General features: G+C 40.6%; 1 long non-coding RNA gene across 1 annotated transcript; it reads right to left on the reverse strand.

Annotated features, from left to right (window-relative positions):
* Positions 1 to 11,283: 11,283 nt before the first annotated feature.
* On the reverse strand, positions 11,284 to 27,678 carry LOC121888441. The gene is made up of 3 exons (XR_006093242.1): positions 27,605 to 27,678; positions 12,987 to 13,046; positions 11,284 to 11,575 (listed from the first exon to the last, which is right to left on the reverse strand). It is a non-coding gene; the product is annotated as an uncharacterized LOC121888441 (long non-coding RNA).
* Positions 27,679 to 72,089: the final 44,411 nt, after the last annotated feature.

The raw sequence follows: 72,089 nt of genomic DNA on the forward strand, positions 1-72,089 counted from the left end.
TGATGTTGAAAATCAACTTTAAAGGAGAATATAATTATATAAGTCAGAGGATTCAAATTCACAAAACTCTCATGATGGTACAGGACAAGAGAGCTAATGAAATCCAACTTCTCTGAGGTCCCCAAGTGGTGATTATTTCATGTTGAGCTATACATAAAGAAATATGCATGCTGCGTAGCAGTTCCCATGTGAATTTCTGGTTGTGTCAGCTTCTTTGTCTGTTTGTCCAAATGTATTTGTACAAAGCACTCTTTCTCATGGTTAGGGTGACATGTAATCTAATGGATTGGCACTGTTGAGTGCTGAAAATGATTATTCAGTAACTAGCGACCCTTGTCATTTTCAATGTAGATTCAATGTTCAGTTTCCCACTGCATTGCCCAGCCACAGTGATAACATTTATACAAGCTTCCAACTTGTGGATTTTAGTTGTGACATATTTTGCTGAGTAATTTTAACATATTCCAGATTTTGAACAAAAATATGAGCCAAATATGAGTCCAGTTGATCACACTGACATCCTGCCAACCATTTCCTGCATGCTGTGAGTTTGTCTGGCAAATGAGGCCAGTTTACTTAAAATCTAATCTTATAAGAAATGTTCACTGTAAGGTGTTATCACAAAGCTGTACGATATCAGACAATACAATCTCTTTCTCTATTTGTTCCTCTGTGTCTGTTTAGGTGTGTGTGTGCATGTGTGACAGTGTGAATATGAAGAGGTCATTCATTGCCACTGTTTATACTGGAAGGCTCTGTAAAACAAACATTGCTGCCACAAATCCAACAATCCAGCACCCAAAATGCACAAAAGCTTTCAACACTTTGCAATGGGAAGTGCCCACTGTCTGCGAGATGGATCATGAAATGACAAAATGGGTCAGCAGCATTAGCACTGTGATGTTCAAGGGCCACTCGGCTGATCAAGCCCAAATTAAAGCCATGAAATATGTAGCCATACTGTTATCTGCACACTAACTTCTTTAAAGTCCTCTTTGAAAGGAGAATTGAGATATAGAAGGGTTATAAAATGTGCAGGACAATCTTAAAAGTGGGATATTTCACATTCAGGATAAGATGTTATCTTTGCTCAAATTAAATTAGGCCGCACATATCACTGCAAAAGAGAAAAAAAGTCCACAGACTGTAATTTTTGCTGACAGGCAGGAAGCTTCGTTCATGCTTTGCTCAGTCTGCTTTTAATGACATGTAAAGTTCAAACTATTCAACATTTCAGGAAGTGTTTGTTTTTAATCCATTGCTACAACTAAAACAGTTATGATCACAATAGATAGGGCCAAAATACAAATTGCTGTATATTTAAATTCATTTTGGGTTTCATGAGACACTAAACCCATGAGACCACACCTGTTGACCCTTGAATGCCCACTCTTCTGTTTAGCAGTGACAAAAGAGAGAAGCTGCTGTAAAGTAGGCACAAGAAGCCCCTTTTTGATGTTGACCCTGCCCTGACCCTTTTGTTGGGGCCCTAACCATTTCACAGGAAGATCCAAATGCTTTAAAAGCACAATACAGGACAAGAGTGCCGCCACTGACTTGCTATGAAGCCCCAATAAAATGGGGTGACCTGGAGGCTAATTGAGAGCTCGTGGTTGGGAAGAAATTAAAGGCATCTGGTGTATCACCACAGATTGGAAATAAAGCTCCTCTTTAATTAGAGCCTGCATTAAAGACACAGAGAAAGTACGCATTTCACTGCTGTCAGTGCAGGTGACACATCAGGATACAAAGAAACAGACAGTGAACTTTAATAATGGCAATGTGTAGCGAACGGTTTGTTAAAATAAACTTCTTTCTTTCTTTCTTTCTTCCTTTCTTTCTTTCTTTCTTTCTTTCCTTCTTTCTTTCTTTTTTTCTTAGTATACTGCAAAAGTCTTTGATGGTGTATCATTAGTTGCATCAGTCAAACAGTAGTCCTGTGTTCTTTTTTTTGTCGCTTTTTCATAAGAACTTTTGGATTTGCATCATATCACAGCCCACAGTATATGTCCCCACAATGCGAACAATAAATTCTGTACAGCCCGTTTTATCGCCTTTTCCTCTGCTCAAATCCTACACTTGTGCTAAAATAGCACAGAAAAAAAGTGGAGAGGGTGGATAATTACAAATAACCCAATATTTGGGAGTTCAAAGGCTGTGGTGGGTTTGAGTGATAATTTTGGCTGAAGCATCACCATAAACACTAATAAAATTAAGTGCGTCGGAGGGAGGAGGGGGCGTGGCCAGGCGTCCCTTTGAACAGACCCTGTGATCAGTTCTCCCTCTCAATTAGCGTATTGTCCACTTCTCCTTTCAGCTGGGAGGGAGGGGGCAGTCTCCCCCCTAGCTTCCCTTTGAAGTGATTATCCCTTTATCTCAAGCCTGAGCGAGGAATATCTTGGGGGACAATGGCAAATTAAAGCCCATATGGAGAGAAGCGTGAATGTCTGTTTGTAGGCTCAGAGAGAAATAGAAAAAAAGGCGTGATAGAGAAATAAATACAGAAGGGAGAGAGAGGAAAAATGGGGGCAAATAGCATCATTCTGTTTGCATGAGCTGAGGGGTGAGTGGTAGATGTCAACGCTCATCCAAAAAAGTAATTTAGGGCTCGTGCCTGAGTTGACACTTGTAGCAGAGTGACTTTAGAAGAGCTAAAGGAAAGAGGGGGAGGGGGGGGGGTGAATCTGTCATGACAGATGGAGAAAGACGGAGAGGGAGGAATGGAGAGATAGAAGGATGAGCATGAAGAAGAGAGAGGAGTGCAGTTGTCAGCAGAATCAGATGGCGGTCAGGCAGACAGGCTTGAAGAAGATACAATTAAAGTGTGGAGTTAAGACGGGCTTTGAAGTCGGACATGGTGCATAACACCCTTAAAGTTTGAGAAGCCAGCCATTCATCCGCTTGTTATGGCTTGTTAAGACAATTCCTTTTAAAAGGCCAAATTTGAGAAAATAAACTTTAATTTCAACTTTGGGAAAAAGTCTAAATAAATCAAGAGTGGCAACAATCAGGTAAGGTTTTCGACAAGGTTAAAAAAGAAAAACAGAATGGTCATCTTTTGAAACTTGAGTGAGGGATTTGCTAAGGAAGATGTGGGGGTGCATGTGAGCACTGAGAATGAATAATTACTTTCTCTTCCCACTCTCCCTCTTTTTTCTTACAATCCTGTTTTTCGGTGGCTTAAAAGTTTAATAATGTATAGAAACAATGCCTGTGATGCTTGGCCTAATCCGTTTTGGCTTGGCAAACCTTTGTGGTAACCGAAACCCTATCTGATGTGAGCAAATATTTGCCAAGCCAGCCTGTACAGACAAACAGACGTACAGACAGACAGACGCACTGTGTCTTTCTCAGTTGATAGAGTATGTACAACTGAAAAATTATATAAAAAAACAACCTTAAGCACATTACGTTGCATCATTTAATGAATGCACAAAATGATTAAAAAAAACAAACTTTTAATGCAACACATTTTGTCATGACAATTGTTTGCACACTATGTGCACTGTCCTCTTGCACTGGATGCACCGTATAACTGTGTTAATTATTCCTGCGGTAATGTCACCAGAACAATTTCATGTGTAATAATTATGTTTGTCAATTTGTCATGCTCAACAAATCAAGTCATTCTCATTCTGATTGTGAAAGCGAGAGAAATGTGTGTGTGTTCACTTTGAGCTCAGTTAGACTTCTTCAATGGGCATCAGACAAATGATGTAGAAAAACGCTTGATATGAAGCAGCAGTCAGGCATATTAGAGGCTGAACAAAACTTGTTACAGACCTACGCTGGTTTAAACTGACAACGGCTAACTGGCTGAAGCTCAGCCTGACAGTAAATCCATGCACTGATAAGACAAATGAATTGTACCTCAGTTGTTGACTCCTGGACAAGACAGCAGCAAGAGACAACGGTGACACCATAAAACCAACAGATAACAATGGTTCATTGTTTAAAATACAATCTTTCTTTATGGCCAGCCGTTCTGATATCAACATATCCACATCCTGCCGGTTCAGACGCGATCTACTAGAAAAAAATGGGTGTTTGCTGTGTCCACACACAGTTTCATATTTGATGACAAAAACCAAACTATTGAGTGTGGGGTTAGCATTAACCTGGCAAGTATTTCATCACTAGTGTGATTTGATACACAGGTTTTGTTTCGTTGTCAATTTTAACCTGTTTTTTGTTCACATGTAGCCCTGCTTGCCTTGAGCTGCGTCCTACGGTTTGGCACAAAGTGTTTCACAGGGCATAACAAAAAAAAATGACATAAGACTTGAGGTCAATGGGAGCATAAATACCAAAGGGTGGACAAAATAATACAAACACTACATGAAAAGGGACCTCAACTTTGAAGTGAGTGGACCATGATTACAAAGGCAGTTAGTTACACAGGCAAATTAAGCTGATGGCCAATTAGCAGTATGTGTCAGCTTTAAAAGAGACTGACGAATGACACTTTATATGTGAGTTTTCAAATCAACTATCAGAGTTCTAAAGGGGTAAATAGTTCGTCCCTGGATTATAAATGCAACTGTTGAAACAGTGAGCGTGTACAAAAACAGAGAGGCTGGAAGAGTCTCTAATATCTTGCCAAAATATGCACAAATTAAACAAATTGCCTCTGTAATGAGGGACAGTGATCACAAGTCACTGCGACAGAAATCTGACAGAGCTGGTACCAAACACCCAACCCTATCGCTAGACAAGAATGTTGATAATTGATTCAGTGAAACCCCTGATTATATTCAATTACATCTTTTTTCAGCATCCAATGTTAATGTTTTTTAAAATAATTACTCCTTTCTACCTGCATATGGCAACAATGGTAGCCAATGGTTAAGGTCAGGTAAAGATTTTGGTTATCGCGAATAAATAGTCATGGTTAAGGTAAGGCAACTGAAAAACTTGGTTAAGGTCAAGAAAAGATTAGGTTGAGACAGTGAGTAATAATTGTAGGTCTGTGAATGCATAAAAGTTGAATCTGCTATACAACAATATGTAGTTGGCTCAATTTAAAATCTTTTTCTCTCCGTCTCTTTTCATGTTTTTCTCACCTAAAACTGAGCTTTTCCGTGTAAGGTCTTACTTTCCAGCACACTACATTTTGACCATACTACTTTCTACTACTACATTCATTCCCCAACTTCTCCAATGAATTTGTACAGTGGCTGTAGTCATTGTACAACTGTAGCTATACTGGGCAAACATCACTTTGTGCATTGCTATACATAAGAGAGTCTTGTGTTCAGCAAAGTTCTACTGGATAAAAAAAGAAAATCTGAAAAAAATATTTGGTGTATCAGAGCTGAGAAATGTGGAAACATGTTTCTGATTATCATGCGTAAGATGCAAATTACCTCAATGAAACAAGAGGGAACAAATATTCTTGTCATAAAAATCCATAATTATTGTAGCTGTCAACTGGATGTTTTGAAATATGAGCTGATTAACTGCCAATCATGTGTGGTGATGGTGGCTTGTGTTCATTTATCCTAAATGTTACAGTATGTCTACGGTCTGCTTTGTTCCACCAGCTCCTAATTGATTAGATTTGAGAACAGCTGTCCTATTGATTGTTTAAAATATGGTTCATTTACATAAACATGTTTATTCAGACACATACACATTTTTTCCTGCTGTTGCTGTGTGCAGGCTAATATGCATGAAAATAGCATGGGCATGTCTAAAGGATGGTGAGTTTTGCAGGGTTTTACTTATGAAAAGGAAAAAGTAAAGTCCTCATCTCGCTTTCATGTGCAGACACCAAAGGGCTCACTGACATTACTCCCACAGCGGCCATTTGGAATTTACACCACCTTACCTTAAGAAACCCAGAAGATTAATACATAGCCTCTATACAAGAAATCTAACATTACCTCAACAGACCTAACAACAACAAATTAAGGAATGCTTGAAGTTTGCAAGGGCCATTAACTAGTACTTCCACAGACTTCCACAGTTTTAGTGTAAGTCATACACTGTGCCTCACACTCTAACAGTCCCCAAAAAGTATCTCATACTAAATCAGAAACTGCAATTACAAAGCAAAACAGTCTAAAAACCTAATTTATAGCATTCCATCATTTTCAGTCAGCAGCCACAATGACTCATATATGTACAAGCTACATTTTATGGGAAAAACTTGATTTTAGGTTTTAAAATGAAATAATGATTTTGATTTTGCGCAAATATGACGGTGGAAATCAAACACTCAATACACTATTTAAATTCATTCGCAGAAGGCTAGGAGGTTGCCAGTCATGTTGCAGCGACCAATCTCCGAAAACCAAAAACCACTGACTTTTTCGTAGAGTCAGACACTGCAACTATAGCAGCTACAGACAAGGCTGGAGTTTCAATAAAGGAAAGGATGCATGCATACAGTATGTTGTGATGTCCATCGAGGTGCACAAGTAGGTTTGTGCATACATAAAACCTACTTTTCTTTGCCTTTCTTTACATGCTCGTCTACAACCTAATTATGTCTCCTTTTATGAAGTTTTAGTGTGTGTGTTCTCTTTTGGTCTTGTGAGTGTGATGGCGATATGGCCACTGTATGAGTATGGTTCGCAGCTTTATTCTCTGAGGTTAAGATATGTTTACTAGATGAAGAGTTAAACCCACCTACTGTGAATAAAGGAAGTCCCGGATACAGTAAAAGAGAGCAATCATCCAGGACCTCAGCTCTCGCCAGCTGCATATTGTTCGTTAATTCCTGAGAGAGTTTCTAAATCCATAACTAAAACTAAGATAAAAGTGTTTTGACCCTATTGTGGTATGTTTCCCAGTGTCATGCAGCTACTCAGCAGGTGTGCCGAGGGAGGGTGAGTTTCAAAACACACTGCACAGCAGATAGGCAAAGAGGAACATCAACAAAGCACTGCTGCTATGCACCTCACTGACTGCACTGACAACCGATAGGGAAAACATTCCCACAGAGAAAAAAAAGATGGAGAGGTGAAAGATAGAGGGGAGAGAGATGTAGAGTGTAAGATGGAGAGAGATAAGAGAGGGGAAGAGGGACAAAGAGGAGAGAGGAAGACAAAGAAAAATGGATGAGGAGAGAGACAGAAGAAATATATCTTGCTTGTTTTATTCATGTATTATTTCTTGTCTATATGCTCTAGCAACCATGAATGTAGGATCAGAATTTACATGTCAACCAGAAAACAAGACAAGTGAAATTTGAGGTTTTGAGGAGAGGAAGAGAACAACAGAGAGACGGAGGAGAAATACAGACATAGACACAAAGATAAAGGGGGTGCAACCATAATGGAATCACCTGTACAATCTTTTGTTATCAAGTACAGCAGCTGCACAACAAATGCTACATTTGTGAAGCTCATAATGCTCAGCTTTCTGTAAGACTGTGCGAGAGGTGTTGATTTAGCTCAATTTGACAAATTTTGACACCGTAATTGGCGCTTTTGATTTGGATTGCATTCTATTGTGAATTGTTGACCTCATCATACACACTAATACAGACACACACAATTTAACAAAATGCCACAATCTATTACCTCAAACAATTCTGTAAATTTGAACCAACATCTCTGACACACTGTCAAAAAAGATTGATTTTTAGCATTTTAGGATCAGCAAAAATGGTATCTGTTGTAAGATTGTTGTGCCCCATTCATACATTGGAACTCAAACACTTGACACAGGATCCAATTTACTGTGACTTAAACCTTGAAAAACATGCTGGCGCTGCCCATTACTCAAAGACTCAAAGCAGCCCAGCAATGTGAAGATTCTGAGAGAGGTTTAACTATTTGTAAATGTCCACTGACATGCAGGAGCCACAACCTGAAGATGACCAATCATGCTCATTTTGATCATCTCGTGAAACAGAAATAGGTTGTCCTACCACAATCAAATACATAAAAGTACTTCAAACAAAATGGAGGAAAAGCTGATGGTCTCGGTCAATGGCTCCCCAGTTCTCTAAGTATAACTTTAACGAGCTAAGAAAACAACAATGATGCATTGAAACATATTGTTCTTGAAATAAACTACTTTGTTGTGTGCCATATAGTGGCAGTGCGAGAAAATAACTGCCCAGTCAGAGCTGAGTATGTAAATTATATGTTCAACGCAAACATGCTTCAAGCTAATTGTATCTGCATTTGTGAACACATCGTAAAGGATTGAAGTAGACTGTTAGCTGTTTCTATTATTTTTTACCACCTCCTGTAAAGAGAGCAAAAAGATGAAAGACAGAATGTAAGAAGAACAGAAAAGAGGAAAACATAAACTTTCATTGACTTCACTGTTCAGCACAATTGGAGACCTTCTTTCTGCAATATTACTGTAGCCCCTTTCACACAGCCTGTTCAAGGCGGGAATGTTGCGCCTTTCTTCTGCCTCGCTGTTCTGTATAAAAGGTACAGACATGGAGTTGGGGGGGCAGAGTTGCTACGCCAATAAGCCGGTAGCGGAGGTAGTCACAGAGCTGGATTGACATCTGTATAGAAGGGACAGCCGGCATGGTGGGACTACAGACACTAGATGCCAACGCTGTTACACGTCACGCCTCTGATTCCAGAACGCTAGCATGCTATCTAAAATCACACACATGAGCATCATTATGCCGGCTTTGCTTGGTTGCAGTGTAAAGAATCAAAGCCGAAATAATGACAGGTCTTCTTCACGGCTATAGCGTGAGATCCCTTTATAAAAGAGCCTTATGGGTCAGTAATTGTTTGTATAGTCCAAAAATGTGAGTATTTCAACTATTGTGAAGTCCAAACAGTAGGGAGCAGAATAACAGAGACTGTGGGATTGAAAAGGTCAACAGAGTTCACCAGGCCTCGTATTAACAAGTAGCACCACCTTGGAGTGGAGCAAAGGTAAAGGCCGCCAATCATCGCTGCTCCTCCAGCGTTGCTGAAATGTGTCAACAACGCAGTGTGAAAGGAGCATGCTCCACTATTTGCCCTCCCACACCTAAAGATGATGTGATAGGTAGAAGAAAATAAAAAAAAAGTGCAGAAAGAGAGGGGTGAGAGAAAGCAAGGGTAGGAGCCCCCCTCACTCATCCACCCACCTACCACTCCTCCTCCTCTCTCTCAGAATAAAATCCGGTGCCATAAAATGTAAGAGCGGGCAAACAGCTCCTCCCCAGCTTGTCGGGGAGTTTGTTTTAAAGTGGAAATGAGGCTGATGGCGCACTTGGCGATTAGCCCCGCGGCTAACATGAAAGGAGAGGAAAAGACAGCTGCTAATTTTCTCCTTTGACCTTTGGCTCCCGCTGGTATTTCATACAAACGCTGATTTATGGAGGAGCCTAACAGCTCACTGCTACTGGAGGGATTACCGTAAGAGAAAGAGGGAGGGAGGGGAAAGAAAAAGAAGCTGACCTCTAGGACTCACAGTATCTTGATTCATTCATTTCATCTTTTTGTTTCTATCTCTGTCCTTTTTACTTCATATGTCCTTCTCCTCTCTCCCATATCTCTCTGTCAATTTTCCTTTGTTTCTCTCTCTGTGTGCTTTAGTGGATTTCTAACTCTTTATCTTTTTCCATCTTTATTTGTAGTCTGTTTCTGTCTGCATTTGTCCTTCATCATGTCCATCCTTTCACCCCCTCCCTTGTGCTCTCACTCTCTTTATATATTCACTGTGAAATAACCATTTACAGCACATTAGGTACATACAGTATATGAGTTCTTTGTTATGTCACACTTTTCTTAGATTATCATTACAAACTCTGTAAACAAACCCAGACATCCTGATGCCCTGTGGTACAAAAATGAGGAAGATGACACCCGCTTCTGTGCGGAAGCTTTCTCATCCACCGTGCAGTGTCCAGTTGTCAATATGAATACATGTTGTGTCCCAGCACTTTTGCTGCAGGGAGAACACATCAAAGTTAGTTTCATGTAAATCCCATGTATGGATGGCCCCCATGTAAGGAGGTCCTTAAAAGGCCTGAGGGGCAGCAGAGACCCAGGAAGTGTAGATCCGGCTGCACATTCCCTTCCTCCCCTCCCTGTCTTTATTATTGCCCCTCTGTTGTCCCTCTATTGTTCCCAGAGTTTGCCAGTGGGAGGTGGGGGGGTGGGAGGGAGTGATTCATAGAACAACTTTAACAAGCCAGTCACTGGAAAACCCCACTTCAAACATTCAGGTTGGATATTAGTTTGCAAATCACAACATGGTTGTTGTCATTATGCATTCAGTCTGTATGAGAGCAGCTACATTAAACTAAAACTGTGTTTATAAACAGACCAACTACAGAGCCATATAAATGTTTAATTTGTAGCCGTACACTGATAAATATCTTAAGAAGTCATTTAACCCTCAAATCTGATCTTTCTCAAAACAAGGAAAACATTTTTTAATGCGGTAAGAGTGCCTTATGCCTTTGCCGCTGAACCCCTCTGGACCAAAAAATAAGTAATAGCTGTGTAACAGCTCATGCATCACACAACTGCAACCTGAGGCTTCTTTTTAGGTTTGATGTGTATTCTCTTTTTACCTATGTACATGTGTAAATCATTTTGTATTAGGCTGTGACCACTGTCAAAACACCTGTAAGGTTCATGTAACCTTATTAATGAAGCTTCATACTGGAGGCTGCACACTGTTTACAGTGACAGTGACTTCTAAAAACCAGTGACAGAAGGGCTATAAGTCAAATCTTTAGCGACAATCAGGTGGTGAAAATTTGTGAGATGTGGTTGAAAACAGATAGTAAGTGGACCTGGAGTTGAGATTAGGATTAATTTCTATGTTCAAATCCAGCAACCAGCTCTTAGACACTTTATCTCCAATAAATATGTTTGTCTCATCTCATTTTATGGAGCTTAAGTATGTATATTAACTTACTGACTGTAAGACAAATATTATGTTGTTATATACAGTGATAAAATGTAGGGTGCCCTTTGTTTAATTGAGGCACTTCCCCTCAAAAGTTTATGTACATCCCTGAATCTCTGCACAATTTTGCTTGCTTTAGAAAAGTTTCATAAATGAGGGTCCATATTTTGAAAAAAGCGCGGATAAGGCATCACAGCACAAGTTTAAAGAAAATCACAATCAGTGCTGCAAAGAGCTTTAATAATCTCAAACCTTTGTCAGAGTTTTGCAATTGCTTTAAGCAAATAAGACTTTAAAACAAATAAGACTTTATTGGGCAAAATATAAGTAGTAATATGATAGCAGTCGACAAAATGTCTTGTTAAGATGGAGCTGTGCTCGTTGTAGCAATGGTTTATACAGAACATTCCTTGAACATTAAAATGCAAAACAAAGCTCAGTTTTCCCAGACAAAACACATCAGTAACATACAAAATAAATAATACTGGGAAGTAAAAGAGTCACAACAAGAGCAGCTCGTCACCAGCCAGACACAACAACCATGGCAAAAGCTTGGAGGCAGACGCACAGCATGTTGAATGGAAATTACTTTTGAGGATTTCTAAAATCACAGCAGATGCTTTACCAGCTTATTCAACATTTTGGTTGGATTAAAAAAAAAAAAGATGCAAGACTGTCTCAGTGATGCACTGAAGCTTCTTCATGTTGACTGTACAGGAGACCCACAATGGCCAAAGTGATCCTGCAATGATATGGTACATTGCCTGGTTCTTTACTGTACCATTGCAAGGAAGTGAAACTCATCAACATGTTTCAGTTCACTTGATGATTTAACAACTCCATCATTTGTTTCTTGGTTTTATTACAAATAAAAACAATTGTCTTTCTTTGGGAATTCTCACAAATAAGAACTAAGCAGTCAAAAATCCTGATATGAATGTAAGGGAATTTAGTGAAGTTATACTTAATATTACTAAAATCTCAAAACATTATAATCTATATAACAGTGGGCCAGAATAAATCTTTCATGCTCACACACTGCATGGTTTCAACTGTATCTCTTTCTCTCTCTCTCTCTCTCCCTCTCCACCTTTTGTTCTCACCCGCTGGGTTTCATTCAGAGTTCAAGCAGGTCATTAGCAGAGTGATTACAGTGGGAGAGAGGGCATCCATTAAGAACATGCAAGCATTTGTGTGTGTGTGTGTGTGTGTATGTGCGCATGTGCCTGTCTGTGATCAACGTGTGAATGTGTGCATGCATGTGATCACAATGTGTGTGTGTGTATCAATCACTCCAGTGTGGGTGACGACGAGGAGCTGTTTGTCTTTCTCATAAAAGGGAAAGGGATCAAAAGGGCTGGTCTACCAGCTGGACCTTCAATCACACTGGGACAACGTGACTTTAGAGCCCTGGGCAGCTGGAGCTCTGGGGACTAATGGCGTGTGTGTGTATGTGTGTGTGTATGTGTGTGTGTGTGTGTGTGTGTGTGTGTGTGTGTGTGTGTGTGTGTGTGTGTGTGTGTGTGTGTTGAACCCTTTTAACCAGGGTCCCTGCACATTTTCCATCTCAAAATTCCATGCTTATCCTATACTTTAAAGGATAATTCCAGTTTATTATGACTAGGCTCTTCTTTCTGTAGTTTTGGTTCAGTTATGATAACATTGTAGTCACCAATATAATAGGTCTTTTTCACAAGACATTTTTTATGTCACAGAAGGAAAAGCACATGCTAGCAGGTGTAAATAATATAATTATTGATGAATGCTGATTTCATTTACAGTAGCTGCTTTAGTTTCAGCGTCCTGGTAGAGGAGCCATTGTTAATGTGATCAGTAACACCTGTGCTTTTCCTACTACAACAAGTCAAAGTGTCTGCTATGAAAAACATTGTGTTGAATCAAATCATATCAAATTGTGCTGCATCGTAATAGGGATGACCTGTATAGGTGTGCTTGACCATTCATGTAGGCCAGATGATCCATAAACAGACAAAGGGTAAGGGTATCATAATGTAGATGAATTGTTGTAAAGCAGGAGTGATTGTGGCAGCCCAATATTACAGTCAATTCAAGTCACTGGCGGTGACGAAAAACTCCCAAACACCATATGTTTCATTTCAATATCCACAACAAAGTCTTAAACAATGACTCACCCAGTACTTCATGCATAGGCTCCATCCATATTATGTTTCCACCAAAACCTCAGCCGACACCTGTAAGAAGAACACAAAAGCAAAATTATTTCCATGTAAACAAACAACAAATTACAAATCATCTCATGTTTTATAACTTTCAGGAAGTTGTATCATCTACTTGTGCCAATACAGGTTGTTCCCACACTGAAGCTTATTCGCAGCTGGCTCTGTAACCCAGTGGGCTGTGGGATAATCTGTGATATGGCACAGGCTCGAGTGTTTAAAAAAATACTATCTGCATATTGTCAAATGAACAGGAATGCACAAGCTATTGCAACCAGAGTTCAGCAGCTACACAGATGAGGTGAGAGTTCAAAATCCTTGCACATTCTCGCTAAGACATTCCACAGACATAACTTATCATATTTCCTTTCAAAGCCCCCTCCAAGCTCCAAAGTTCCAAAATGTCACCCTACTTGCTTTTGTACCCGATATAAATCACCCCCCTGCTTCACAAAGGAGGGAGGATTTTACCTGGGTATGTGTGTACGTGCAAACGTGTGCATATGTGGGAGTCCATGAATGTGTGCATACGTCAAGGCGGCAAGATCAAGGCTGCAGGAGAAGCATGACTGCAGAGTTTGAAGATCTTAACACTAGTGTTGTAACTGCCATGTTGACAGTTGACAGGCTTGTCCAGTTTGTCCATTGTTCTAAGAAGGTCAATTAGGCTCTGTGTTTGACATTTATTGTATGATTAGTAACCACAATGATTGTCTTGTCAAGTACAAACAAACATGAATTTATGTCCCTGGCTCTGCTAGATTGATGACATAGCACTGAGAGCACATAAGCTGGTTTCACACATTTTGTTGGTTCCTCATATTTTGTTAGCCAAAGCAAAAGAAAAGGTAAAACGTCATGCATTCCCACTGAAAAACTGGAAAATATAAGAGGAAAGGAGTGTGTATGTTGATTGTTTCTAGAGCACCAATGTTAAATTTATGTCCTACTTGAGTTAGGAAAAGTCAACTCAATATCCTAGATATAGACAGATTTATGTCCAGTGCCAACACTCGCCAATGCAGGAAATAGAGTTTCCTATATGCTGCGAGGTGGAAAGTAAGACTGTGGAGATTAGGAAAGTGGATGGGTATATTAGCATGCCTGACTTTCATGTAGGAGACCAGAGTTTGCACCTTGTCACAAATCTGCAATTAACGTTTGCCTTTTTACAAACCGTAACCACGATATTTATACCTTAACCAAATGTTTTGGTTGCCTAACCTTAACCGTACATTAACTATAATATATTTGCAATAACCACATTCTTACCCTAACCTTAACCATATTGTAGTTGCCTTGTACAGGTAGTGTATAAAAGCAAGATTTTTTAAAATAATGGATGTAAAAAACAAAAAACAAAAACATTGTCATGAAACGTATTTTGCAGAATTGCCCAATACTGACATTCTTGTCTGGCTAATGAATTTGACAGTTATATAAGAGTATTTTGAGGAAAAACTCCAACACTAACAGACTGTGACAAATATTACCCTAAAATCAGATTAAATTTGATTCTAATAGACATGTCAATTAGGAGTCTCTTAGAAAATCCTAAAAGTTAAAGTATAGGTTCACATTTTTTCAAGTCTGTCCCAAAGCAATAGTCAGGTGCCCATATGAACACTGACACATGCTTTCTTGCTGTAATCGTTACTACTGTTCATACTGGCCTACTTAATATGAGGCTTCAGCTGTCCAAAGTCAAACCAAGTCAATATCTTTCAAAGTTACAGTCTTTTTAGTACCAAATTCTATCTTTTTGCTACAATCCCTCCACTGCAGCAGAACAGGAAAACACTGTCTATCCAGACACAAAGGGATTTTTTTTTACTAAAAAGACTTTAACTGTAGAAGATATCCACTTTATTTGACTAACTCAGACAGCTCAGATGGCTGAAGCTTCATATTATCTTCAGATAAACTTTTAAATACATTTTTTCTCAAACCAGGTTTGTGGATTTTGTCCCTCATCACTTATATTGTAAGCACATTTGGAGGGGATCTTCTAATGGTCTCTATGATTAGGAGGAATGATTACAGTGAGCCTGTTTCTATGTTCATACAGGCACCTAACTGTTGTTTTAAGACAGACTTGAAAAATTGTGAACCTATCCTTTAATGTCTATTTCAACAGTAGGACATTTCTAGGCTGAACTTCAACTGGGCTGAACATACTTCAGAATGTAAAGTTTCAAAGGTAAAACCAACAGATCTTTCAGTCATGACTTAAGACCTGCCTGCCACTGTTTGTTTGAGCCTGCGACTTACTGTGGGTAATATAACCTGTTAAGGATGCAAGGAGTGGGTGTATCTTTTTGTGTGTGTGTGTCATGACATCACCAAGTCTATTCCCGGCCTTTTCAAGGGCTCAGTAGGTAAACAGGTTGAGAGACAAGGTTTCGAAACCGCAGATCAAAGAAGGAGGTGTGTTACAAATGAGGTGAATTACAGTGTAGGGAAGAGATAACCGGTGTGGCGACTGCACTCCTGCCAAAAACCTTTCCCATAAACTCCTTCAAAGGTGGAGGAGAGGTTGACGCAACATCTAAATATGTTCTACTGTGTGTTTATATAAGCAGCTCTGTTGTTACCTTGTATGTCCAGTTTTAGTGGAGGATTGAAGGATTATAATGTCTTCTATGGATTTAGAACATGTTAGACTCAGACAAATCTTTCAAAGCCTGATGTGTAATTTCAAAAATGCATGGTCACCGAAGTAAAACTTAGAATACTGAGAAGTCGGTGGAAGGCTTTTGACCCTGTAGCAGTGATAGCTAAATGCATGGAAGCAGCTTGGGAATGATTTCAGAGACATTCTTTAGGAAGCCTCAAAAAAGGTTGCTTTTTTTTACTCCCTTTGGAATCTGAATGATATTTCAGTCAAAAGGCAAGAGCAAAAGCCTGTGGTTGTGTGGGTGAAATTCGGATACCATCCAATGTTCAAAGCCTTGAAATACATATGCCACACAATGTTAAAGCATTCCTTTACACAATTTACAATGCATAAACATGATGGTTTACAGAGGCCCAGGGTGATTATTTGCACAGAGGTCTAGTTTCAGCTATTTCAGGTTTTCTTGAGGCTGCCCCACGATGCTGCCCCACAAAGTGATTCTTGAAAGTGTTAAACCACGGGCCCCCCAGCCTTGGTGAACATAAAACACTGACTGTTTAGACTGAAATATCCAACACAGATTATCCAGACAGCGCTAGTTACAAAGAGCAACTCACGCCTATATAACACAAAAATAAACTATTTGGACATTTATGTTGTTTTATACCATAACTGCCTTTGTCCGTTCCTCTCATTTCACACATTTAAGAATTTTATGAATGAGAGAGCCCTGCTTAAAATATAAACAGACAGCAATACATTGTTTCTCATAAAATACATGACATATAAATCACATTCTATTTAAGATAAAGTCTGACAAGTTGCACCTTAAAACTCTACTTTGCTCCGGGTCATGTATTCATGGCATCGCCTTTCTGCACATACAGAACATGAACTTACTGTCAGCAGCTCTGATAACACAAGAGAGAATGCACCAATTTCTCATTTTTCAAAAGTTGTGAAAAACCTAAGCAGAGCAGCATCTCCACAAGGGCCCCACTGATGTATCTTGAAAGACTGTGACTTCTCAGTTTGCATTTGATACGGTGTCTTTTTAGCAGCCACGCGAGAAAGCCAGTTATGGGAAAACTGCAAAAGGGAGAGACAGGACGAGCTCCTGGGCCTTCAGAAGTCTTGTCAAAAGCCTTTCCTTTCTATGCTTTGTCCCACCAATATTCATCTTGCCAGTTGAAAAGTGAAGACGGCAAAAACTTCGGGCTTGAAAAGAACTTTTTAACTTCTAAGAGATACCTCGCAACAGGATTGAGTATTTGAAAAAAGAAAAAGAAAAAAACTGAAACAGTAGGAATGGAGGGACTTCCAGACTGAGAGACATGTAAAAGAATCAGATACCACATTTGGAAAATGGAGCGAAGATGAATATGGCATTGTTCTTTGGTGGAAAGAGGAACCAGACATGTACAGAGTGTGTTGACTCTGGCATGCTTTGTGTCCCCACATCCTTAAAATCAATTTGACATATCCCAATAAACCTATACTTAAGCTTTCTATATATGATCAGTGTGTATGTGCACATTGTGTGTGTACGTGTGTGTGTGTGTGTGTGCGTGCCAGACAGATATAGATAGATATAATAGAAAAAGAGAGATTGTGTGTATGTGTGTGTGGTAGTGTGCATATGTTTATGTATTAGCTACAATCAACAGTAACACCTTGTTAGACAGAATTCTTTTCAGAACTGTCGTCCAGCAGCAAGCTGTTAAAAGAAAAGTTTAATAAAGTTTGAACACCATTTATTTTATCTCAAAGATCAGTGGGGCCTTTCAAAATTTGCAGAGCAAAAACTTTCACTCCACATCTTTTTACCTCAGCTCTACTCGTCTCTCAAAAGAAAGCTGACTTCATCACCGCACCTCGAGAGTTTGACGAAAATGAACGCTAAGCTCTTGAATCCTTTCTTTCTTTCGCTCAATGGCAAAATGAATAAATGATATGCCTCCCTTTAATCGACGCACTCAGCGATAACAAAGAGACTTTGAGACACTTTGAGGACACCTAACGATCAGAAGCATCAGGAGGTGCTCATCGTTTTCGTTGACGGACAGGCACATCAAAAAGCAAGCCCCTTAAACGCTTCTACCCACTTTAGAATAATCTCGCTTTTTCCCTCTTTCAAGCACAAAGTGGGAAGAGAGAATAATCGTTTCATCTTTACTCTCTTCTCTAGTTTCAAAGTTATTTTGCCCGTGATAAAGCGCTCTGTATTGACGACTTCGAAGGTGCCTTGTCTCTTGAAAGAAGTGACATTTTATCTATATATAGTGTTAGAGTGTGCTTCAATTTAACTTTGTCTGGCGCAGAGCGCGTCTAGTGTTGATGTGGCTGACAGCTGCTGGTTGAAAGACACGGGGAAAGTACTGAAGATTCAAATGAAGTTTTGCCATGACGACAGGGGCTTGATGTATGCTAATCAATCGATGGGGTAGAAAATATGCTTGCTGGTGGAGAGAGAAAAAGAAAAAAAGTGAGTGACAGAAACTTGTCAGACAGCACTCACCGAGATATCAAAAAGTCACAAAGTTTGCGTCGCCACACAAGAGCCCAAATCGCATGTGGTATATGCTACAAAAGGTTTGACTTGAAAAGCTTTGCATTTGATATAAAGGAAAAGAAATTGGGACAATTCTCCATATGGTGTGGCAGCAAGCAAGATTCTCCTTTTTTTTTTTACAAGGAAGGGGGGCAAGCTTTGTCTCTGTGACACCTACGGTGAATTCCTAAGAAAATTTTCTGTCTAGGTCTGTCTAAGCTTCTTCCATCCTTCAAAGGACACGAGCCATAGGATGTTGAATTTCCATCACAAAAGACCCTGAACTGTCTCACCACGTTAAGGTGTAACAGATGATCAAACAGGCACGTCAGATCAGATATATCAAACATCAATATCTAATAGAACAGATTGTGAAGGATGGACAAGACATCTGCTTTAAAAACACTCAGCACAGGCTAAAAATGTACTTTCACTACAGTTTATCAGAGCTGTTTAGAAGCTCAGTAATATCGTAGCCAGATGCTTACAAGTTTACCACCTTGAAGCCGGTCCCCAGGCTACCTGGCTCGGAGAGTTTAGGGTAAAACCACAACATCTGAGCTGCTGCTGTTCATTTCAGCTTTCAGCTCAGCAGCCGGAGCTTTCATAACGCAATAAAAAATCCATTCCAGATGTGGATCCCTGTGGAATTCCAGGAAACACTCGCTATCTCCACTGATCTGTTCATCCACACGTATGTCTCACATGTGTCAAAAACAACAGGTTAAGATGAGTGAGACAGCAAATTCAATAACCACCTCATAATGTCTGAGACACACCATTCTTGACTTCTCTCGTTTCATCTCTTAAATGTGAAATTATCAAAGTATTTCTGGGCCCTACTTTATATGGAGGATCTTAATTGCATGTTGTTAAGCCGCTACATGTGAAGATTTAATCATGTGCCTCTCTGTTAACCAAAAGAGACCCACATAATTAAGACAAAACAAACATGGGAGTGTCATAAAAATTTAAGGCCTGCAGAGAAGACTCAAGAGGCACAGTTGCCTTTTTTGTTGGACTTCAGGGCCATGAACACTCCTCCAAACTCAACATCGGAACAATAAATCCTCACATACTAACAATTGCGCTCATGTACACAATGTCTGACTCATATTTACGCATACAGAATAAATGTGCTCATGTTGGCACACACATACACACAGACACACACACACAAGGAGCTGTGTTATCACCAAATGTGATTAACGCTGTAAAACGATTAACATCAGGGTATTTATTCAAATCTAGACATCAAACACATTCTTTCTTCTTTTTTATCTCCACAGATCACAGAAGTTACTGTCAGGGGAGAAAGGCGCCTTCCGATCAGCTCAGCGTCCAGCACGGTCGGCCAAACAAGGCCAGCGCTTTCAGCAGAACTCTCTTGCTCTCTTTCATCATTTACAGAGGGAGCGTGCCACGCCAGCGCCGTCCTCCTCGAAAACAAGGCCACTCACTATCAGGCGGACAATGGACAGTAGAGCCGGAGGTGGCAGTGGACTCATTGTGACGGATGATGTCACCAACATCAGACCCTGACACTGCCAGACACCAAGCAGGGGGTCAGCAGGTCAAGAGTGAGGGTGGATGGCAAAGTGGTAACAGTGACACGGGGCTGTGGGGTTAGAGGGCTGGGAGACATGAATGGGGAGTGTGTTTTTATCTGTGTGTGTTCATGGTACTGTTGAAAGAAATACATACTCTAGATAAGCAAAATATATACAGGCATGCATAGAAACAGAAGGAATGAAGGGGATCCGGAACAGAGAGACAAAAGACAAGCTTTTGAACTACTGCAGCACAGTGATGCCATCTGATAAAACCATCATGTGGCTTTTGAACTCTGCATAATCTACACATTATCTTCAAGCACAACCCTGCATATAACGCAACAAATTTATGTCCTCCTATTCAACTCTCTACAGAGAAAGGCCATGGTTCCAACCACAAATTCTGAGCATCCACAACTCCACTTTCACTTAAGATCCACACCATTTATCACCATTTAAAGCCTACCAATCCACAACTCAAACACTCACACACATTCATTTACTATTAAATTATGAGACACAACTCATATTTCTCTCATGATCTAATCAGATATAAAATATCAGCCATAATGCAGGTTCAATAGGAGGCAGAAGGAGTTCTAAATCTATTCCTGCCTTTCCCACTTTGTCTCAGATAACACAAGTACATCAGGATTTTGAGAGTTTTATTTAACCGTTTTGAACATTTCAACCGAGAGCAGAGCAGTGTCAATTGATAGTATTAGATACTCTAGAGGACTACAAAAGGATTTTTTAATCAGTCCCTATCAGGGGCCTTACATCAGATTTGGGCCCCCTAGTGGCATTTTACTGTAACTGTACATTTCTGAGTGATTTTGAAAGACAGTAAATTAGATTTTTCAGAAGTAGCATAGTTTTGGTACATTTAAAATCAACACACCTTTTAGAAGACAAGCTATGAAGACAAACTATGACTATCATTTGAGGTGCTAGTTTTCATTTCTGACTCCCTACATCTGTTGGACTGAGTATGTTTTTTTACACCAGTGCTTCCACTTACATAAAATATCAGTTAAGTAACAGCATTTCTACTTGAGTTCTCTTTCCACTAGTATTCATTAGCAACATACAGTTGACAAGGTTTTTGCTGTAGATGCCCTCAGTCAGTACAATCTGAAACATTCTTTTCACTCTGCATTGTCTGATTTATAAATTTAAAGAAGCATCAGCAACAAGCTACTCAGTACATTAGCATTGTTTCTGCAGGCTACCTGTCTGGAATAAACAGGTTAAAACACATCCAACCACCCACTCACCCTGAGCCACAGTCCCTTCATCCCGCTCCATGCCCACTTTCTCTGGCATTACTGTCTTAGTAATTAGAGACACAGCTGTCTTTATTATACGGTGCTAATGCTACAATAATGGGAGGGGTATAGTGATACCAGGTGGACTGGTTTATCTTAGTCAAATCAAGTCAACCATTGTTGTCCTACCAAGGTTAAACCTTGGTTTGCAGCCAGTGTTTAAAACAGTAACTGTAACAGTTACTCATCCAACAACAAACATCACACATTCAAATGTCACTGAATGACAGTACAACAATGGAAATGATTATAGAGTGTAGAGTCATGTTCATGTTCATCACGTTAAGCTGAACAAAAGCTTAATGTGAAAAGTAGACCAGGGAGCTCCTTCGCCATGACCTTAAAACAGAAACGTGAAGGTAACAGTCCAAACTCCTTCATGCAGGACCAGTCAGGACAGCCAGTATTGTAGGCCTGCCTTAGAATCAGCTTGACATAAAAATTCATGAGCTGAACCTGCCTCACCCCAACTATCTTCCCTGATACTTCAATAAGACTGTCAAACATGCAAATCAACAATACAAAGCATAAAAATTGCATAAACTGAGTAATTATTAGCATGCAAATGTTAAAAATAATTAATTTTCCTCAACAATAAAAGGTGCTGCTCTTTCATATTGCATATGCATGCTGTTGAAAGCATAATTTATTGTCCAGAACAGTTTCCTACTTCGCCTTTGTATTTGTCCACCAGCTTGATATTAACGCTTTTAGTCCTGAGTGATGACTTTTTAACATAGCTACTACCTTTATGATTCAACACCATGACACAAAGTCTTCTGGCACAGACCCATGATCCTGTTCCCCTCAGCAGGAAAGCTACAACAGCATCATCTGCAGTGTGTAATCTGTATGTTCTCACAGATGCTTCGACAATTCTTTCTATACATAACATTGTAAAGGAGTAAAGGGAAGGAAAGAAAGACCGACTACAGTAAAGTTTCCACCAAATGTAGGGCAAATTTTTGTGAATTTTCATAAAATTGGTAAAATAAAACGCATATTATTGCTTGTTTAAACAGTTGGTACCACAAATTCTCCAATAAAACATTACAGAAGAAGAAGGAACACCAAGATAATGTAATTAAAAGAATGCAAGTCAAACCTTCAGTGATGGAATACCATGTAGTAAATGTGATGGAAACATGGCATTTGAGGAACGTTATGGTCTCCTCATCACTCCACACAGATCTGAAGTTTTTGCTTATCATTCTTTTTCATTTCTTCAGTGGAGCAGAAGCTTGAGTGACGTTAAAGTCACCTGCTTCATGTATGTCATGATTTATTTGTGAAGTCTGTTTTCATCGCACTTTTTTACAATTTGTACTTCACTATTTCACTGCACAAACTTTTTCACCTCAGCCAATTGAAAAAATATTTTCATAATATTTAGATTTAGATTTTTTCACATTTCCACAGCATTTTTTAGTCTCAAATTGAAAATGGGCATAAAAACATACATACATTTACTGTTTAGAAAGTGTGTGAAGGCTACTGACTTGAGACCATTTAACACTTTCACTCCTTTCAAGTTACAGGGGCAATTATTAGAGTTTTCATACTTAAGCTGCTGCTGAATAAGCTACATACAAACAACATAAAAGATACCACAGAGTTGCTATGAAAGTCCTCAGTAGAATCTTTCATCTTATTTTTCTACATTTGCTTCAGCTGCATAAGGTGCCTCAACAATGGAAACACTACTTGTGTGTATGTGTGGGAACATCAAAACAGTTTTAATTGTGGCTAATCCTGGACTAAGATTATTTCTAATGGGAAATCTTCAGTGGAGATGCTCTGACTCAATTTCCATCTTGGATTATTGAACTCTTTCATTCACAGGCTTATATCTCAGTGTGGATAATCAGCCTTTAATGTCTTAGCTTGCCATTAAAAATAAATAACAGAAATATGATATATATGGTGTAAACACACACACTGGTGTGCACACCCACATGCACACACACACTACTGTAATGTGGTGATACTGTAACCTTGCTGGATGTAGCCTAGTGTGAATTTGAGATGTGTTCTTTGCTTTTTTGCTTTTTGGAAGGGAACATGAGGCCTAGGACGCCCATGTAGGTCAAAAACAAATCCTGCGCCTCAAGCTGGGAAGCCAGAAACTTCTTTGAGCATCTGAGGGAAAGAAGCAGGAGCACCGAGTTTCTTCCAGGTGCTGCTTTTCACAGTGGTAATCCTGCCACGGCGTGACTGTGATTTTTACAGAAAATCTCTCCAAACAGGGCCCAGATGGTGGGAGGTAGAAGCACACACATACACAGAAAACACATTCATTCACATACGCACGCATACGCACGCACACACACACACACACACACACACACACACACACACACAGAGGACTGTATACAGACACAGGCGTACACTTGTGCTTATAAAGTACAAAGCTTGCGCACACACACTCAGACTAAAGGTGAGAACTGACTTGTTGCTCCTGGGTGGTCTCTGTGTAAAGATAAGGGCAGGCAGGAATAAAGCCTGTTGGTTACGTTGAAATGCAAGTTTGTGACTGTTTCGTTATGTTCCTCTTTTATACACATGTGGAATGTCTGTGCAGAGTAAGAACTTGTTCCTTTCTAAGTTTAGCTCCGATTACAGAGGGCTTTCTTAATGACAATGAGTCAGGACCAAAGCTATATAAACCTCCCCCTCAGCTCTATTTCTGCTCTCATCAGCTCTGTTTGTGAAGGAGTTATGTGTCCTAATACAAGAGACACCTCTGCTTTGTAGTGGTGTTGGTCAGGCATGCAGATCCTGACAGTGGTTAGGATGTGGAGGATGTGAGTATGGAGGACGTTTGAAATGAAGAGATAAAAGAGTTAATCTTCTACCGTTTCTAAACCGATTCCCTCCATAGCTCCCTATTTATGTACAAGGAAAGAAAGAAAAAAAAACTTGCTCCATCTCTCCCAGCCTTTCTCCATCTCTCCCTTTCTGTTTCATGTGGTTACTGGAACAACAATGTACATTCTGAGTGCTAGGCCTTTGATGTTGTTGCATTCACCGAGCCGTCTTAAACCGGAGGAGAAAAGAGAGGGTGAAAAAGACGCAGGAGAGATTCTGTGCTGTGCTTTTGCTCTCTCTCCCTCTTTCCATCTCTCTCTCACTGGCAAGGCATCTGACATCTCCCGGCAAAAGACAAATTCGGTTTCGCCTGTTAAGTCGTCAGTCAAAGCTGCGCAAGAGTTTTTTTTCTTTCTTGCTCTCTCTCTGCCTCCTTTCTCTTCCTCTCTCTCTCTGTCTTTGCTTCATTTCCGTGGATGCGGTGTTGTGAAGGCCGCTTACACGCTTTTCAAACAATAACAGTTCATCCCCCCCACCGCAAGTTTCCTCTCTGCCAGAACCCTACACATGCCAGCACATCCTTTAGAGAGCCTTGAACCGACAACAAACGCTAAGCATTTTCACTGCCGAGAGAAAAGAGGGGCCCATCCGCAAGCCCCTGTGTAATTAAACTAGATCTAATACTGTTATATGTTTCTCTTAGTGAGAAGGAACGTTTCAGGGGCCTCTTTCTCACAGCAATGAATAGCTGTTTCCAGGTCAACACAATGCCCTGCACAGACAGGAATAAAGCTATAGGAGAAGGACATTGCAGGTTTTTAAACTTGCTTTTGCAGGCCTCGCAGAGAGTGAGTGAGATGTGCAAAGAGCTCACAAAATCACGATGGTGAACTTTATACTGTCTTTGAGCTTCAACTACTTTTGATCATCAGGTCTCATCTCATAATCACTGTATTTACACATATTTAAGTAATCTGATTATTCCATGTTTTAGCAGTATGTGATTTCTGCATCATTATGAAATGATATGACTTCATATCACAGGTTCATGGTTTAAAACCACGCTCACAATGAGCCAACTCTTTTTTAGCACATATAGTACCACTCTGCTGTCCACAGTGAAAGAATCCTGTCATGATGCTAATTGTACTCGACACAGTTTTACCACCAGGGCCTTTTTGCAACTCGCTGTTACATATGAGAGAGAGCCTGGAGCGTCTGAGAACCGACATCCTTCTAGTGCCTCTGTCCATCAGCTTGGCAGAAAAGCATCACACCTCAGTCTCTCTCCACTGTGGTAGTCCGCTTACCATCGGTTCACCTCCACCCCAGTGTTGCTGCTTATACTGAAGGCGGGAGGAGAACATGAAAGAGACAATCAAACACAAGGCATCAGAGCTGTCACTGGTGCCTGCAGAATGCAAAGTGTTATCAGAAATACAGCTGAACCTGATCCTCTGGTGCTCTGTCCTTCCCACAGGCAAAGTTATCCTTTCAACTCACTGTGGCTTCCAATAACACACAAACAAAAAGTAATGCCTGCATCGTCAACTTCAGAGATGACTGGGTGTTTGAATATTCAGACAGCATGAGAATACTGCTAATGGTGTGATATTTAATATCAGTTCTGAAAAAAGCTGCTAATGGAGAAGAAAAACAAAACTAAAAGCTGATAAAAAATAATGTACATGACTCTGTATTTTGACTTAACACTGGCTCTACAGGCCTGTGTTTGTAATATATCTTTGTTATGATAGAAGCATCCAAGTCTATATGAAAATCAACTGAGCTGAAATAGTTCACAGCACAGTAAGCCTATAGCGTCTTTGAAACGCTGAACACAGTGGCGCTATTGTCACAATAAAGGGGAGGTGTGAGGATGTACAGAGAGAATACCCAGAAGCCTCAAATACCCCACTGTTGGTGCAGATGAAAGGGCCCCACCAAGCCAAATCACTTTATCAGCCCAAACAGCCTCTCTTATTGTGGGATGCCTCTCAGACGTTGGGTGCTGAGATGTCACACCACTAATTGAGAGTCACAACAAGGACCCTTGTTTGGCCTGCTCCACCGGTTGTGTACAGCTACTGTAATCACCACAATAATTTGGCTCCCCGAAACATCAAATGGCGGTGTGGAAGCTGCAGGAATTTGCATTGCACCCTTTGATCTGAGAAATTTAAACAAAGCAAGCTCTCACTCTATGAACAGCGTGAAGGTTATAACGTCCTGCCCTCCCTTGTCTGCCTGTCAGTCCCGCGTCTGTCTAAACCACCTCTATTGTCGTAATTATTTTGGCTACAAAAGCAACAGAGCGATAAAAATCACGCATTAAAGATAAATATAACCCCGGGCTGACCTAACAGGCTTGTTTATCTGTTATACACAAACGGAGACAGACATCATTTTGGCAACAAACCAATAAAAGTCTAAAAGTCTTGGTGATGGTGGTTTACATTTCACAGGAGTAAGAACTCTTGGCTCAGCAAGTCAGTGTGCATTTCTGAAGATCAATGCATCATTTGACCTATGGTATATATTTTGTTTCTTGGATGAGTAAAGTTGGACTTATGCATGCATGCAATACAACTATTTACCAAGCCAGAGATAGCCATGCTAGTATCCCTGTTAGACTGTACTTTGGCACAATGGTGCTTTGAGCTAAATGCTAATGGAAATATGCGAACATGCTCATGATTACAATGCTAACATGTTAATGTTAAGCAGGTATAATGTTAACCATATTCACCATATTAGTTTAGCATGTTAGGAGATTAGCATTAAACACAGTAGACAAGTGCAGCTGAGGCTGATGGGAATGCCATCAGTTTTGTAGGTATTTGGTCATAAAGCAAAATACTGGATACATTTTGACCTGATGATGGCACCAAATGAAAAGTGAAGGGATCGCAAATGTTAGTGCAATTCATCCTCTGGGACCATGGATGTATACAATTTAATATCATCCATCCATTCAGGACCAAAGTGGTGGACTGGCTGACAGACCGCCAATCCTAAAAAGCCACAGAATAAATAAACAAATGATTAACTAAGATTCATCATAAAAATAATTCAATATGTTCAAGACTTCTGGACCCCAAAGATACCTTCTTTTCTTTATGGCACGATACATTTTCAATCTCATCCTCATTTACCACCACAGCAAGCAAACAAGGCTACAGTCACTCACACAGCAGCAGATAAAATACATTTACATGTTGCTTCATCTGCATTCCTTATCTGCTTCCCAACCAGCTAAACCCATCGAGGAAGAACACTTGACACTGATTTCACATCATTGTCTGTGAGCGACCTCATCCTTTCCTCTTCTCCCTCTGTGGCCCCCTCAGTGAGATCTGTATGCTCACTCAGCCATGCGTACTGACGTCTAATCAACAGCAATTAACCCTGGCCTCGTTCACGGGCCGGGGAGCTAGGAGATAATGAAGACACCACTGTGTTTTTTCTTTTTTTCACACCCAGCTTTTGTCACCCGAACACTTCCCTCATGGCTGACTGACAATGGAATGTGATTGGCCGACTTGGGAAAGTGTACCCTTGATATTGCTGTGGCTACTGGGTCAGAACAAGTAAGGCTGTGATGTAGGAAATAAGATACTGTACAAAGTAGGTGGCTATTTAGATTTTCAGAGTGGATTTTGTGTAGTGTAAGATGTCATATACATGGGAGCCAGTGCTGCTGATGTGTGACAGACCTTGTTTTGGGGGTTTTAATTTCATTTCTCATTCCTTGTTGCTGAGATAATGGAGTTCCTGGCCAATCCTTCCGCTGCATCTTTGGTCATGTTCCAATCTCACTGTGACACAGTGGGCCGACCTAGCAAACAAATAGGCACAGGACACATCCACACAATGTTATTGTCTTTTGTTTGAGACAATGGTATTTTGCATAACAGGACTAGCAAGCAGATCTCAGATGGAGTTTTGGAAACCACCTTGTAATCTTGAGCAGAAGGACGATTCAAGTGTCAGTCAATCTCCCCTGTGAAAAGCAGACAGGCTGGTTGGAGCCTTCAATGCAAAAATAGCACGGGAGATAGAGGACACCCCTGCTCTACCCCCACAACTGACCTTTGGCCCTTTGAAGAAAAATGTCTACATCAAATACTCTGAATTATCTATTCAAATGCCTGGAAACAATCTTTGGACAATGACACATCAATCAAATGTTCCTCGAACCGGGGGTGGTTGTTTATATAAATGCTGTCCATCTGGGGGAGAGATCTCAGCAATGTTACATCTCTTTTTCTGTGGGGAGATGGCAGAAAAAAGAAAGAAGGAAGTTCATAGAAAAACTTAAAATTCAGCTTTTTTTTTCTCTTCTCCTTTTTTTTCTCAAATCCCAGCGTGAATGTGTCGGCGAGCTCGTGGTATGCAACAAGATGAAAAGTAGAGGCCATCCCTTTGAAATCCTCCTCAAGTCAAAATTACCATTTCATTTCAACTCCAGCCAGGAAACGGAGAGCGGGGCCACTGCTAACTGCTTTGGGCATATCGTTATTTATTGTGTGTAAACTTTGGAGGAACATTGTTGCCTGGGAAAATGTGTTGTGTGGGTGGTGGAAGTGAGCAGTTGGAGCAACCACAAAGGGAGAGATCAGGCCTATTTTCTCTGTAGGAGGAACACATAAAAGTGAAAATAATGCCCATTATTACAGAAAAACAACATCAGACTTCTTTGCTCATAATTTTCTAACAGCCAAGAAGTTACCACCGAAGCTAAACAACCAACCAGTTGACCCTATTTAGGTAACTGCATTATAATTTTCTTCTGCAGCTCTAATTAGTCGGCTTTCTGTGTTAAGTGGTCCATTATCTAAGTTGGAACTAACTGCTTTTTCCATAGTGGTCACATTAAGTCTATCATGTCGTTTTATTTAGTTGGCTTTATTTACCTCTTCTCTGCAAGGGTTAGCATTACCTGAGCTATACAGTGGACCAGAAAAACTATGCTTTTAACACGTATATGTTATATTTTAATTAAGTCTTTTGAGGCTACCAGAAATAAAGTGATTTTCATATTTATATTATATTTAACCATAAAGGATCAGAATATGTATAGTATTCTGTATTAAAACATGCCGCACACTCACCTAGCACTTTATTTGCAATTTGCACTTTAATGCAATCCAATACAACAGCTCTGCCATAAATTCTACTTTTTTTTTCCTATATTTTGCCCCCCTCATGTATGTTACAGGGGTGGACAAATATTAGGAACATTTTTCAATATAATGCACTCCAGTACATCACCGCCACCCACTACAACCTCAATAATAAACATAAAGTAGAATTATCACCTTAATGCTGTTGTATTGGTGTATTTTGTTCCTAATAAAGTGAGTGTATACAGCACATTTAATACATCTTTGCTGTAAATCTTTGCTATCCCCTAAAAATGTAACCTTGTTGGTTATTGGTCTGTCACATTTACTTAATTTTACATTCGGTGTATGTAACTTAATAAAGATCAGATTATATCAAAAACTGATTATATCATGTTTTGGCTGGAGCTTTACAGGTGGTTACAATTATCCTCCATTCAATATCACTCACCCCCTGTAGATTTGAAAAGTGTAGTTAAAATTGTAGTTTGCTCCTTTATGGAGCACAAAGGATAAAATTGAATCCAATAGTGACAAGTTAATAATTTTAATAATTTTCATTTAAAATAAAATGAAATAAATAACAAATAAACACAGTTCTGCCCTGGCCCAGCTGTCCTGACCTGTCCTGGTTTCAACCTGGCACCCCTTCATACTTGGCACCCAAGGACTCTTCTTCTTCTTCTTCTTCTTCTTCTTCTTCTTCTACCCACATTAGCACACACACACACACACACACACACACACACACACACACACACACACACACACACACACACACATGTGCATGGGTGCCTGTGCATCTAGTATTTATTTATTTTTGTTCATACTGTAGTTTTGTTTGGGTTATTGTCTCGTTCTGTTGCTTCTCCCATTTGTACTGTATATGTATTTATATTTGTTAATCACTCATCTTGCACAAAATAAAATAAAATAAAAACTTCTCACTTCATTCCAGCAGCATAATTTCCTCAATCCTCATGCACAACCCTGTCAAGCTTTAGCAGGCATGTATGTTGGTTTGCACATGCACCTGCTCTTTTTAGGTCACTCATTAGTTAGACTGATGCTGCCCTCCCTAAAAACAACAAGACTAAGGGTTAAGACACGGAGAAAGCACCGAAAGCTTCTATGAGGGTCCTTTGCAGAGAGCATGATGGGATCTGGGAAAAATCTGCACAGTGACCAATCACACTTGACATCTGTCTTATATTAATTGTCAATAAATTTAATTTAGGCCTTTGCATTTTGCAACAATCAATCAGATGAAGTTCCTGTACCAATCTGTATCATTGTGAGCATAACAATAACAACAGTGGGCTCAATGGACAGTAAAGTGCATTTGGATTGACAGCTTGGTGGATCTGCCCACCGTCGCCTGAGTGCAGGAGGCACTGGTGGTTCCTGGTGCCTTTGCTCTCTGTTTCTATTCTAAGGCTGCGTTCAGACCAACATTAGCTCTACATGAAAAAATGGAATGCTGTGCAGCATTTTGGCATCTGATAAGCCTTCAAATTCACGGATCTGTTTCTAAAACTAAACTTCTTGGATCATATTTCATTTCTCACTGGTACCTGAAGCAACATTCCCACACCGAGGAGGCCCCTTGCATTGTTTCAGTGTAGGGCTGTTTTTGGTCTGACTCCTTGTTAAAAGTCTACAGCCACGCTAGAAGCTCTGTGAATGCTTAAAATACAACAGGAAATGAGACAAACAAACAGGTAAGAAACAGGCTGCAATAGGCTAGAACACTGGAACAGAAAGCTTTTGACCAATTGTAATGGCAGACAAGCTCAACAGGATCATGCCTGAGGATTGAGGTGGAAGCAGTGCGTTAAGTAAAAAATGTCTGTAACATAAGGAGCATACTGATGGACAGTGGAAAAGTGGATTATGCTGCTAGGGTGGTTTGAAGGTTTCTTTGGATGTTTTGATACTTTTACTGCTGTTAAAATAAATCACTACTGGAACCCATATTAACCAACATGAATCTAAGCAAAACACTGCCTCTATTCTCCACGATGGAAGCAACTACAAGCCTTTTACAGCCACATGCCAACTTTGCACATGTGTTTGATGTAAGACAGATATGAAGCATAGTACGACTTTAAAGCTGCACTAATCCATATTTTTATATAAACAACGGATCAAGTGACTAAGAGTAATGTGAAAAGGGTCACCCCTGGTTACAAACCCTCAGAAAAATTTCACTTGACTCTGCAGTTCTTCTCAGCTCTACTGACTGTTCTTTTAGTTCATTGTTTTGGTTTTCTGACCTGTATCCAGCCCCACTGGACTGTTTTCAGCAAAAAAAAAAAAAGCTCTGATAAATCAACCATATGCTACCTGCCACACCAAACAGCAGACAGACAAAGTTAGCAACTAGCTAGTGAACATAATGAAGAATTGGAGACCCAAAAAGCACTTAAAGGAGACCCAGTATTGGATTTACATTCGTCAGGGAGCCAGAAACACTTTAAACGATTGCTAACACTGCTCTGTGCCTGCTGAATGTAGAATAGGAAATTTTTACTAACATTTTAGCCATTACAACTTTATATGGTGATGTGATGTTTTTAGCTTGATCTGCTGCCCCCAAGTGGCCATAAAAATCTATTAATGCAGATTTAATGACTGGGTCTTTCTTAATCATTTATATGAACTATTCACAGAGCTTTCACACTAAAGAAAATCTTACTGTGGGTTAGCAGCTAACACTAGTTCTGAATTTGCATAGAGCAAGAAGTTAAAAAAAAAGAGTCACATATTTACATAACTCGTATTAGTATTGAATTTTATGTTATCCTTTTCTTTTCAGGTTGTTTATCTACATATTAAATACATGTCCAGAAATGTACAGACATGTCACTAAACATTAAGAAGAATATTATTTATTGTATCATTCATAATATAAATGTTGTGTTATTCTTCACACATGTGATGGCTGTTATCATAGTATTTAATAGAATTAAGACCACAAGGAGAGGGCGCGGACAGAGTCCGGTTGATTCATGACCAGCGGGGAAGCAGCAGAACTTTGTTGACTGTGTTCTCGTCTAACAAAAGAGTACATCTAATCTTAAACATATGGCTGAAGCCGGGGATTCATGCATGACAGCATGCAGAGTGTGGAAAAATACTGCTGTTGTCTTTTTTTCTCTCCCAAAATGTACGTCTACTCCTTTACGTCCTGGATGTTTTTGCTGGTTTCAGACTTTTTTAAAAAAAAAACCTAAATTATTTCAACTATTGGTCACTTCATCGCTGTTGCACGTTCCTATAAGTTGCTCAGGATAGTAACAATGTCTCCTAAATACATAAACTGTAAATTTTATGTATCAAAGTGATGGAAAATCAGAACAAAAATACAGGAGTTTGTCACAGAAAGCAACAAAATGCAGGCTAGTTGTTTGATTCCGTTGAAGACTTTGCAAGGTGTGTTAAAGGGAAAGGCAAGCAATATGGATCCAGGGATTCATGAGGGTATATGGGTGCACACTGTGTGTTCTTATGTCAGTATTGCAACGACTCAAACCGTAAATCAAACGAAAACTATTAGACATTTATAAGCAAGGTTCTGCCAGAGAGAGAGGATGTTTTTTGACATGCACTGTGAGTAATGAAGGTTCTCACTATGGTCTTTTCACATCACTTGTCAAAATTTTAGTGAAGTGAATCACAATTGGTCTGTAATTCTGGTGTCCAACAATCCAGTTCTGACTCAGTAACATCATTTTGCCTGATTCTGCTAACGTGTCAGTTGAAGGAGTTGAAAAGCAAGCTGGGTGTTGCATATATATTTGGACTACGAGGGCTTGTTCATTTGTTTTATCTATCCCACTTTTTGTGTCCACCACCTCAATTTATTTGTACTGGCCTCAGCCACATCGGACTTGGCTGTAGCACTTACTGTATATATTTAAACAAGGGCTTTTGAGGGTAGAGGGAAGTGTTCGACTAAACTCTAGTCGGATTTTCTCAAACATTTAAACGTGGTTCTGTTGGTGGGGGCAAGATGTTTACCTCAGCTGGTTCTGTTCCCACTGCACAGGCCACTAATCTGTCTCGGATGTGCACTCTGAAACAGCAAAGAAGAGCACAGGACAGTCAGAGAAGAAGAGTTTGTCATTAGTGTAGAAAAAAACAAAGACGGGGCAGTTTGAGGAAGTAAACACACTGACTGAGAGAAACACAAGCAAAGGCAAAGGACAGATGGAAACAAAAGAGACTCAGTCACACAAGGCTAGATCATCTTACAGGAAGCACACGCTCTGATACTTTAGCCACTGACCTCTCGTATACAGGAGTGGGGGTGGAGGCGACAAGGGTTCTGCAGGCCCCATCTGCATGGCTTGTCCCAGGCTATGTGGCCATGTGCAGCACCTGGCCCCACGCCAGCGCCCAACGCCCCTTTGTGGTGGCTAGAGTGGCCGGTTGGGGTCTGCCTTTGATCCTGGGCCAACTATTCATCTCTAAAGGAAGAGGAAGAGCAAAAAAAGAGAAAAAGATAAACAGAAAAAAGAGGGGGGGTGCAGAAAAAAGTCAACCTCTGCTGCCAATTATTGGAAAAACATCAAGGTCTTTTCTGTCTGTGTAAAGAGAAAGAAGAGAAGAGAGGGAAGGGGCGGTAGAAGAAGAGATAGTCGTTTGATGGCTTGGCTCAGTGTTAGTTGGAGGACTGTGGCGAGGCGAGGCAAGGTAGAAGCTGACCTGCAGGAGGTGATTACAGGTGGAGAGAGGTATTTGTCTGGCTGCTAAGACTCTCTTTCGTTTTTGGTGTGTTTTCTTTTTTTTCCTCGTATGCCCTTTTTTAATCTTTACCTCTTTCACTATCTCTCTCAGACTCCCTCTCTTCCTCTTGTTGTTGCATTCCTTATCTGTGCCTTTCTTTCCATTACCACCATATGCTGTTAAGACAGTTCACAAGGACAAATAAAGGTCAAATTTTTTTCTATGTTTAGGTGTTTCTGTCTCTGTCTGTCAGTCTGCTTCTTTCTCCCTAGTCTTGAACCCTCAGTGCACACACAGACATATATACACTATACTGTTTATATATATATATATATATATATACACACACACACATATATCCACACACAGTAACTGTGTCACTAAAGCAGGAAGCAACCGTGAATGACAGCCTGTATACTGAAGAAGCATGTCAGACAAATGATTAGGATGTCATGACAACAAACAGAGCGGAGGATTACAGTGTTGTCAGTAAGCAAGACACATTTTAAAGCCTGTGAAGAGCAGAAATAATCACATAAATGATGCAGGTTACACTTCCACTGTAACTCTAACTTGGCCTAACAGGCTCAAGGCTATTTCTTTTATTCCCTTCTTATTCAGGAAAGTGTTTGGCTCTATGTACACGTTCTTTTTCAGACAAAAAAATGCTTCACATCACTAGTCAGAGCACAGTCACTCAATATAACTATACTCTTTTACTACTGGCCATATGGGATAAAGGGTTAAATGACTTGTTCAGTGCATAGTTTTTGTTAAGGGGACCGGAGTGCGTTACCGGGGTCACAACCTTTTAACCTTGTTAGGCTGTCATCACCTCAACTCCACATTATGAATGAAGGACAAACTTAAAGCTGCACTAATAAATATTTTATTTCTGCTCTACAGAGCATTTTAGTATCTAGCAGGTACAGAGTTAAGCAATCTGACAATCATATATGGGTCGATATTTATCTTTAAGCATAATTGTATAACCCTCACACTGGGCACTGTCTCTATATTACTGCTAACTTACATCTGGCAATTGAATGAGAAAGTGTGTCCAAACCATTGACTGGTACTGTATATGCTGACATGGATATATCTATTATAAAAGCTGATATTGGCTGATAATTTTGGCTGGCTGATTTATCGGTTCAATCTAAACTACTTTATTTGTGGGTGAAACCAAAAGTGAGTAGATCTGAAAAATTGCAAATATTTCCTCATTGTACATAACAACACAGTATGTCAAAGTTGAAGATAGCCTGTAAATTAGATGGTGTTTTCAATGAACAGTTTGTGTAATCATTTCACCACATTCATTTTCTTTTTCAAATAAGTTTGGTTAAACTGGGGCTTTTTTTTACCAACCTGTCTGATTAACTGAATGCTTGTGTTTCCTGCACCATCAGACTTCTTTTCACCTTGTTCCCAGATCTTATCAATTGACTTGGTGTCATGAGACAAAATCCTGCAAACATACTTATACATACAGTAGTAATCTTGTATATATAATGCGCATAGACACACCTGTGTGCTAGTAGTCATGCAGTTACTTTTCTATCCAGCTTGTGGTTAGGTATTTGGTATAGGGGGCCTAAACACTGTTTATATGCCTCACTTGCCTCCTCTCCTCTTCCTTCGTCCTTGTGGACAAAGAAACAGAACAGACAATAGCACATGCATTGATCACCAAGGACGAGTTTCTATTGCTCTCTCTCCCTCGGCCTCTCCCTCGCCCTCTGTCTGTCTCTGTCATTTTCCTTTCATGGCTGTTTTTCTACCGTCTCCCGAGAGCTTCTCAGTCGACAAGAGAAAACACAAACTGAACATTAAAACACCCCACAGCCCTTTAAACACTTGTCATTTGTCCTTTGTACAAATCATGGCGAGAGTTGCTATAGAGACTGCTCTTTTTTATTTTTTCCCAATTCTTGTTTCATTAAGTTTGCTGTTGAGACAGAGAGAAAGAAGGAGAAAGAGAGAAACTAAAACAGACAGTGAGAGAGAAAACCACAGTCAATTATGAGTATGGGGGAATGATCAAAAACGAGCCGTTTAAAAATCCAATTTGCCACGGGGGTGTAAGATGAGAGATGAGTGAAGGACAGTCAGTGTACTGCAGATCTCTGTGGACATATTGACCATCATAAAGCTTTTTCTTTTCTGAGAGAAGACAGATGAAAGGGATGAGACTTTGCTTGGATGTTTAGTCCACAGTTAAATCATGACGGATGAATATTACTTTTCTGTAATCAGGCTGTGCGTATTTTCGTCGCAGCATGTTCTTGCTTGGTGTTTGTTACATGTGAGTGTTTTTCCTGTGTCATGTGTTCAGAATCCTTTTTCATTGTTGAAGTGTATGTCTGCAAGTGTGTACTGTGTGAGTGTGTGTTCATTAGATTCCCAGTACCTGCGCCCAGCCATGGGCGTTTAATTCAGTGAGCAGGCAGGGGCATTATCACACACTACCATCACTAATCCCCATGGAATGAAACACCGACACTTTGATGTCTGCCAAAGAACACTGCTGTAGTATTTGGAGGCGAGACCGCGCATCACGTACAAACCGTAATTAACAATCTATAGCTGGACTCAAGCCAGGCAGAGTGGTGGAGGAGCAAGGAGGGCGGGAAAAGAGAGAGAAAGAGAGAAAAAGGAGAAAGACAGAAAGACACTGGTGGTATAGAGCCAGAGGCAGGATGGTAAAGCTTGAAAGGATGTACTATATATATGTGTGTGTGTAAATATATATATATATATATATATATATATATATATATATATATATATATATGGGGGTTGAAGTAGCTTGAAGACATACCATCAGTCCCTACCAATGTGGAAGTCTTCCTTCAGTGATCAATGCTGGACTCACACTGACACACACACATATGCTGCTGTTGTAACAACAGTGTTGTTGCCTCAGTAACAACCTGCCCGAAGCTCAAAGAACACAGGATGGTGAAGTAAGTCCTGGACAACAAAATGAAGCCGAGTGGCCGGTGGGTAGAACACAAATCCCTGGACTTTTTGTATTTGACGAGGACGCAGAATGAAAATTCAGGCACTCCAACGCCGGCTGGCACCGAGAAAAGTCCCTTATACACACAAAGCAAGATTCCTCATGCCACCTACACACATTCTGGTGAGAAAATGATATCACTGCGTGCCAGTGTTCATCACAACACGTGCGAGTGCGTGTGCAAGACACATACACACACATGAGCACGCAGACTATAATACGTACACCTCGTGTAAGAGGATAAAACACCAAAAAACCAAAGACTTTCATCAAAGCAAGTGAGAGAGGATGTCAGAGATTTTTTCTAAAGATGAAAGCGAGGGATATTCTCTCATTTCAGCTCATCTCTCTCTCTCTCTTTCAAAATCCTTGAAGTATCATCCATGTTTCTATGACGAAGAGAGAGAGAAAGAGAGAAAGGGGGGTAAAAGTTATTTACGTCCCACGCTGTGTTATGTGGTCTGTCACTTCTCATTTTCTCCCAGGGCTGTCCAACTGGAAGACTTCAGTCAACTCTCTCCAAGCCTGTATTTGCTGAGGTAATTACAAAGTGACAGCTTCAAATCCTCTGACACACACACACACACACACACACACACACGCATGCGCACACACACACACACACACACACACACACACACACAGCCAAATGTGGGTAAATATGGGAATATGGGTCTGTGGCATTGGCCTTGCAGATTCTGTGCTCACTTAGATCGAACTTGAGACATCTATCTCTTGTTTCATTCAATCAACAGCTATGTTCCCAAAAAACTATGCAATGATTAGTAGTCCTGATAATTATATAATATGGGGAGGAAATTGAGTAAGATGCCAATGCATTTTTGTTGGCTATCTGCATTCCCCATAAAACATGTGGGATGAACAGACACACATGCCGGCATTCACGCACAAACACGTCCACCTCCCATATCCACTTAGAGGTGATTGTGAGAACATCTTTGATCTTTTTTTCCTTTCTTCTTCAAGGAGATGCATTGCCTGTACACATAATCCATGACAGACATAATGTGATTTGGTAGTATCTCTAAATGGCAGGGAAAACCAGCTGACAGAAATTAATAAGTTACCACGGCAATGAAGAAACCGGAGGAGGAGGGGTTGGGAGGAGATGGTGGAGGTGGTGGGGTAACCTGGCAGCAAAACACACAGATCACAAAATTATCTTTTGAGGCATATCGTCATGGTAAAAGTCGCACACACAGAGCTCAACCTGCCCTATCTGCAGCTGCACACAACACCGGTCTGTCATCTCCAGTTTGGATCATTACTCTAAAAAAAACGAGGGTGGTAGAAGTCAAAGGCTCCGTATTATGAACAAGCTGGAGACCTGTTGGGACATTTGTACTTCTTTTCTGTCAGTTCAGTCCAGATCCATAGAAGAAAGGTTTCCACTTGATGCTTTGAGCTCAGCATGAGGCCTCAGGTTTGAATGGGAAGACTCATTTCTGTTTGCCACACATAGACGCTCAGACAGAAACTTCAGTTGGAGTCATGGCAATGTGTGCATGTGCGTATAACTTCATTTTCGTTTCACACTGACAGAACTGCAGGTTTTGACCTTCTTTAGGTCAAACCCTGCATACTTTTATACCTCTACTCACCTGGCTAGTCGATTGGTGATGTGGCCAATGTGACTGATGATTGTCAGATTGACAGTTTTGGAAAGTTATATAAATTGTTGATACAGCTCCCCCAATTCTAATGTTGGAAAGGTGAGAGGGGAGGAGTTTTTGGATTCTCTTTGGCGATTAGACAGGCACTCTGTGTGAAACATACTGACCTCTTAATGATCCATGTCACACCAGAATATATGAATAAATACGAGCTTGGGGGGGAATTTGGTTTGGGGAATATTGATCAATTACAAACTGCATATCAACAGAGCCAACTTTAAGCATAAACTGCTCTACAACAGAGGCATGGTTTGAAGGTAGATATGATACAGGAGTGAATGTGACAAATATGTTTCCTTCAATTAACTGCACTAAGTTATTGTCCAAGTGGCAACCGAGAATGTCACCATGTCACAAGCTCCAAACACCACCTATTCGAAGGTAATCTGAGATCAATTCCAGTCAAACTGTGATACAATCTGTGTGCTGTCACAATTCGCTCTATACTCCCAAAGGAAGAAAATTCATTCACGCATGTCATGACGACATCATTAGTGGCACTCTGACAGATGATGAACAGAGAATAATTTTAAAGTCTAACTTGGTGCCATATTAAATTTTTTTCCTAGGACGGTAGTGGATGTCATGCTCCCATTAGTCATGGTCATGTGGCTCCACCCCGTACTTTGTTTCCCATTTTCCCTGCGTAAGCCAACATTGTTTCCTGGCAACAATGGTAAACAGCTGCACTTTGATGAGAAAAGCATTACGTAAATGTACCACAAACTGGAACAACAGTAAACAAGTGTGAAAGCAGAGCAGCATGGTTAAAGGGAGAAGGGACAGTCGAACTCTGGTTCTGTGTGTACAACATGTGTGTGCAAAATCGCATGCAAGCATAGTAAATCTGTATGTATGTGCAATGTATATAAATAATAGCCAAACTATATATCTAACCAGACAAAAAATGTTCTGGATGTGTCAGTGTACCACAGATAATGGCAGCGAGTGACTTTCAAGGTGGCACTGTTGGTCATGTCCAGTAGGGAATAGTGGGCCAAATGTGGGCTCTATGGGTTGAATATGTGTCTGTGTGTGTATGTGTGTGTGTGTGTGTGTTTGTATGTGTGTGTGAGAAAGAGAGAGAGAGAGAGAGCATGAAAGCCAGTCAGACAGACAAAGAGAGAGATGGAATTGAGAAAGAGAGAGTGTGAAGGAGGGAAGTGTCATGCTCGCCAAACCACTCAGCAAGACTCTGATTTATTTGGCAACTGCTGGATCGTGGTCCGAGTACAAGAGGCCACCTACACCGTTGTCTGACCTACGACCCGCTCCAACTTCTGAAATGAACTCAGCTGTCCTTGCTAAATCTACACCCAGACAGAAGGGATGAGCTGTTACTGGGGAGAACATACACCCAGAAAAGACACACATGCTCACATTTAGGCTGCAAAAAACACACATACAGGTGTGTGCATGTACACAACCACCCATATAACGTACACCAGTATCTTGTTTTATGTTTCATGTTTTCACACATACCTATTGTGGTATCTATCCATGCAGATAGGTTTGGTTTTATTTGTCCAGGTTTTGAGATATGTCTTTCAGCTTCTACCCCGATACAATATAGGAGAATCAGAGCTCACAGCTTTGAGAATTTTTAATTTGAAAAATCAGCAGCAACTTGTCTTTCCAGAAAGAGTGTTCCAGTTATTCAAAATGATTCACAGAATAGGCTCTAAACAGTAGTTCCAATGACAAATGTTCATAAAGAGATGTGTGGATTATCCAGAATAACAGGAAAACTTGTCTGGAAAGACAAGTTGCTGTTTAATTTCTAAATTTTTAGACACTGTGGAAACTACAAATTAAATTCCATGCGTCTTCCATTATTTTGAGGTGGGCTCAGAAATCTCTCAAATATATCTCCAAACTTGAACAATTAAACCCCAAACTATCTGCACTGCTACATACCATCAAGAGTTAAGTGAGGAAATATGCTTTTTTGTAATTTGTGTGAACCGACCCTTTAATGTGTTTCAGGTCCTTTACACCTCCTCTCCCTTTATACTACATCTCTCCCTCTGCCTTTTCTCCATACAGATGGTTCTGGGCTGTGACCTTGGACACACACGCACTCTCACTCACACACTCACACGTCCATCTGCTTGCACTTAGATTGGCGTAACTCATTCACTCTCTCTCTCACTCCCCAGTTCTCGTCTCTTCCTCCCTTTGTCGTCCCTATTGTTGTTTCCATGCCTTTGAAACTTAAAAATATCCCACCTCGATTGTGTTCTGTACATTTTGTTACCATGGTGATTGCCATGTAGAGCAAGCAAAAGGAGTGTGTGTGTCTGTGTGTGTGTGTGTGTATGCATGTATAATGTGTGTTCGTGTGCCAGTAGCTGTGCTATCAGCCAAGCACAGAGTCTAAAGCTATTTTCCAAGGAAACAACAATAAAAGGAGAAACACCCACCATCCCTTTTCTTTGGTTTTTCTTCCCCCTTTCCCCTTTTGTCATCTTTCTCATTCTCCATCTTTTTTTCTGTCCCTCCTCACTGTCCTTCATCCCTATCTTACTCCACTGGCCCATTCCTTTCCCTCTCTCTTGCCCCTCCATCTCCCAGCCCCACCCTCTCTGCGCCAGCCTTCAAACCCCCTCCATCACCCTTCTGCACCCCATGGTAACAGCCAGGAGAGGGAGCGAGGTGGAGAAAGAGGGAGAAAGACAGAGGGAGATTGACAGGGGCATCTCAGAATGTCTTGTGGGAGTTGTACTGTAGGTGATGGTGATACTGAGCGAATGGCCAGCCTCATCTGGCCTGCACATTGCACCCCTCTGACGACAGCTGCAACATGACATCAAGGTGTCAGCTTACACCCCACCACCACCAGTGGCCTGAGAAACAACACACCACTTAGAAACTGGCTTTAATGAGGGATACCCCCTCTGCATGTGTATATGTTTCTGTCTGTCAATCTTAATCTAATTTGTGGCTTTTTCTATGTGTTTATTTGTGTGCTGGTGTGTTTGTGATGAAAGGGGATTCATATTTTATGTTTTGATGACATCTCTTTCTAAAATATGTGCATGTGTAAGAATGTAGCAGTGCGTTTGCACACATGCCTTATTAAATGTGTACAAACATTCAGTGATGGATAGATATTTCAATTTGTGTGTATTCTTGTGTATCATCAAATTAAATTCATATTATTTGGCCATGTGATGTTCCCTCCTGTTTTGTGTACATGTAATCATGCACATATGTCTTTCTCTCTGTGTGTTTGTGTATGTTTAAAGCCATGCAAGAGTTGATTCTTGCTGATCAAGGGAGCAATAGGCTCTTTTAATCCAGGGGTGGTCCCCATGTGCATCCACCACCCTGGGCTGATCAAGGGCAGAGCAGCAAGGGAGGAGCAGCCAGAAAGGCCTGGTGGGTCTGTTCATCTGACTGAGTCAGCCTGTAGAAATAAGTGGATCTCAGCAACCTATTACACACAGGCAGGGATTACCGAAACCACAGAATGTTATTGATTGATAAATTTCTTCCTGGTTTCAGTCTGTTAGGTGATAATATACACCCTCAGGGAGTTATTTGAGACAGATAACAAAGTGCTGAAACAGATATGGAGAGAGAAGCATCCGCCAAAATACAGGATCTGATGTTACTGCCCTATGGTGAAATGCCTACGCAGACACCTAACTTGAATGTAAAAGGATAATGCTGGTTTATTACAGCTTGGATCTTATTTTTGTAGTTAGTAATTTTATAATTTATTTATTCAGTTATTATCACATTGTCTCACAAAAATAATTGTGGAGAAGATGAGAAGATGGTGTCATCATTACAGCAGCAAGACAGAGAAAGAAACACGAGTAGTGAGCAGTTTAAATGAAAGATGAAATGTAAACTGTGAAGGGTACAATGGACACTTTTGATTTAAACCAATATTGCGGTTTGATTATTGATTGAAACCTGTATAACTGTTTAACTGCTGTTTCTTGCCCCATTGAACTTCTTATTAAAAGTGTCACTGATTAACTTGGTGAGTACAATCTTATGACTGAAAAGAGTGATAACCAAACAACTAAAATAAGTTCCAAAATGTAATAAACCAGTTTTATTCTTTTATCATGCGTTAAGTGTGTTTTTTCTACCATTTTGGGGCAGAGCAACAAGATGTGAACACAACACTGGCATATTATCTCCATACAAAGTTAAAATGGTGACCATAGTATTAATCCATCAAACACATCAAAAAGCATTAGCATTAACAGTCATGTTTCTGGCCACCTGACAAATATAAGTCTAATATTCACTCTCCTTTTATCTGTTTTGCTTTCCACCAACTCCTGAGAGAAATATATGTCTCTTTACCTATTAAATGCTTTGCTATGTTCACTAGCTAATCACTAACTTTGTCTGTGTGCCGTTTGATGCTGGGTGGCTTTATAAGAGCTTTTTTCTGAAAACTGCTGCTGGAAACAAGGTTGATGTGAGCAGTGAGACTGAACCAAAACAGTAAAGTTGTGAGCCATAAAACCAAACCAGTGCGCTATAAGATGCTAAAATGCCTCATAGAGCTGAGGGGAATTGGGGGATCAGGGCTCATCCTTACAAACAATACCTTTCATAATATATGTAGTCACTTTTCTTATTGTTCATACAAAAACACTGATTAGTGCAGTTTTAAGAGAAAAGGCAGGACAAAGTGATAAAAAGGAACTGTTTCTTTTTTTTTGCGTATGTAAAGAGAGAAAACCAGGCACCCAACTGTAGAGGGGTAGAGGGGGATAATGTAGCTCTGTGTTGTCAGTCCCAGCTTGCCAGTCACATTTAAGACAGTGGATGGTGTGTGTATTCCGATAAGCTTCTTCCTGGAAGTCCTGTGTTTCCTTGGTTGGTAATTACCTCTCCTGGAGCCTGACCAGGACGGGAAATAAATCTAGACGTGTGTGGACTGGATAATGGGAGATCTAGGGGGATGATGGCTTTAGCTAGTGGTAGAGGTGACACACACACATAAACATGAACACACATACACACAGAAACACTATTCCTCAATCTACCTGGCGACAAGCAGAGAAACAGGGATTTGAGACAGAAGCTTTCTCCACAGCTAGCTGATAAACTCCTGTTAGCAAGTCCTGCAGCCAAATAAAGTCTCCAGCCTGTGTATGTGTCTACACCTCATGTAATGTATCCTCGTTCTCTCCTTCTCTAATACTTGTAACACTGTGCAGCCATTGAGCCATTGGGTCTGATCACTTCTGATACCCCCTCTCTCTCCTCCACCTTCCCAATCCCTTCAAACAAACTTGTTTTAATGAAAATACATTCCTTAGTTTGGCGGGTTTAGCAGATTTTCCTCCCACTCTCATCTCTCCTTCTCTCTCCAGGATTTTTTTTTTGGGGGGGGTGGGGGGGTTGCTCCAGCTGGAGCAGTGGTGGCAGCAGCCCATTTTAAGAAGTGCTGACGCCAGAGCACTGAGCATTTCTGTGTGCATTCAAGGAATGAGGAATGCATCTCCAACCAGCTTAGAGAGAGGCAGAAAGAGTGGTAGAGGGAGAGAGGCAGGGAGTGGAGAGGTAGGTAGAGAGGATGGGGAAATGTATAAATTAAGGGAGGTAGAGGGTGGTAGAGGACAGAAATTTAGACAGGAAAGACAGGAGGAGAGAAAGAAGTGAGGAAGACTACTTCATCCCCTGTTATCAATGTCAGGACAACAGAAGACTATTGAATCCTATTTCTGGACACTGGTATAAAGTAAAGCATGAACCTTGTTTATTTGTTCTACATAATGTGAATTCAGAGCTTTTTGTCATGCATTGTTCCATCAAGGACAAGAGAAAGCAGAATTAATCATAATTTTGTTTCAGGGTGCTCTACAGAAGTTTTTGAAAAACTGAAATTCAGATTTGGTGGGTTATGCATATCATACAGAATATATCACAATTATTTAAGGGGGCATGAGGGGTGACATATGGTGACAAAATGGTGGGGGTCGGATCAACCCACAGACATTCCTAGACCACAATAATCCACAGCAGATGATGCCTGACACACATGTGTGCTCCATGAGGACAGTGGCTTTGATGGAAACCATCAAGGCCACACAGCCACGATCATTATTTCCTGCTCACTGATTTACCGTACATGCATCTGTGATGTATTTAGGATTACTGATATCATGGACTGCGGACGAACCCCTCCTAAATCTGAGTTAAAAGCATGCAAATGCACCTAGTGGGTATTTCGATTTAAACTCTGAAAAATAAATCGTCACATCATCAGCCAACTGGCGCCGAAATTGTTTCTGGTCGGTTCATGTGAAGAATGACAGCAGCTACGGAAACAGCAACACGTCAGGCCAAACCACAGCTCTCTCCTTCTCACGGCTGCTAAACACAGTCCCTCACCATCTACAAACTCCACAGCATCCATCAATCCATTCAGCCAGGCATCCACACTTTCCAAATCCTCGAAACCTCATTTGAAGTGATCGACATGTTAAAGTGTTGACCTCCTATACAGCTGTGGGTAGTGGTGGATTTCCTTTCCAATGATCTTTGGGCCAAGCCTGACATTCCAGAGGTCTGTCCGCAACCGCTGGCATGAGGATTACACAGCCATCACTGATAAAACTGGTTACACTAATTGATAGCAAGAGGTTCATGGAAAGGGGAATACTGTGGAATCAATAAAACAAATCAGTTTGAAATGAAAACATAGACATGCATAGGATACGAGCAGTCAGAGTGAAAAAAAAAACATTGATCAAAAGAAGAGGCACATTCTTAAAAGAGGCACTTTTATAAACTTATACACACATACAAAAAAACAAATGCAAATTAAACTTGCAATGAGTCCTATGGGGGCTTCGTGATTAAACAAATGGGAGAGGAGAAGACAGTGAACATCACTTGATGTCTCTCACTGTTGACCGTGGTCCATTGTGTCTGGCCAGAGAGTGAAGAGTCCTCCTCTTCTCCAGCTGTCCCTTGTCATCCTTTAGCGTCCTTGACTCCCCACTGCAGGCATCTCTTGGCCCCATGGGAGCCCTGGGCACTGCCAGCTGAGCCATCTTGTCAACAACTCTTTCCCATGGCTGGCCAATGACGCCTTGCTTTGTACCCTGGAACAGACAGGAAGAACACATCACCCCTAAAGGTAAGCATGAAAACATTTCATCATAGGGAGCAAGGATGACAACGGTGGCCAGAGACAGGTAGATGTATTCTATTATTCACAGCCCAGCAAGGGCATCAGATCTCCCTTGCGATCGCTACAGAGGCCAGTGTCAGAGGTGACATCAAACAGACAAGGGCTTGGTGACAGCCACCGAATACGCCACCATCGAGGTAATTCCCAGGTGCCCTGGCAAGGGTCCTTACTCTGGAGGCACCAGTGGGATCAGGAAAGGTCATCTGGCAACACAGGTCAAAGCTTTGATCCAATCAGAGGAAAATTCTGCAGGGGAAGGCTTTTATGAGTGAGGGGTAGAGGGAAATGGTTGGCTGTCATTTTATATTTCAGAGGCAAAACATGGAGCTAAAGGGAAGCATGCAGCAGCAGTGGCCCCATCATTATTTAATACACAGCTTGCTTTAGATGCTTTTAGACTAAAACACATGGTGGAAACAAAAAAGACCTATGATAACCGTTATTATTAAACTGCATATTTTATGAGCGCCCCCCCCCCCCCATTAGAAAGTCAATTGCCGGTTATGTATTCACGCAGGCAGTGAAAAGGCACTGCGAGAGTGACCCTCAAGCTTGACCTCGCACGCTTTGAACTTTTTCTCCTCAGCCCCCCTCCTGTCTCTCTTTCTCCCTCTCCTTCTGCCTGCACTTGGTCCCCGGGAATGAATGCTTTGATACGGGCCGTCCAGCTGCATAAGTAAACCACATTACATTTTAGGAATGTAAATAGCAGAAAGTGCTTTTGTGAAAAATTCATTGGATGCTCCCGGCTGGACCACATAATTATTTAGAGAGCATATGTAAATACCTCTTACGATTATGGAGGAATGCACGCAATTTCCCTTTCAATGTCCTAACCAGTCATTTGGTCTGGAGATAGGAGGTCACAGAGACAGAGTGGGAAACTATAGAAGCACTGTGCACAATGGCAGTGAACCGTGGTGAAGGAGGTGATCTGTTCAAGAGTTCCAAGTTCCTCTTTGGACCCCAAACAACAGCCAGTGTCTCTTACTGGAGTATCATATACATCCACAGAGCACCCGGCGAGGGCTCTAGGCTGACGCAGCTGCAGACATGCTATGATATCATTGCAATTTAATGCCATTCGTCAGGGCTTTACAAAATAATTTGTCAGGACTGTCAGCAGAATGCATCATCATCCCCCTCATTGGCTAAACAGACATGTTAAGCTGGAAAACATACATGGGTTTGTGCATGTCAAATATCATTCAAGACAACATAACCCTGATACATGCATGCTATGCTGAGCTGTGTATACTTTTGCAAAGATCAAGTGTATACTTTACACTGCACACCACAACTGCCATATGTAGAAACATAGCTGAGCTCAGATCGGCTGCCATCGCTCATCACTTCCTCCTCTCCACGAACTTCACACACAGACAGGGCTGACTTCCTGTCTGTCTGGAAGATTGCCTGTCTCTGGGGAATGGGGCATGTCTCTGGAATGACAGGACCTCTCTCTCTCTCTCTCTCTCTCTCTCTCTGTGTGTGTGTGTTCTTCTATCTACAGTAAAATATACAATGATTGTGCTTTGCCAAATGCAATCACTTCTACATTTCTTTGTGTCCTTCTCATGTCCTCTACTATATATTCTGTTGTTATCCAGACTAACAAAGGTACACAATCTGAATCCCCGCCCCCCCCCCACATGATCAAATGCAACAACACTGACAACCAAACATCTCCTCAGCCAACACACAACATCCCCTAAGGTAGGCTGATATGATATGAGTGAATCTCTTTCTCTGTCAAACATCAGTGCTTCTCCGAAGACAAGAGATTGGTGACAAGACACAAAAACACACTTCAACAATAAATGGTGTTATTGAGGAGGTGATTGAGGAATAATAATTAATAACAGGCATGCGGCAGGACAACAATGCGCTTTAAAGACTAGCCCGCTGTCCCCCAAGGGACAGAATGGGGCTTCAATTAACTGACAGGCAGACGTATTAGAATTTCTATCATGGGCCTTGGTGGGCTAGTGAGATGCAGGACTACAATGCTTTGAAAACCAGTGTGGTTTCCCCATCAAACACGTCCTCTAGGTCCTTTGATCTGCTGGGTGGTATGTGTCCTTGGAGATACATGTCTACTTCCTCAAAGCTCTTTGTTGCCAGCACCTCATTTTCCTGCACTGAGTTTTAGTGCTACAGCAACAGCAGGCTCAGCTGCATTCATTCTCAGATAAGAGAAACAGCACAGCCACATCATGTGACACCAGGTGATTTTAAACATGCATGCATGATGCTGAATACACCAGTAATGTGTGTGTGTGTGTGTGTGTGTGTGTGTGTGTGTGTGTGTGTGTGTGTGTGTGTGTGTGTGTGTGTGTGTGTTGTGTGTGCGCGTACCAGGTATTCCTCATTTTGTGGGGACGTAAATCTGTTTACACAGTCATGTTGTGGGGACTCTCTCTTATGGGGACAAAAGACAAGTCCCCTTAATGTAAGTCATTCATTTTGGGTGAAGACTTAGTTTAAAGTCAAGGTTAGTTTAGGGTTATGATAAGATTAGGGTAAAGATTGGGGTTAGGCATGTGGTTGTTATGGTTAAGGTTAGAATAAGTCTCCAGGAAATGAATGTAAGTCAATGTAATGGCCTATGAAGTGATGGAAACACAACTGTGTGTGTGTCTGTGTGCGCGCACTGCAAGTGCATGCAGCTCATGGAAAACAGGTGATATGATCATCTAAGACTGAATATACAAACAGTGGCTACTCGTTTGTATTTTTGGATGTACACACAGAAAATCACATCAGAATCAGCCACATTCAAATAAAAATGCAGTTTGCAATATTTTCTAGATGGATAGCTTCTCCTTCATCTTTAAAAATAATACCACTGACCTAGTCTATTTCCAGACTTCTGAATCACGGCCCACATCTCCAATTTGTTCTGTGATTCAAACAAGTCCAACCAGAGCTTCGTAAACTGGATTAAGAATGGTGACATAATCTTCCTCCATATCTAGCTAGCTACCTTGCTACATCTGTAAAAATATAGCAGTGGGACAAATTCTTCAATTGCTACTGATTATTTAAGGCAAAACAAAACAAAATAAGTCCTCTCCTCATATAAAATGAATCAGATTGTGAATATGATCTGAAGTAGCATTTCCATAGCATCCTACCAGTCTACGGTCTATCTTGAGAAACTTGCAGGTATGCTTTTCATGTGGCACTGATGTTAGAGCTGCTACAATCAACTGTAAAATATCAGGAGTGATAGTTTGTGGGGCAAATGCCAAGCGGCCTCCTTTCCTCCTCCAGAAACCCCCCACATGACAACCGACGTCAGCAGGCCTTCTCACCAGCCGCCTCTCCCTTGAACTGCTGGGTCAGTTTCCTGTTAGGCCCTGACACAATATGCATGAATGCTCCATCTCGCAGCGCTGCCTCCCTGTGAAGTGGTGTTCAGGTTACATTCCTCCCAGCTAAAGCCCTTGGCCCTCCCCAGCCACAGCAGATCTGTAAACTGTTTACACTTCACTTCCCACACCTGGAAGGGGGCCAAGGAAAACCTGGAACGAGGCCCGCAAGAAGGAACCAACAGATAGGCCCTCAGATTTCAGCAGGAGAGGAGTGATTGTGTCTTGGGCTGGAGAAGAGTATTGACTCACCAGCACCGCTACCCCACTTTCTTTTTCTCTCTCCTAAAGGGAGAGTACAAGAGGAAGTTTGAACTGGAAACAGATCCATATGTTCAGCAGTCTGCTGGCCCACAAACCTAAAACTCAAAATGCTCTCATCACATAACTATCTCCTCACATTAATTCTACTCATTTTTCAGATGTACAGTGACTAAACAGGTTATGGGGATGCCTTATTCATGCTTAATATTTTTATGTATTTGGATCATATGTATATGTATTATATTTATATATAATGGTTATTTTCTTTCTTCATTTTCTTCCTCTCTCCTTCCTTTCTGAATGTGACTAACGGTTCCTTGAAATCACAGCAGCAAACCACTGCCACTGACGCACAGGTGCTCCAGCGTACGTCACTGCTCGATTCCCACTGAGGATATCATAGCTAACTTGTGCTTAAGCCACACACCACTTCTGCCATGTCAGTTTTCATGCATGCCTCACCTCATGTAAATGCAAGTCCAATCCCTGACATATTCTGCAAGTGTGATGTAAGTCTAAGACAGAAAGAAATCCTCCGTTCCCCTGGTGCTCACAGCGAAGCTCTTAGAACGAGGAAAACAGGCAACTGAGAGCATGAGGGAGGACCCGCTGAATGTGCTTTACTATAAGAAAAAAAGAAAATGACTTAATGTAAAAAGGGCGGGGGATTTCAGAGAGTAGGACCCAGATATACAGATAATACACTTAAATAGAAACAATGTAAGGGAAAATAATGTGCAAAAGTGTGCCATGTGAATAACAATTATTATGTCTGATGATTATATTTACTACTGAACTAATGAGAGAGGGATCTATGCACTAAATTTAGTGGGGGAGAGGCAAGGGAAATTGCAGAGGGACCTACATTCTGTTTTATACTACACAATAAAGCTTCTAGTATAAAGAAAGGGGCAGGCCTGTTTTTTATAAAGTCTTCTATAAAACATAATGTAGCCCCAAACCAAGCAGCGAGGGAGGAGGGGTAGATCCAAATGTAGTGGACTGTCTCAAAGCTATGCTACTGGAATGCTACTGGAAAAAATGGAAAAATATGTCAACCATGCTTACAGTACAACCCTTGCCCAGCCTATTAATTGCCCATGTGTCCAATTTGCTGTCTTCTTTATAAGTGACACTTGCAAAGAAAGGCATTTTCTATGGCTGGAATTAGGAGAGGATGAGAGAGGGAGACATAGAGGCACGGAGCAAGAGAGAGTAAACCCATAGCCCCAAACTTGCATGTCCTGCAGTGACATGTATATTGAATACCAATCAGAGGCATGGGGCCTGCCAGCCCCGGCGCAGCACTCATTTCCAATGCACACACTGTAGCTCAATCAGTAGGGCCCTGGCGGATAAAAAGAGATTGCTTGCCTGGCTCTCTGAATATTAGCTAATGCCACATTTGCAAGTCTTCAAGAGCAAAGGGGGGGGGGGGGGGGCAAACAGAGAGATGAGGGAGATATAGAGGGATGGAGAGACAGAAGGATGTGAGAAGGGGTGGATAAAGATAGAAATAGAGTGAACGCAAGAGAAGGAGGAGAGAAACATAAAATACTGTGCTCGGTTTGGGACTGTGGAAAAAAAAGAGATTATTTCTTGCAATAAAAAAAAGCTGTGAATGGCTTTGTAGTGCACAAGTGATGGAAGTGATGCCTGGATGGGGATTATGCTCTTTTCATCATAAAGCCCCATCTGGTATACTAGCAAGACCACGTCTGTCCAGGCCTCTCACCCTTTAAAGTGCCGGCTTGGGTTACACATCAATCCAGTCCTGTTGCAGCTGTGCCGGGAAAATAACGCAGACCAATTCTGCACATACATGGCAAGGCACACACTAACATGCGCACACATGCACGCAGAGAAATGCTCATCAATTACAAAAGTGTGTGTACACATGCAAACAGACAGATGGATGAACAGGGAGAGAGAGTGTAGGACAGACAGACAGAAGGATTTCACACACACAGACACACACATATGTACCCCCTTGCCCCTGTGCGCAAAGTCCCACAGAAACAATGGTAAAACACAAAAAGGACAGCTCTGTTTTTGAAGCACGCCTATTTCTAACTTGAAAGAGCCAACCATAATTAAAACCAATGGGCAGCAATGCGAGATAAATGAATAGCAGAGCGTTCACCAGACCCCTCCTCATCTTTTAACTAAACCACTGGTCCGGTGTCTGACAGATGTTCCAGCTCCATTTGATGTGTGCATGCCCATGTGTGTGTGTTTTTTTGTGTTTCTATGTGTCTGCACTGACTGGCAGGACATTATCATTTGTCATTTCCTTTTACTCCTTCTTTGGACATCCATCATGGCTGCTTACATACATAAACCCATCATGGGCTCAGATTTTTATAAGAACCAGATTTGCCTTTACAGTTGCTGCATATGCAACACATACAGTAACATGGTACAGAAATGGTACAGTAAGATATGCCCTACTACAGTGCTCAGTGTGATGACATCATGTAGAGTTATAGTATCTATTATCAAGGGATCTAATTAAAATACATACATATATGTTCAGTCTTTTATCATCTGAGCATTTGCCAATAGAATTTGCACGCTTTGCAACGCTTCATGTACCAACAAATTTCTTTAGGCAGCTGGTGGATGAAACTGTACACGCGTTTTGGGAATCCATGAATTGGTGTCATTAAATATTGAAACACTTAGAAAACTTAAACAGCATTTAGATTATTCTACAGTGATTAATACTATGTAGGGAGCTGGAAACTAAAGTAAATCATTAAAATTGGGTCACGGCTTAATTCCAGATAATAATGAAGATGGATTAAAATCTACACTACACCACCAAATCCCCATTTTTGCTTATACTTATTCTTTAATTCTTGGGCCAGGACACTCATGCAAGAGATTTTTAATCTCAATGAGGTTTTCCTGGTAAAATAAAGGTTGAATTTAAAGGAGGAGAGATTTAACTGATCGGTCACATTTCTCCTGCAGATGTACAGTACAATTACTCTTTTTAGAAGAGACATCTGCCTTTTAGCCATAAATGATATTAGATGTCTCAAATTAACTTGAAGGACGTGATTCACTTTCTAGCTATGCTAGACCTTTAATTCTCCTGTCTAAATTGGATATGGAGGATGGTTCTTCATCTTTAGACCGTGTTATCCTCACATTGGGCCTCATCACTGGAAGAAAGGCTCACAGTCATTATCTCATGATCTGCCTATTCCTAGTTGTTCCTAGACCAATAGGATATGAACAAAGAGGATAATATTACAACTGGATAAAGATAAATGGAACTCAATTTCACTGGAATTAAAACAAGCTTTTGATTCATTTGAAAAAAGAAATGATAACAAGGAATTCAATTTGATTTGTTTGGCATTAAAAGTAGTCTGTGGTCTCCTTTGACCATTCTGGATGAAGAAATTAGTGTAGCTTCTCTTCCAGTGCCTTCAAAATAATGAACAATGGAGAAAGAGAAACAGAGAGATTGAGACCGGGAGGGGGGAAACGTTATGACTCTATTGAAAATTGTGCTGTTAACAAATTGGTGGGTCTCAGCTGTTTTCCAAGACTTCAGCCTCCAGGTGCATTTGTCTGCCTGTTTGTCTGTCTCTTGCTTCATTGTAGTGCTTCTATCAATGCTGGACTTTCAGTTGTATCTGGACAGCCCAAATGACAACGCTGCCGGCAAGAGAGAGGTAGTTGACGGGAGAGGAGTGAATAAAAGGAGCCCAAATCATCACTCCCCCCCTCCCTCCTCTCTCCCCTCCTCCCCTGTCAGCCGATCTGGACAGCCCCAAGGAGATCAAACCTGTTTGTAATCCCGCTCTTCCACTTCATGTCTGTGTTTACAACCTGACCACATTGCTGCTGTACGTTCTCTCACAGCTCTGTCTGTGGTCCACGTCTCCCTCTATTAAATCAGATGTTGGAAGGTAGGGAAGAAATGGGATGCATTCATTGTCCTTGGCTGGCAGTTTCTCAGAGAGACAGTTCCACAGTTCTAGTTTTTCTGCACTCCACTGACAAGTGACGGGCAATTAATTTGAGCCAACCATTCCCCCCATCTTTACATGGTCATAATAGACAGTTCCAGCCTCAGGTCTGAGTGAACGTTGAAGTGTTTGCTGTATGACTGTCATCAAATGGTTTGTTCTAGTTCTGGTTCCTTCTTGGGAGGAATGCAGGCTAACTGTTAGGAATGACATTTTTTCTCTGGAGCAGGCTGGGGGCCTTGTTTCTCTTTCGTCCATGCTCGGGTTCTTTTCAAATGCAGTAATTTGCGGAAGGGGACCCCAGTCATAGATCACAGGCTCTGGATCTGAGGGGTTGGTGAGCAAAGGGAACAGCCTTTGGGGTGCAACCCTGGAACTTCTTCAATGTAAACCGCATGGCTTTTAATGGGCAACCTCTGGGTGGTCCAATCAACCTCAACATGACTTTTACTGACACATGCGCGACTGAAACCCATGAAACATCAGCTTAGTATCCCACTTTTTTTAGGATGTTTCAAATTCTGATTTATCTGGACAACTGAGGCGGTTGATTATATGATGCCACAAATGAATTCTACCCAGGTTGCACTGGGTTTCCCAGGGGGCTTTGTGGCTTCTCTGACATCTTCATCAAGCCAGCTTTTACAGCACTCTGTAGACAAAAACAAGAATCTAATAAAAACTAATGACATTAGTAAGCAAAGAATAATCCTGCATGAAAACATGTCTTTGATTTTTCCCTTACAACACATTGTTCACGCCACCATTCACAGCGAATATAATGCTGTTAACATCTCCTTAAGCCTCAAGGTCAGAAAGTAAACAGAATGGTGTAGAGCTCACCACATCTGACCCCAGTCACCAAAATGTTACTAATCTGCATCATAAGAACAGCAATCATCTCACTTCAGTGGTTTTTCTGCTGCAAACCCTCTCACCCTGCAACAATCTGACATCATTGTCCACAAACTCTCCAGAACATTTGTGGTGTGTAATTTCAAAGCAATGGGAAAACCCCTTCCTTCCAACTCGGAAGTGACCGTGAATAAGCAGCTTTTCACTGGGTTAGCTGGTTTCACATGTAAATGTCCGTTTCCTGAGCAAAATGATGTCCACACCCATTGAGATGCTTTAATGCATGAAGTGAGGCTTACTATGGGAGATATTACGTATGGGTGGATATATGTAGCTCACATGCACACTAAGCTGTATATATAATAAATCCTACACATTTTTAATTCATATAGAGTCCATTAATAAAAACTATAAAACATAATACTGGTTCATGACTTTAAAAAACTTTAATTTATTCTCAAGGTTACTATCAGAAAATGTTCCCCCTATTTTCATCTTACTTGCCATTAGCTTGGATTGTAGTTCACTTGGGGTTGTATGAAGGTTAAACAAGTAAAGCGTGTTCCCTGTGCCCTGGGCAGTGCTGATTACCATCACAAATGACATAATAGTCCAGCAATCAGCTCGTAGTGATGAGCTGCTTTTGGGATCTCTGCCTAAATCCAGTTTGCCATTATTAAGCTGAAACATACAGGCTGCTCAGGCCAAATAGCTTCAATATCTCATATCAAATTGGCTGACCAGGCCTCATATAGAATATACTTGGTTGGGTTGGATTAAAAATGCTGAGTTGGGGGGAAAAGTGACTGTGTGTCTGCCTGTGTCTTAAATTAGGTCTGGTATAACTGTGACTAAAGCCAACTTTCAGACAATTGTAAATTGACTGTTTTACCCCCAGTATGGGATCATAAACCAGGGATTTTGCACTTTACTGTGAAAACTGGAATGAGTGACCATTGCTATCTAATCCAACCTGCTATGACTATGATATAGAACAAAAACAACTATTTGTCTCACACTTCATCTCATTGTTGAAAATGGCTGAAATATCCAGACATGGCAAAATAATAACATAAACACTGCATAAAACCATTGAAAGTGAGGCCCAACTCCCATTTCTGCAGGAGAAAAAGTGAAATTATTAAATTGAGATCAAAATTAGTTGAATACAGGTAAACAGAAATCAAGTAATAACAATTGAATCTGCATGAATGCATAATGTCAAGATCCTCCCAATATGAATTATAATTTTACAACATCAAAAGTAATTGATCTTTAATAAAACAGAAACTAATGGTTCACCAGTCTTTTGACCAACACAATGACCCCAAAGCCATCCTGCTGGGCCGATTATCTCACTGTGGAGCCGACATTTACAAAAATGTCCAGCTAAAGGAAATGTTTGAAAAAGAAAAACATGCTGATATCCAGCCATGAGCTAATGAAGGTGGTTTTGCCATGCTGACAACCTACATTTGATTCTGAAGTTTGAAGAGTCAAACACTACCACTATTGGGGGTCAGTCTGTCGAATGGCGTCCCACAGAGACCTCATGATAGAGGGACTGGAGCTGAGCGAGGGAGGGGTAAGAAGAGGGGAGAAGAGGTTTGGTGCTCAAATGAACTGCTAAAAGAAATAAATGCAAATCATAATCATCTTATGGACGTGCTAGGATTTGAAATCAAATAATAATTGCAGACAACTACAATTCAATAGGTTGAAATAATAAGCTTAAGAGGACGATGACCATAATGGCTACCTGCAGTGCTTGGAAAAAAACCAGAGTGCGCCCCCACCAAGCCGTCCATCTTTCATAGAGCTACAAACAGCCCCGGCTTCTCCTTTGGTCAGCCAGGAGCAAAATGAATAGAAAAATCCTCCCCACGGTTTGGAATAAAAGGCCTGAATCAAACTAACACCACAAGAGTTTTTAGTTCACTTTGCTACCTGCAGTTTCTGCATATTAGCCTCTCCTACTCCTGGTCCACATCCCGCAGTGAAATGAATACAAAATTGCATTAAAGTTAATGCTACATGACATTTCCCCCCTTTTCACAAAATTTCCCTTGCTTTTTGTTGTGGTTCTTGCAGCTGTTGCACATTTGTAAAAACCACCTGCAGGAGTGATTCGCCAATTTGGTAAAGTGCACCTGGAGCAGTCCAATAGCTACGACCACGTCCCGAAACACCATATAAGCCGTATTGATGGCAATGTTCGATAACTGCATGCCAACAGCAAAAATAAATAATGCATTAATACTTTGTATTAATAGCAGCAAAGAATTGCGGCTCTAACAGCATCAGACATGATGGAGACCCCCTACCTGGCAGCCGCTGTATCCACGACCCCTGCTGTTTGTGTATTGTCGAACCATGGCGGCCCATTGACAGCCTCCCCCGAATTGCCAATTTCCCGTTGGTGGTCCAGGGTTTCGCCTGTCCTTTCTCAGCATTGTGCAACTGGAATAGGTGCGTCCTCCCCTGTTCACGCTGCGGTTGTAGCTAAACGATCTGATTGGACAGTGCTGAGCGAGACTTCATCAGCAGAACATCCCTGTCGTCATGACAACTTGCCAATATCCCAACAGGGGTGTGTTTGTGGGAGGGTGGGGTGGCGGGGCAGGGTTGCTTTCTTGCCTCCGACTGGATCACGACAACAATTAATTTTACATCATCGTTACCTCATTGCTTGCTTCCCCCTTCTCAATCCTAGTGGGCTATGCTAATCTGTCCAGCCTGCGATCTCAGAGAATGTATGGGCCACAATCTGTGAGTCTACAACCAGCTGTCCCATCATGGTTTCTTAGCTCAATGTCTCGCACCACAGGATGCCAAATCAGCTTAAAACGATGGCCATAATCACCATTCCGTCACATGAGATTCAGGATGGAAAATCCAAAGAGGGACTTCTAACTCTAACAAAAAAAGTTTGCTCCACAAATGTCCTAAGCGTAATATTATGTTCCATCCACGAAAAAAGTCTTTAACAAAGGGAACAGCAGTTTGGACAGGCTTTTTGAAAACATGGTAATCTGAGGAAGAAACTTTTAAAAAAAGACATTTCTATCCTCAAATGGCCTTTCTCATTGTACTCCACCACTTCTCACCCATATCCTACCCAGGAACATTTGAGGACAACTTATGCTAAACTAAAAAGACTATTGTAAATCGTTCTGCTAACTCAGCATACAGTTTAGTTCAAAGAAAGAAAACCAAATCCCACAGAACCAGGCTGGAACAGAGCAAAAGAGATCAACAAAAGACAGAAAGAAGAGAGAAAGTGAGAGGAAAGTAAAAGGCATTATCTTGTTGTCAGCCATGCTATCCGTGGGACAAACAGATGAATGTTTGGCGGGTGAGACACCTGCTGTGCTGCTAGCCTGCTAGCCCGCGATTAGCACATAGCAGGCGGCTGGTTCCCAGGGTTCTTTCCCAGTTACCTCCTGCCGAGCTGGAGACGATGACCTTGGCCGCTGCTGGAGCTCTCCTCCCGTGCTAGGAGTGAATGGCGGGCCGGGACGGAGGGCCCTAGCCTCCACACTCCTTTGATTGCTAATCCCCCAAACATTGTGCACCACCCGGCACCCTACCTGGCCTTCTAGCCGGAGGCGGCTTGGTGTTGGCCATTGAAAGCAGGTGATGAATGGGACATAGCTGCTGGAAGCCAGGCTCCCTGGGTAGCAGAGGAGCTCCGCAGGGCCACAAAGCTGCTTAAAACAGTCCAGTGTGGTTCTCATCTGTTTTGGTGGATTTCAGAAGAAAAAAGGATGCCCCTGCTTAGTCCTTGTTATTTGGAGTCTTGATGAGTGGACAGCATTTTCCAAAAATAGCCATGTGAAATGAGTATTGCGCTTTTACAAAACGTAAACAACGCCTCTCATAAGCCTTGAAAGGGTGCTACAAGATACCCGTCACCATGTGCAGCATAATCATGTAAAAAGCTATGACATGGGAGCACGATTACGGAAATACAAAAGCTGACAACTGAAAAAAAATCATAATACTGCTGCTAAACAGAGGAGCCGGCAAAAATTGATCGAGTGTGGTTTGGGAGAGTACATGGACCTCTTAAAGTGATAGCATCCTTTTCTTTCTGACCACCGCCCAGCGTGGGTTAGAGCTTGAGTGTAAACCATGTCAGCGTAGTGATAGTGTGTCAGTCCTTAGCCTATTTTTCTGTGTGTAAAGTCACTGACAGTGCTTTGACCATTCAAATGGTGACTATCACAGGATGTAATCTACGGAAATTCCAAATGACATACATAAAAAGCGGTAAATTTCCCATAAAAACTTTTCTAAAATATTCCTCAGGACAGACTAACAAAAGCTAGATATTGTATGGAATTCACCATGACTAACAGAAGGCAACAATACAATAACACTTCTCACAGGGCGATGGCGGTAACACTCGATTCTGCCAATTCAGATTTTCGCCCCAGTGACATGGAATCCTAAATCGTTCCCAAATACATTTCGGAGGCAGAGGCGGAGGCAGAGGCGGAGGCGGCAGTGGCGGCGCCAAAAAGAAAAAATAGAAAAAGAGGGAAAAAAATAGAAGAGCCATGCCATGGAGTGAAAAAATGAAAACACAAACCTTCTCATTGTAACGTCAGCAGCATGTTCAGGAGAGACTGCTGGATGCCAGACTCTTAAGGGGACCGGAGCTGAATTCAATGCCTCTTGTCAGGGGAGCTTGATGTGATTATCGCCCCCTGCTAGGGCAGGGATAGTGAAGTTGTCTGGCGCTGGCAAGGACGCTCAAACAGCACTGCGGGATGCCCCTCTCGCTGTCCCTACTCCAGGAACATCGCTCCGGACACAACAGGGGGTGGGAAGCATCCACCATCTTTACTATGGAGTCTGTGTGTACGTGTCAATGTGTGTGTGCATGCGCACATGTGTGAATTCAGGTTGTGTTGACATTATTGTTCTGCAGTTCCTCACTATCGGTTCTGCTGATGCTATAGAAGCAAATGGGGGGTGGCGAGACAAGATGGGGCCCCCTCACTGACCTAAAAACTTGTGTTCAAGGTCAAGGTGCTGCTAACTGGCCACTTATAATCTTATTACTTTTTAATGCATTACGCCTCAATGTGTGAAACAATTTTAAAGTAGTCCCTAGTGTCTGTACAAATTTGTGTTTGCCTGTGAGTGAATAAAAATCATTGTTTGGTCCGCCTAAGGAATATTCCCCTCCCCCCTTTTCTCCGCTGAGGAGTCCGTCGCTCCCAGCTCATATTGACAGACTCTCTGCTGACTATTGATCTATGAATTTGTACAATATGATAATAACAATATGTCTTTTTCAGTAGTGGGATTGTGATGTGTCTGTTTAATTTTTTTTTCATCTCTTGTGTGTTTCTCTTCAAATAGAGACTGCATTTTAACAGTGACTTTGCACTGAAAACTTGAGTCTTTTCTAAAAGATATAGTTTCTATTATACTACTACATATATGAATTTACCATTGTTGGCTTGGAGGTATAAATGAATTACATTTTACTTAGAATTTATGAGTGCATAATGTAAAGAATGCATAAATAAAACAGAGCGTAATAGGGGCCTCAGGATAATGAAACTCTCTCCTTAGAACATGTTTACGCATGCAGAAAAGAATGTGAGTATCGCCACTGGCATGAAAAGACAAACTCATAGGACACAATCAGGCCCATGCAGTGTGCGACACACTGACATGTCAAATCTGACTGGTGATGCATTTCTATGAGCTTTGACCACCCAGGCATGACATAAGGAGAACAGTGTCTTTTGGGTTATCAGGGCATTTCGGCAGATTTCCCCACATTGTACCACCCAGCGCCCCCCCCACCCCACCCTTTGCTTTCTGTGCTGTCCCCCTGGAGGCAAAGGGGGTAAAATAAGACTTCAAAGCAACTCCAAAATAGTCCTGACACAAACTCATTTCCTCATGTTACATGAAGGAGGCTGGCAGGCTTGCTAGACTACTCCTACTCTGGTATGTCTCAGCCTCCTGCTCTGCGCTACCTCATAACAAGCAGTGGTGACGGGATGCCATTTTGACAGAGCGATTATGGACAGACTGACATAGACTTAAAAGGAGCCAGATGGGGGGAGAATTTACAAGGGCCTATCTGAGGGTCATGTTGCGCTTAGATGAGATGAGGAAATGGGAGCTCATTTAAAGGGATGCTATTAGCAGTGAAGGACCACAAATGACTTCAGCTTGTAACTATATAAAGATGAAGCAGTGAAGGGTGGGATAGTCTGCACATTCAGCTGTTAAAACTGTTATTTTTTGACTTTTTGACCATTAAACATGCAAGGAGTACTGTTTGTCCTAAAATATAGTCAGTTCACCCAAATGAAAATAAAAAATACCTCCAGTAGTATCCAGCTGTGCAGATAGCTTTTGTTCTTACGTGCCAAGGTTTTGAGATATCTGCCTCTGAAACTTCTGTCGCTACCTCAATGCAATGGAGTTGAATGGAATTTCATTTGTACCACAGGAAGTAGTTACAATTGATCTGTAAACATTGAGGTTTGTCGATTATCCAGCGTAACTGTGACATTTTGAGCAGCGCAATAGAAAATTCCATTCACCTCCATCGTATTGAGTTGACAGCAGAAATCTCAGATTTCACTACCCCAGCCGATACAACGTAAACTATCAAAACCAGTGGGTGTAAGTGGAAATTTATGTTTAAATTTATTTCACTTCGTTTTAAGGATAAATCACAGTGGTAATGTTTCTTGTGTTTTGACCTGATTTTAAAGAGTGCATTTTGATATTGGTCATGTAGCAAACATGAAAAAATGGTGTATCTACTAAAATCTCATAACAAGTGATGAGGACAGGGTGACATTTTGTCAGATTAATATGGACAGTCTGACACAGAGCATATGTAAAAGTCATGCTTTCGTAGTATGTGAAATACACATATATACTGTATATGTATATATATACAGTACCAGTCAAAGTTTGGACCCACCTTCCCATTCACTTGAATAAGAAAGTGTGTCCAAACATTTGACTGGTACTGTATATATACATTATATATAAAATCTAAAGACCACAAGTGGCTTTGAATTGAATGTGAATGTGAATTCATCACATGTGAAACGCTGCCCCACAAGTGACAGATATTGCATGAGAAATTGTTGTTTTCATATGTGATTTCTTACATTTCACATGTGAAATATCTGGAAAATGCATGTGGCTGTACTGTATCATGTGAATTTCCCACATGAGAAACATATTCATTGTGAATTTATCACATGAAAATGTGTTTCACATGCAATAAATTTACACATGCGTGACATAAGAAAAGTAAACTAAGTTACATATTGAACAATTAAAGAGGCATAACACACATGAATTTATTTTACTTTTTAAATTTCATACAGTTAATGTCCATTTAAAAATGATAAAACATTGAATAAAAATAAGGATGTGTGTGTGTGTGTGTGTGTGTGTGTGTGTGTGTGTGTGTGTGTGTGTGTGTGTGTGTGTGTGTGTGTGTGTGTGTATGCATGTAGACATATGGCCCAAAAAGCTGCACAGAATTACATGGCCCTGAACTTGACTTGGCTGAAATTCAATCAAGAATTTGCCACACTTATTACTAAGAAATTATAAACTGGCTTCAGATCTGAAGCATAATTTGGAAGGAGTCTACCCTCCCTGGACCCCTTCCCATCAAAGCACTTCTTCATTTAAAAGTTTCTAAATGATTTTACTTTTTTCTTTCACCAAGTCTGTGCAGCTGTAGCAGGATCATGATGCAGTGAAGGATAAATTATATTCTGTCAGATGTGCTGTATTTGATGGTTAGGAATCTGCAGCTTGGAATAGATGCCAACAGCAATATTTGGCCAACAGGTATCCAGCTGTTGCTAGGGACTCCCTCCTGCTGCAGTGCTCCAATGGTGATTGGTTAATGCATTTTACCCTGTGAGAGTGGGGGTGCAGCATTGTATACATGTCTGACCACACAGGCACTGAGATAATGCTACGGATAGGATTTTAATAAGGAGTTCCTCCTTCAAAAGAAGCCATTTACGGCCAAACAATAGAACTGCTTTCTGCATATATTACAGAGTCATCTGCATGATGTATTTCAATCACAGAGCGAAATGAAGTAAGATTATTAATCAAGATTAGGTGATACTAATATTAGATAAGTCCAGGATGTAATATAGCTCATATAATGAAAATAGGAATGAACCTGGGAAAATTCATAAGATAGTAATTGGTACAAGCATTCAATCTGCTCAGAAAATTGATACCTTCACATTACCACCACCAGCCCCACCTCCACCACTACCTCCTACATATAAACACACCCAGATCTATGCATATACATGCCTGTGGTAAGGGATAAATACATAAAGAATTCACAGTTATGATTCATAAAACAACAGTTCAGCAAATAATGAATGATAAATAAATGAATGTGGAAACATTGATCTGTCTTGCAAATTGCAGCCGGGCAAAACTGAGGATCTCTACATCACTCCGCACTAAACATAGATTCTATGAAAGCTATTGACTTTTTCATTGCTTGAGGATACATTGATTTTTCTCTTTGATTGTGTTTTCCACAGACACAGGAAAAGGAAAAGCAGCTTCAGTCTGATGTGCAGATAGCACAGACATTTCCACAAAGAGAGGATCCAAAAACAGATACCTGGCAGGACGGAGCAGCCAAGGACATGCAGTGAAAAGCTGCAGAGTTAGAGGAGTGACACAAACCTGTTGAGCAACTCTTCCTCTCGCCTGCTCCACTGCTGGGAGGACACTTGTTTCTCGTACAGTGGGATTTTGATCTTTTTGCATCGGCATCCGCTTCCTCCATCTACAAAGACCATGAAAGAGAATGAGTAATTCACCTATCTGTGCGCATGTGAGTGTGTATGTGCGTGTTAGGCTTGACCTATTTCTGCTGCACTGACATGAGTTTGGCATTTCAGCCTCACAAGTATAACAGGTGCACTGTTGCTTGTTTTCCACATGTTGAAAGAACTAATGTTAGAATGAAAACACAAAATATGAGCATAAAAGCACAGTTTTTGTGTAATAGTGTTAATTCATAAAGGGTCCTGTAAGTACTGTATGCATACCACCTCTAGATAGGCCTGTTTTAGTAATCAGCAATTATGTCACATAATAAAACATAATAAAGCAAACATAAAATTGTTGATTGTTACTGTAAATACTGTAATTGTGGTATGAATTTACTGTATTGAAGAAATTCTTATCAGTCAGAATAGTTATACTTTTTCAAAAAATATTTTATTATTTCATAATGTCTACACACATACACACATACATACATAATACATTTTAAAAAGAAAGAAAAATAAAAAAGAACACATCCAAACAAACAGAAGGCACAAAAAAGAAAAATAACTACAAAAAAGTATGCAGATTGATAAATAAAAGATGAATGGTACAAATGTTCAAAATTAGTTCAAGATTTCAATAAATAGTCAAGAAAAGATCCCCAAACATCTAAACCACTTTTCGGATATCTGGCTTAAAGTTATAATCCTAAAGATTTCAGTCCTGGTTGGTTTGGTGAGCCCGTGGTTACCGTGGCAACAGCAAATGTGTTTGAAAATAACCATCAACACTCCTGGAGCAGTTACTTTGTCACTCACTGTGGCTGCTCCTTGTTCCATAATATAGGAAATGTTGGGTTATCAGTAGGTTAATACGGCTCTGATCCGGCTGTGGGAAAGTAAACTATGAACAGTGAGGTCGATATCAGCGAGATGAAATTACAAACAGTGATCGGCTTGATTGCTGTGAATTAGTTTGTCCGTTGGCAGGCAGTTTGAAACCAGTGCGGGAATGGTGGACTTTGACACTAACAATGACAACTACTATATAAAGAGGTAATTACAGACATAAGTGAGTTTATTTATATAGCACCTTTCACACAAAGTTCTTCACTTAAAAAAATAAGGCAATAGACATAAAATAAAGGAGTACTGCTAAAAAAAATGCAGGCTTTAAATAGAATCAAAAATGAGATTTGATTTCATGAAAAATCTAAATGATTATAACTTTAAGTACCTTAGAAAACCATCTTAATAGTTTCAGCCTATATTAAACAATATAAATGAGAAAGTGATCCTTCAGGTAGTTTACATTTGTCACGTAATGGTGATACTGATGAACAGATTTTTCTCAGTTCAGCTATGAGGTAGTGAAACCTTTTGACAACTAGCATTACACAATTTTAAATATGTAATGGAGGAAAAAAGCACCTGCGTCACAATTATGAGGGTAGTAATGATTAATAGCGAGCAGATGGCACCTTATTTCATGTTTTGGTTGCCTCAGTCCTAAACACACAACCAGTGCTTCACCTTGAGAAGAGGAAAGAGGAAGCCTCTATCAAAGCTTTGATGTGGGACCGGAGACTGAGGGAAGTTCAAAGGGCGTGTCAAGGAAGAGAGAAACAGAGGGAATGAGCGGGAGATGGGGGAGTGACATGGGAAGACTCTCGCTGGGCTACTCCAGGGGATAGCAAGGAGACTCTTAATAAGGACACAAGCTAATGAGGTCCAGGGACATCCAATACACACAAACGTCTCCGTAAGAGCTTCCCTCTGTACCGCTGACTCCTATTTCACCATCAAGAGTGAAACGACGCATTCTTCATGATCTTATGAAAAACAGGTTCTGGGCTTGATATAAAGGCCTTTAATAGGAAAAGCAGGGCCATGTGAGGAGTCTGTTGTTGTTTACCAGCATGCAGTTTCCTTCATAGCACAGTGTTATTCAAAACAGGATGCTTTTTGAAATAATTATGCAGGGATGTTTGCAATTTCATCTGGCCATACAAAAACAATCTCTCTTTGCAACCAGATGGAACATATCATTTCAGCGAGCTTAAGAATGGAAAAATCAGTGTCCCACTATTCTTTTTTTTTCTTTTTTTTTTGAGTTATCACTGCAGTAATAGCATGGAAGACCTGCGTACATGATCAGGAACTGAGTTTGAGGTATTTCTCTTTTCTTTTTTTTTTTTTGCACAGTTGAAAGGTTTGGCTCTGGGGTGCTACGGTAGATCATCAGCTCTGGTGGAAAATATTAAAATTGTTTATGAATTTACTAATGATTAAGATGAAGTTGTGTATGAGTTTCAGCTTTTGGCCACAGGGGATGGCAAATTATGTAAAGAACGCATTGTTTCCTCCTTATCATTCCGAGAAAGCCCATGGGGAAAAGGTGTGGGGTGAGAACCGACATTCCTACATGGAGCCCTCATTAAGCCGAGTGGAGAGGGAAAGACTGGTTTAGATTCATGGCCATTCCCAACCTCGGCTCAATTGGTGCATCTGAAAAGACCTTGTGATAGAAACAGCATGCAGCAGGAAATTGAATGCAGCTGCATCCCTGTTGTTTGTTTCAGTATTAGAGCTCTTTTTTCTTTTCTTTTCTCTCTGCTTTTTCACACTTTTTTAAGGAAATGAGGTAGAAGAATTAAGACTCTTTAGTCTTAATCATCAAAAGCCTGGGCTGAAGTAAAGGCTTTCTGCATATACTGTAAACCCAGAGATGTTTTCACAGATCTGATTGGATGGCACCTGCCCTCCCCCCCACTCTGAGGTCTCTGGGGGATTTTTGCAGAATGTCTACGTCAGCCATTACAGGGAAAACCAGGAATTTCACAATCGCAACCCGTGTCTTTGGAAGTGGATGTCAGGCTGGTAGTCAATCAGTGGTGCCTTGGTTTGATCTTCTGAGGAATCTGAGGCAGCTTCTTAGTGAGACTAATGCTGCTGACACATTTCCTCATTACCCCCATTATATCTAAACCAAACCACTGGAAATCAACTTCTTTGTGTAATCTTCCACAAGTGGAATTTTCTTATCTATATCGTCTTCTTTTGTACTTTCTACTGGAAATAAAAATATTTATAGAATGGTACAGAGGGAAAAATGCAACTTGCAAAATGTATTTTCAAATGACCTTGCATTACATACATGTGTCAAAAAGACAATAAAGATGCTAAATACTTTGAATGCTCCAAGAGTAAAATCATATTTAAAAATCAAGTATATTCAGTTTGAAAGTTAAACATCGTTGGTTTTTTTATCTTTCAAAAAAATGTTTCGATAATTGTGGTAGCATACCGTCTGATATAAACTGCTGGTTCAGCCGAAGCAAGCATACAAACACTAACATATTCCAATAATTCAGAAATCTTTGTACAACTGTATTTTCCACCAGCAGTAAACTCCATTAAAATTAGTCTGAAGACCATCAAATATTCATGACTGCATTGTGTCACACTGGGTGTCTTCATATAAATTTTAAAAAATAGATTTATTTAGTTGTGACTGTTATTTTATACTTACCTTGCAAGGCAGCTGGATTCGCAAGATCACAAGATCACGTGAGAATCCATCTTGTGAGGCTTCAAGTTATGCACTTGTGTCTGAACCACGAGTGGTTCGGACCAATCAGCATCCTATGAGGATTCTTGTGAGATCTTGTGATCTTGCGAATCCAGCTGACTTGCAGGATAAGACAATGATAGACAGATAGTTCATCCAATCACCTGTCAAGTATTTTTTGAAAGTGCCTGCCACAGTTTCCAAAAACAACTTCTCAGATGGTTCTGTGTAACAAACCACTTGATGCATCAGGTTAATTTTATACAGGGTTTGTCATTAACGTCTATCATGAACAGAGTTCAATGAACAGATTAAATAGAACTGATTTATGGGTGAAGTATTGATATGTGTGAATGCAGAACAGTGATTTAGGTTAAATATATCTCAGCTTTGAACCTTGATTTCTCATTAGTCCATGAAAGGACAGAAGCTGTCAAGGTGCGAGAGGTCATGATGTTAAAAAATGACCTTTCTGTGTCTGTCTTTACCCTCACAGTTAAGGCCTGCAACTTCTTTTCCACCTGCTGCTGCTTGTCAGCTCCCTCACTGCCCAGCACACACACCTGCTCCATGTGGTTTCACTGCTGCTCCTACCTGCTGAGTGAACAGCTGCCCACACTGCCCGTAAACCCAGTTACCTCCCATCTACGCTGCTACCTCATGTCAGCCCATGTCATCACATCAAGCATGTCTGGGATGGTTTGTCTGAACTTTTATTTTTACCTTTAACATCAAAGTTAACAACCCATTTTAACTGTGTGCAATACAAGGGTAGATTTCAATATTTTAGCACTTTTGTGGGCTGCCATCAACTCTGACTACCTGAGTTCAATTCCAAACTGTTTTCTGCTGTAGAGCATATCATAATGTTAAGCACTAGTTATGTCATTATGACCTGTTGCAGTTGTCTGACTGAAGTTTTAATTGCCTGAACATAACATTAGGTTTCAATAAAACAATTACATATATAATGAGATGTGGACATTTTGGCCACTTGGGGGCGGCATAACAAGTTGTACACACAACAACATGATATATTATCACTTTATAAAGTTGTTATTGTGAGCATGTTAGCAAATTATTTACACATCCAGCAGGTACAGAGCAACATTAGCCTTTACTTGGGGTTGTGTTTCTGACCACCTGAGAAATGTCAGTCCAATTTACTCTCCTTTTAGCTTTGCTTTAGCCTTCAACAACTCCTGGGGAAAATATCTGGCTCTGTAGCGGCTAAATGCTCCATCATGTGCACCAGCTAGTTGCTAACTTTCTCTGTCAGCTGTTTGGTGCTTGTAAGGTAGCACAGAGTGGGTTTTTAGAGCTTTTTTGCTGAAAACAGCTGTTTGTTTTGGCTATAAAAGAGGTTGAAGAGTACAGTGAAAATGAATGAAAACAGCAAAGTTGCAGACTAAAGCAAAACAATGAGCTCTGTAGAGTTGAAGGAACAGCAGAGTCAGGTAAATATTCTTTGTGGATTCGTCACTATGAGTGACCCCGTTCACATTACACATTCTTTTTTTTATTGTTAGTATGAAAATATATATCAGTGCAGCTTTAACCTCAACTTGTTTTCCTAATCTAAACTTAACGGCTGTAATGTTTACATGTGTAGAACAGATGACAATATTACATCTAATTTTTGCTATTGACACATAATTTGATTTGTGGTAAAGAAACTAACTTCAATTGAAACCACAGTACAATTTGTGCTCATTTGACAAGATTTTATGTGTGTTATAAAAGCAAATGGACAGTGACGTCTGATGGAGGCTAGTTATTCTTATTTGGAAAGAATAATGGAACAAAATTAACTTAAGGCAAACCACTGTCTCTGCTGATGCTTACATGCAAATATTTAATAATGCCCATTGAACAAACCTAACTTGCTTGTAATTGGTGTAATTTAAACTAACACACACCAATTGTAAAGATACAATTCTGTGATTTGGAGCAAATACACTGTCAAACAGACTTTAGGTGGAGTGGTATCAGATATGTACAGGTATCATAGCATTAACTCAACAAACTCACAGCCTATATTTAACAGTTTATGGATTTCACGAGGCCAGTGATGAACCCAATCACCTCCATCACAGATTCATCACAGATCAGATGGACTCCATATGACAGGATGTTCCAATAAATTTATAGTTGTTTTTCCCAAATACAAACACATACAGTAAATAAACAAAAGACACATCAAAACTGTCACAGCCGCTCCAGATGACTGTTTTCAACAAATACTGTACGTCTGCGATGACGCGCCAACATCCCTCGAACAGGGAGATCGCTGTCATGATTCAAGTACAATGGGGCTTCTTCTCCATGTCATTTTAGCTTTGACGCCTCAGTTCCTGTTGTCACAGTTAAAGCACACAGTGTAACACTACCGATCACTTTTTTAAAGGAAAGGAGAAGTCTTTCCATACTGACACCTGTCAAATTCAAAGCTGTGTATCCAGAATGTCTGCAATGGAGAAGCTGGGAGTACAGCAGGTTCAACATGGATAATGCCAACACTGTCTTTTCTCTCACTTTAACTCCATTTGCTGTTTCTACGACTGTGAATGTGATTTGGGTTATGATTCTGAAAGTGAAAGATGTATGTATGTGTCAGAAACACTGAATTCTATGCAGTATTTGGTGCAAACTGAGGAAAGTGTTTCCATGTGTCTTGCTTCTGTTATTCAGTTTAAAGGACGGGTTTGCAATTTTTAAAGCCTGTCTTCAAACAACAGTCAGGTGCCCAAAGGAACATTGAAATAGGTTTTTCTTGCCATAATCGTTCCTCCTGTTCATACTGACCATTAGAGGATCCCTTCATAATGTACTTACAGTGTAAGTGTTTGGGGCTAAAATCCACAATCCTCCCTCTGTGCAGCTAATATGAAGCTTCAGCATCCAAATGAGTCAAATCAAGTAGATATCTTTCAATGTTACAATCTTTTAGTGCCAAAGTTCCTCTTTTTGTTACTAAGCTTCCACCGCCGCTCAACAGGGAAACACTGTCTGAGGAAACAAAAAGAGGGAATTTGATGCTAAAAAGACTGTAAATGTGGCAGATATCCACTTGATATGACTAACTCTGACTGCTCAAGCCTCATATAAGCTTCACATCAACTTTTAAATGCATTTTTGCACAAAATGACACAGTGTGGATTTTGGCCTCTATAACTTGCATTGAGACCACATTTGAGGATCTTTTAATAGCCAGTATAAACAGGAGAAATGATTACAGCGAGGAAAACCTCTTTCACTGTTCATATGGGCATCTGACTGTTGTTTTAAGACAGACTTGAAAAATTGTGAATCTATCCTTTAACCTCCTCTGCACTGTGACAATTAGCAGCATCTAAATATCATAAAGAATTCAAATGAAGATGAAAATGAAGAGAAATAATGAGTTTTTACACCTGATCCCCAAACCTCTCAAACTCAAGTAAAATCACACAATATATACAGTGCAGGCACTGAATATGCTATAGTAAAGCATAAATTATGTTTATTAAGGGTTCAGAAAATTTTACTTGTTTTGTCACCAGTGTTCAGGAGTCACTTTATAGCTAAACTGCATGTCCCAGTGCAATGTTTCAACTATTGTAAATTCTATTGTATATTCAAAATCATGGAACATTTTCAGTAGCTACATCATTTCTTTTGGGGGGAAAAACTCATGAATGATTGTTGTGCTCCAGTCACATACTGTACATCTCACAGCCTGTGGAATAGTTGGGGTTATAACTACTGTATAACTAAGGTAGGGGTTGAAAAATCACTCACAAATGTGCTGCAGACACGATTGAAATCAATGATCAGGGCATCAAATATTAAAATCACCTCACCTTCCTTGGAGAAATTAATCTTTTACATTTTTTCAATAATTACTGCTCAATAATAATAGTAACTATTGTTTTCTTTTTGTAATAAATTACATGAAACAAGAGATAATAAGTGCATTTTATTTATCATTTTAATTCACATCATATGTTTCTTTGACAACTTGACTTGAAGCTTCAATTTCTGATTTTTTATGAGTAGCTGGTCATGTAGCTCGCTACCGTCCCTGTGTGGTGATGCTGTAGCTTAAAGATCCCCTCCAGACATGTTTTAAGATGTATATAAAATATTCTACTTTGAATAATAATCTGTGTCTGATATGGTTTTTCCACAAAAAAACTTAACTTGTTAAAAGCCTTAAAATAACATCTACTCCTTCTCCCTCATTAAAAAGTCCAGAATCTATAAATATGTAAATATATTTCCTCTCAGAAGTTGAACCGCTGGACACAAGATGTCTCCTACTTCACTGAAAAGTCAATTCTCAGTGTTTGTGCACTGGAGGCTTGAAGTTCCCATATCCCATTTGTCTAAGTTGAATATTGAACCACGATTGGCTCCAAATTGGTTGTGATGTCACAAATCAATTTTTCAATCATTTCAATGAGCTCAGAGAAACTTTTCACTTTCAGCAGATGAATGTGAAAACAGTCTTCTACATCATTCTGCACAGTGAAGCTCAACCATCCAACTGTAGGAACAAGAAGAAAAACACATTTTTGAGTGGAGGGGGATTTTAACTACTTCCAGTGACGAATACTATACTTTCATATAGCTATATTTTACAGTAGTCTCCCAAAACAATGGCTTACACACAGCAGACAAAGATAAGATTTATATATGTTATCGTTGTTACAGAATGACTAGTCAAAGAACAGTGGGTGTTGATGATACCAAAACAAACTACAACAGAAAAACCAAGATATGAAAGCAGCTTGACCTCAACAAACCCAAATTAAGGATTTGCTTTTGTCAGAAGGGATCAGCAGGATCTCACAGGAAACGTGTTTGAATTTCAGTTGTGGTTGTGGTCACTTTGTGTGTGATTTGTTGATATTCATTCAATATTATTATTAAAGGGGAGAAGTATCATTTATGTTTGGAGGGCTCCCCGCAGCCAATCATTCAGTATTATACAAGACAAAAAAAGTACTGGTTTTGTAAAGTACAAGACAGGAGAGACTGTAAATTCTCATTCCAATGATCTTTGGTTTTTTCAGTTATAGGGAGTTTCATAGCAAAGCAAAGGAAAGAGCACCCTCAACCTTTCAATTACAGCCCATAATCATAACTCAGGGCCACGACAGCTCTGTCCTCCTATATTTGGCCATGGTTTCTATTTATCCTAATGGTACACAAAACAAACAACATCTCATGAGCTTACTGATGTGCCCTAACATGTAAACAGATGGACCAAATCCTATGAAACATTATATATAACTCCTTCTCATCTTTAGTGACATTGTCACAAAGAAAAGTTGCCATGCCACTTCTCAAATGTGGCCCTCCAGGGGCAGACGCCTCTCTCCTTTAAATCCTCCTTAATGTTTTTAATGCACTGCGAAACAGTAGAAAGCAACAATAACAGGAAGTACTGCCAAGAGAGAGGCAGACAGAAAGAAAGACCATCTTTCAAGACCTTTCCTCGTCATCCTTTTTTTCTTTGTAATTTTGGTTTCTCTCATGTTTGACATCAAAGATGTTGAAATTGTTTTCCCCGATGTTGTGTACTCTGTAATTATTAA

The sequence above is a fragment of the Thunnus maccoyii genome, chromosome 2 (assembly GCF_910596095.1).
Source record: "Thunnus maccoyii chromosome 2, fThuMac1.1, whole genome shotgun sequence".
In the NCBI taxonomy this organism is placed as follows: domain Eukaryota; kingdom Metazoa; phylum Chordata; class Actinopteri; order Scombriformes; family Scombridae; genus Thunnus; species Thunnus maccoyii.